Genomic DNA, 72,089 nt, shown 5'->3' on the forward strand with positions numbered 1-72,089 from the left:
AGTGAGTCTAGATAGAAATCCCAAAAAACAACATTGTCAAATCAAAATTAATTACCGAATCATCTCCATCCTAATCCTTTATGTTGGCCAAATGTTAGTTGAGAGGATGAGGATGAGGTAGAAAGAAGGATTTTTTTTTTTTTTTTCAGGTGGAGTCTTGCTCTGTTGCCCAGGCTGGCATGCAGGGGCGCGATCTCGGCTCACTGCAACCTCTGCCTCCCAGGTTCACGTCATTCTCCTGCCTCAGCCTCCCAAGTAGCTGGGACTGCAGGCACCCGCCAACACGCCCAGCTAATTTTTTTAGTGGAGATGGGGTTTCACCGTGTTAGCCAGGATGGTCTCGATCTCCTGACCTTGTGATCTGCCCACCTCGGCCTCCCAAAGTGTTGGGATTACAGGCGTGAGCCACCGCGCCCTGCCCAGAAGGAATATTTTAGCTGAGCCTATGAACTATGCTTTGGTCACATTCTGTCCTCACAAGTCTGTGATGTGTTGGTAATTCACAAAACTAAAGTCCCCCTGGGGAGCTGAAAACACTCTTATAAGGCACCTATGCCTTCTGAGGAGAATAATGCATTCCTGTGCTAGCCTTCTGATAGTAAGGAGTTTCTCAGATTCACTTCTCAAAGGAAGGGAGTTTAACACTGAGCTGCCTTCCTGGGAGCTGCCCCCACAGCCTGGGCTGGGAAGATCTCAGCGATCTCTGGGGAGACCTGGGGGACAGAGGGTAGAAAGCAGGGGACATGGAGCCACACCAAAGGATGTCCGGCTGGACAGGCAACTGTGACAGGCTCTTTCTGCCAGGCCCGCAGCTTCACACAGCACCCACGTTGCTTTTTGGCTCCAGAAAAATGTGAAACACAGATAGGTCAGTTATTTTCCTGGGTGTCTTTGTTTAAGACAGATTTGGAGAAAGGGCCAGGGAAAGTTGGGGCTTGGGAATGATGCCCTCTGAGCAGTTCCACTTTTGGGAGATAAGGAGACGAGCTCCTGAGGCTGTATTGAGTGAGTTGTCCAAGGTCATGCGTCAAGGTCAGTGGCAGTGAGAGCCAGGGGCTCTTGGTCATGGGGGAAGGGCTGCCAACCCCAGGTGCCCTGCTTCTCAGGCGCCTCCCGCAGGCCTCTGTAGCACTGGGATCGCCCTATGAGAGATCCTCACTTTTGGAAAGGTTTGATTTCCTTGACTTTCCCATCAGTTCAAACAATACCCCTTTCCATTTGGTACATTGCTAACATGTAACTGATAGCATTAACCTCAGCTACGGGGTACACGAAGGGTGCATTCACTCAGAGCAAAACCCTGTGCTCTGCTGTCCCTTGCTCTCCTTTTCAATCTGCACTGGTGGAAAGGCAGGGAATAGGCTCCTTTCGTTTCGGAAATTCACTGGGGAAGGCGGCAGAAGCCAGAGTGAGCAGAGGAAGGAGCGTGAGGGAGGAGCTTAGCCCTCTCAGCATGGCTGCCCTGATGGGAGAAGGGAAAACACAGGAATGGGAACTGGGACACGCAGCACATCTCCCAAAGGGACAAGCAGCAGCACATGCAAAGTGGCCACACTGCTCATGGCTTTGCTGTTGTCATTTCTGTTGGCTGAGGATGCTCGTTTTCAATTGCATATGCAAGCATTGCATGGCCACCTCGTTTGGAATTGTTGAAAATATCTCTTATGCCCACCTGGCACATACTTCAGAAGCAACGTCCTTAAAGAACAAAGTAAAAGAAAAAAAAAAACTGAACTATTAATTGCTATGTGGAGAAATGCAAATACAATTCATTTTTCTTCTTATCTTGGACCAACAGTGGTTTTTATACCCTTTGGGGTCCACCTCTGTGTGAGTTTTGGAGTGTGTGTGTGCATGTGTGTGTGTGTATACATATACACACTTTTAAGTGGAGAAACCAAAATATAATTTTTTTTGTTTGGTTTTTTTTTTGAGACGGAGTTTCACTCTTGTTGCCCAGGCTGGAGTGCAATGGCGCAATCTCAGCTCACTGCAACCTCCGCCTCCTGGGTTCAAGCGATTCTCCTGCCTCAGCCTCCCGAGTACCTTGGATTACAGGCATTTGCCACCATGCCTGTCTAATTTTGTATTTTTAGTAGAGATGAGGTTTCACCATGTTGATTAGGCTGGTCTCAAACTCCTGACCTCAGGAGAATTGCCCGCCTTGGCATCCCAAAGTGCTGAGATTACAGGAGTAAGCCATCACACCTGGCCAAAAATAAATATTTTTAAATGTTGAAAACATGTATGGAAATTGCCTGTCTATTCACGGTTACACACACATGCTGCTATATCTTGCTACATTTCTCTCAGGCACATAGGTTGGGTAGAGCAATCTGTCTAATGATGGAAGCTGAATCCCTGTCAGAGGTCACCAGTTAAGATGAGTTTAGCTCAGTGATGTAAGATTCTTAAGACCTCCAAATTTCAACCATGGATTAATAAAATTGGGCTCTAAAAACAAAACAAAAAAACCCTTTACTATGAGGTTTTAAGTTTGGAACCTGAAAATGCATAATGTTTGCAATGAAAAAAAATAAAAAAACTCGAACTCTCAAACTTAAAAAATAGGTTATGTGGCCGGGCGCAGTGGCTCAAGCCTGTAATCCCAGCACTTTGGGAGGCCGAGATGGGCGGATCACGAGGTCAGGAGATTAAGACCATCCTGGCTAACACGGTGAAACCCCATCTCTACTAAAAAGATACAAAAAACTAGCCGGGCGAGGTGGCGGGCACCTGTAGTCCCAGCTACTCGGGAGGCTGAGGCAGGAGAATGGCGTGAACCCAGGAGGCAGAGCTTGTGGTGAGCTGAGATCCGGCCACTGCACTCCAGCCTGGGTGACAGAGCGAGACTCCGTCTCACAAAAAAAAAAAAAAAAAAATAGGTTATGTGTATATGTGTGTGTAAGGAGTCCATATTCAAGTTAAGCATATCTTTCCTGTCTACAAGCATGAGTTTCAGTTAATTAAAAGACAATGTATTAAATTTAAAGGCTGTTTGATTTCAACAATGAAGAATGTGTACAATTACTAGAAAAGCAGGAGTTTAAAGAACAAAACATCTATAAAAATCTAATTGGGTACAATACCTTGATACATTTTACTCCAAAAACTCACTTTTCAGTGGTAAATAAACTAAATATGCCCCTTGTATTAATACATTTTCATGCTGTTGATAAAGACACACCCAATATTGGGCAATTTACAAAAGAAAGAGGTTTAGTTGGACTTACAGTTCCATGTGGCTGGGGAGGCCTCACAATCACGGCAGAAGGCAAGGAAGAGCAAGTCAGGTCTTACATGGATGGCAGTAGGCAAAGAGAGAGAGAGCCCATGCAGGAAAACTCCCCCTTAAAATAACCATCAGATTTCATGAGACTTAGTCACTATCATGAAAGCAACATAGGAAAGACCTGCCCCTATAATTCAGTTACCTCCCACCAGATCCCTCCCACAACATGTGGTAATTCAAGATTAGTTTTAGGTGGAGACACAGCCAAACCATATCATTCTGCCCTGGTCCCTACCAAACCTCATGTCCTTACATTTCAGAACTAATCATGCCTTTCCAGCAGCCCCCCAAAGTCTTAATTCACTTCAGCATTAACTCAAAAGTCCACAGTTCAAAGTTTCACCTTAGACAGGGCAAGTCCCTTCCATCTATGAGCCTGTAAAATCAAAAGCAAGTGAGTTACTTCCTAGACACAATGGGAATACAGGCATTGGATAAATATAGTCATTCCAAACGGGAGACATTGGCCAAAACAAAGGGGCTATGGGCCCCATGCAGGTCTGAAATCCAGCAGGGAAGTCAAATCTTAAAAAAGTTCCAGAATGGTCTCCTTTGACTCCATGTCTCACATCCAGGTCATGCTGTTGCAGAGGTAGTTTCCTATGGTCTTGGGCAACTCTACCCCTGTGGCTTTGCAGGGTACAGCCTCCCTCCTTGCTGTTTTCATGGGCTGGCATTGAGTGTCTGTGGCTTTTCCAGGCACACTATGTAAGCTGTCAATGGATCTACCCTTCTGGGGTCTGGAAGACAGTGGCCCTCTCTCACAGTTCCACTAGGTAGTGCCCCAGTAGGGACTCTGTGTGGGGTCTTTGACCCCACATTTCCCTTCACACTGCCCTAGAAGAGGTTCTCCATGAGAGCTGCACCCCTGCAGCAAACTTCTGCCTGGACAGCCAGGTGTTTCCATACATCCTCTGAAATCTAGGCAGAGGTTCCCAAAGCCCAGTTCTCAACTTCTGTGCACTGGCAGGCTCAACACCATGTGGAAACTTGAGGCCTGCACCCTCTGCAGTCACAGCCTGAGCTCTCTGTTGGCCTCTTTCAGCCACAGCTGGAGTGGCTAGGATGCAGGCCACCAAGTCCTTAGGCTGCACACAGCACAAGGACCCTGGGTCCAGCCTACAAAACCACTTTTTCCTCCTAGTCCTCCAGGCCTGTGATGGGAGGAGCTACTGTGAAGATCCCTGGCATGCCCTGGAGACATTTACCACATTGTCTTGAGTATTAACATTTGGCTCTTTGTTACTTATGCAGATTTCTGCAACTGGCTTGGATTTCTCCTCAGAAAATGGGATTTTCTTTTCTAACATATTGTCAAGATGCACATTTTCCAAATTTTTATGCTCTGCTTCCCTTATAAAACTGAATGCCTTTTACAACACCCAAGTCACCTCTTGACTGTGTTGCTGCTTAGAAATTTCTTCCGTCAGATACCCTAAATCATCTCTCTTAAGTTCAAAAGTCCACAAATCTCTAGGGCAGGGACAAAATGCCACCAGTCTCTCTGCTAACACAAAAAGAGTCACCTTTTGCTCCAGTTCCCAACAAGTTCCTCATCTCCATCTGAGACCACCTCAGCCTGGATTTCATTGTCCATATCGTTATCATTATCAGCATTTTGGTTAAAGCCATTGAACAAGTCTCTAGGGAGTTGGAAACTTTCCCACATTTTCCTGTCTTCTTTTGAGCCCTCTAAACTGTTCCAGCCTCTGCCTGTTACCAATTCCAAAGTCGCTTCCACACTTTCAGGTATCTTTTCAGCAGCACCTTATTCTACTGGTACCAATTTACTGTGTTAGTCTGTTTTCACACTGTTTATAAAGACATACCCAAGACTGGACAATTTACAAAAAAAAAAAAAAAAAAGAGGTTTAATTTACTTACAATTCCACTTGGCTGGGAAAGCCTCACAATCATGGTAGGGGGCAAGGAAGAGCAAGTCACATCTTATATGGATGGCAGCAAGCAAAGAGAGATTGTGCAAGGGAACTCCTCCTTAAAATAACCATCAGATCTTGTGAGACTTACTTACTATCATGAAAACAGCATGAGAGATACCTGACCCCAAGACTCAATTACCTCCCATGGGGTCCCTCCCACAATGTGTGGGAATTCAAGTTGAGATTTGGTTGGGGACACAGCCAAACCATATCACCTCTTTAGGAAAGTCTGACACTGGAGCAGCAAATGACTTTGTCGTTTAATTTTATTTAACAGTACAAAAGACTGAATTCATGAAATCCAACAACTTGACTTTCAGATTTCATTCCAACATGATGATAAAGAGATTAAAAATTCATTTAGAGGACAAGAGAAATCAACTTTTTTTATGCATTAAATAAATGAAGGTTGTAAGTGCCTATCAAATTAGGTTGTAAGTACCTATTGCTTTTCTGCAAGCACACTACCACACCTTTATTTCATTAGAGACTGGTCACTTAAAATAAATGCATGTCTGCAGAATGTTTACATGTCTACTTTCCCTATTATAAAATTCACCCTTTTCAGTCAGTGGTAACAAAAAACCCTGAGAAAAGTATGTAAGTAAACAGATTTTAGCTTAACTCTAAACAGTCTCAAATTTCAGAATAAATTGCTTTAATTAATTGCTCAGAAGTAGGATTAAATCTGCACAAAACAGAACAACACAAACACACTGATAAGACCCTCTCTCAAATAAAAAAACTTTTGATTGTATGTTTAATTGAAATTTGAAAGGTGAAATCAAAGCACCTTATATATGAATTGCTCTCAAATAACAACTCAATTTATCTCTGGATTTTTCTAATGATGACGTAGCTTCAGTGTCATTCTTGGCTATGACTTATCTTTGGCAAAAATTCTAAAAATCTATACTTGTAGCTTTATTTTTGAAAGTCAGTTTTGTATATATGTGACAACATTAATATTCAGAAATTGAAACTCCTTGGTGAATGTACTGAACTCTACATAGGAGTTCCAGCCACCGTATCATGTATGTTATTACCAGATTGATTGTTTTAACACATATGATTATAGACACCCTATTTATTGAGCATGACTTTTTCTCATTATAATGGTTACATCCTGAAAAAAAGAATTCCCTACAATAATTAAATCTCAGCTGTCATTTTTACTTCCACCTCCTTTCCACAAATTCGGCATTAGGAAAGTAATGGCACATCTGACGTCTTCAAACAAATGACGAGGGCTGAAACCTCTCTCGCTGCTCCGAGGCTCCTGGGCGAGCAGCTTCCTCTCATGTATGGACAGTCACAAGGAGGAAGGCATTTCCAGGAGCAGACTCACAAACACATCTACACAACTCCAGGTCTCCCAGCACAGCACTCAGCCCTGAACGCCGGCACTCATGTTGCTGCTCTAGTTTGATGGTAGCCTTGTCGGTGTCTTTGCCAAGCAGATGACTGGGCTTCTGCATGTGTTTTGTTTAGTGAGAGCTGCGGCTGGCTGCGGGGGTGTTGTTGTTGGATGGCTCCCCACCAGTGCGCCACAGAGTGGGGAGTGGCTGAAGCAGCCAAGGAGGACAGAGCCAGTGGACATGCTCTATGAATCATGACCCACATCCAGCCAGCAGAATAAATAAATAATAGAAAGTAAATAAATAAATGAAGGGCAGAAGGTGGGAAAAAAGCTGGTGAGTATGCCACATGGGGAAAGGGAGGGGCTGTGGCATCCCCAACCAACCGGAAGCCTCAGAGAGCTGGGGCAAAGGCCCAGCTCAACCTCACCTTACAGTCACCACTGCCCTCAAAGGGCCCATCAGAAGTCAGCTATCTCTATTTATTGTATGTATACAAATGTGTGTGTGGACATACACGCATATACATACATATGTAGACATATACACATGTAACCAGTAGAGAATACTTGTCATTTTTTTTTTTTTTTTGGAGACACAGTCTTGTTCTACTCCCAGGCTGAAGTGCAGTGGCGCAATCTCGGCTCGCTGCAACCTCCGCCTCCCAGGATCAAGCGATTCTCCTGCCTCAGCCTCCTGAGTAGATGGGTCTACAGGGATGCACCATTATACCTGGCTAATTTCTTTTGTATTTTTAGTAGAAACAGGGTTTCACCATGTTGGCCAGGCTAATCTTGAACTCCTGACCTCAAATGATCTGCCTGTCTCGGCCTCCCAAAATGCCAGGATTACAGGCGTGAACCACAGCACCCAACCTGTCATATATTTCTATGTGCTAAATATATATATATATATATATATGTGTGTGTGTATATATATATATGTATGTGTGTATATATATATGTATACTTGTTTCAGGGAAGCATATTATTTAGTGCTGACATTCACTATTTGTGATCTACGGTGGACTCGAGTACACCTAGTAAAACTTCACTATTTATATTAGTAACAGGAAGATGCAACCATCTGGTAAATTTTGCTGTCCAGTAAATTAAGGAGATTAAGATAAAACTACACGGAGATTTCATTACCAAGTGCAATTCCTTTATTGCCCTTGGACAAATGAAATTTAATTTTAATTATTTATGACACTTTCTAACATGCTTGTGAAGATACCATGTATCTCTTTGCAAAAATGATGGTGCCTTAGAAATATAAGACCTCTCTGTGCCATTCATCATCATATCTTTTATCAACAAACTGAGGTAATCATGAGAGTTTCCCTAATGTAACCCCACAAATTTAAACACAAGTTTTGAGGCCGCTCCCACTGCGGTACTTGGAATAATCACCTTGTTATGACATTAGCCATCCCGAGGATTGTTCCCACTAGGAGATTTCAAGTTGAAGTAATCGTCTCACCATGAGAAACAATTACATCCAGGGAAGCGATTGCACCGGGTCTCCGCCCGCTGGGGGAAGTTCACCTGACTCCCGAAGTTCATCGTACAAGACAGATCTGCAGAGCACTTCTTTTCCGCAGAGTTTGTTCCGGATTCGAGAGTATGTGTTCACACAGATTTTTTTCTTTCTTTCTAGAGTTGGCTGGGAACCATCAGAGCGTGTGCCGGGTGTGATGAGTGCTTCAGGCGGTATTCTCCCTTTCGTCACACTAAGTCTGTGCTGGAAGAAAAAATGCAGGCAAATCAGAAACAAATTTCACAGGAAGGATACGGGAGGGAGGTGGGCAGCCAGGCAGGCAGAAAGCGCGCGCCTCAGGCTCAGGCTGGGAGTGAAGGAGAGGCTCTGTCAGTGCATCCACGGGGCATGGGGGGTGGGGGGGGCGGTTTGCATTTTGTTTCTGTAACTCTCCTGCTCCACAAAGCATGCACCATTTCCTAGAGAACATAATTGTTCTGAACTGGGGTGCCCAGAATGTCTGAAGCAAACCCTTCAGACAAACTGCAGTGTGTGTGTGTGAATGTGCGTGTGTGTGAATGTGGGGATGTGAGTGTGAGTGTGCGTGTGTGAGTGAATATATGCGTGTGTGTGTGGTGCATGTGGTATGTGTGTACGATGTAGGGTGTGTCTCTGTGTGTGTGTGGCATGTATGATGTGTGTATGGCGTACGTAGTGTGTGAGCTGTGCACGGGGTGTGTGTGGTGAAGTAGATGTAATGTGTTGGGGGTGTTGGGAGAGGAGTTTTGTGTGTGAGGTGTGTGGGATATGTGTGTTGTGGGGGATGTTTGGTGTGTGGGGGGCCTGTGTAGCGTGTGTGTGCTGTATGTCTATGTGAGATGTGATATGTGCAGTGTGTGTATGATATTTTGCATGCAGTGGTGTGTGTGTGGTATGGGTGTGTGTGTGCATGTCTGTGTGGTGTGTGTGCATGTCTGTGTAAGAGAGCAGGAAAATGACCTCACAGGGACACCAGGAGATGTGGGTGTTGCCCGGGAGAGACTGGCACAGGGGCCCACCTGGGAGAAAGAGCCATGGCATCATCGCATTTTTTGCCACATCTAGGTGGGAAATGTAGAAGGATGCAGTGGGAATGTCTTCCTGGGACAATCACAGGATCAGAAGCCCTCTCACGGTGACAGTGCGGGCAGTGCAGCCCTGGGCTGGGGGATTCGTGGCGGGTGCAGAGGCACTGTCCCAGCGTGGAGACCCACACCACGGCACTGGTGCCCAGGCTCTTCCAAAGGCTGCTGCAGAAGCCGTTTGGTCGGGAGCTGGCTCCAGGTGAATCCGAGCCACTCAGGGAGGGGATGTCTTTCCTACATTCTCCAGGAAAATTAAGTTGTTTCATAATGAGTTTTACGTTTAAGTTGTTCTTTTTATGAATTGTTTTTACAGTTTTGTTAATTGTTTCCATGTGGATACAACAGGTTATACTGCATTAGTTGTGTCTGATTCAATGTCAAAATATATCTAACAATGATATAACACTCTAGTATTGCCAGGAGAAGGCACCAGGGAGGGCCTGGGTGGCCTGCTCGGGTGCAGGTGGTGGTCTGTTTCTGGGTGCAGGACTGGTGTCCACTGCAGAAAGCCCATGACTATGGCTTGTTTGCTTTTCTTTAATCTATTTTATGCTTTAATTAAACGTTTTCTAAAAAGCAACAAAAGAATCAACTATAATGTCACACACAAAAAGCACCCTGATATCCAGATATTCCACCACCTGTGCCACACCCGGCTATTCCACCACCTGTGCCACACCCGGCTATTCCACCACCTGTGCCATACCCGGCTATTCCACCACCTGTGCCACACCCGGCTGTTCCACCACCTGTGCCATACATGGGCACTCCACCACTGGTGCCATATCTGGATATTCCACCACCTGTACAACACCCAGGTATTTCACCACCTGTGCAATGTGAGTTCTCCTTCCTCACCATGAGAGGCTTCTCTGGGGAAGAATCTAGAACACTTCTCAGTCTGCAGAGTGAACTAGAGGAAGGAGAAAGAGTAAAAGTGGCTGTGGTCAGTGTGCTGGAATAGGAATGCGGAGTGAAAGCGAGGAAGACATTCAGATTTCTTGTATGTTTATGACAAGAGAACACAGTGCAAAAAACCAGTAGGTGGTGTTCATTCTGCCCAAGTTAAGGGCCTGGCTCTGTCATTTGCTGCCCCTGAGCTTCTTAAAGTCTCATTTTCTTTGTCCACAACGTGGGGTTGATGGGACATTGATGCAGGCATTGTGAGGACTAAATGTGATCACATGTACAGATGGAGTTATATGTATGCTATTTGCATTTTCAGATCCATTATTTATTTTCCTTTTGTAAAAGCTATTATTCGTTTTAATCTAGGAGTCAGGGAACAGATCCTTAGGCTTTGAGATTTTTAAACAATAAAGCCTTGAGGCTAATGAGCTGCTAAGAAAGGGGAGCTGATGAATGAAGGCAGGAATGTGCCTCCCAGTAGGGCCCCTGAGCTGCTCGGGAGAAGAGCTTGAGCAAAAGTCTGGGAGGAAAAGGCAAGTGAGGACAGTGTGAGGAGGTGCAGATGGACAGTGGACAAAACCAACTCGGTCTGCATTATATATGGGTTATTAGCACTTTCTCAATATGGTCCTGTCATTCTATAGCTGTAAGTCCCATAATGGCTCTTCCTTGCTCTCAGGAAAGTCAACTCCTACATAGCCTTCAAAATATGAGTAAGGTTGATGATGACAATGATAATAATAATGATGCTGGTGACAATGATGATGATGTTGATGGTGGCTAACATTTATTCAGTGTCAGTCAATTTGCTACTTTAAAAACTAATTTAGTGCCTGTAATTCCAGCACTTTGTGAGGCTGAGGTGGGCAGATCACTTGAGGCCAGGAGTTTGAGACTAGCCTGGCCAACATGGTAAAACCCCATCCCTGCTAAAAACACAAAAATTAGCTGGGTGTGGTGGTGCCCACCTGAAATCCCAGTCACTCGCGAGGCTGAGACACGGGAATCGCTTGAATCCTGGAGGTGGAAGTTGTAATGAGCCAAGATCACACCACTACACTCCAGCTTGGGTGACAGAGTGAGACACTGTCTCAAAAAACAAACAAACAAACAAAACCCCAGCATATCAAATCTAATCCTCGCTACAATCCTAATGAGGCAGACATTATTACTTTCATTTTACAGGATAAGAAGTTACAATTAAGTAATTTGCTCCATGGTACCCATCCAGGAAGTAATTCAAGGCTAGGTGTACCTGATTTAGCCCTGTTCTCCTAACGGCATACACTGCCTCTCAGAAGTCGTGCCTAAACCCCTTCTCTGAACTCCTCTAGAGCTTTCTCTTCATGAGTCGCAGATTCCATTATTACTTCCTATTTTTGGTGTGTTTCCCTCACTAGCTGGAAGTACCTTAGGACAAAAATGCAGTCTCATCCAACTTTTTGCCATTGTGTAAACTCACATTTCTTTTCTCCTCGTCATACACATGCCAGTATTTGGGCAGTGGCCAGCATGTAGTTGACATTCAATAAGTTTTAATAAATGTGAATTTTAAGGTTTAACTTCTAAATAAATTCTTCTTTATTTTATTTTATTTAGCACCCTCAAATGAACAGACACTTGGGTGGCATGGCATGAGTATGTTTTTTTAAACAGCCTCTGGTTTAAAAAGATTGACAAATGGTGATTCACTAGATGGTAAAGTGAATGGAAGCAGAAACCTGATCAGTTTTGCTTATTTCCATGTCTCCAGATCTCTAGCAGATACTGCAACAATAATAAATTATGTTATCAAATGAATGAAAGAAAGAGCAAAACTAACTAGCATAGGTAATTCAGGTTCTTTGTTTTAACCTGAACGATTTCTGTGACATTCCTTAAGTCAAATACACATTCATATAAGCTTCCAGTACCAAAAATTTTACTCATATTTGGTATTTCTACTTATTATTGGGCTAAATAAGAACTTAAACATCAAAAAGACATTGCACTTCAACCAAAAGACTATTCACAAGATAACATACTCTAATACCTTTAGAATGTTATCAATGAGTATCGAAACAGGATTTTATTTATATCTGAATTCAGTAGACATTTCAAGAAGTAGAATTAAAGCTTTCATTATCGAAACTTTAATTAATGGAGATTTTAGTAAATACAGAATATCGTATGGATGTGTGATTTATCTCAAACTTTTAAAACACAAATTCCAGTGCCTTTTATTTATTTTGTGAAGAAGAAATTGAAGAACTCTTTGGGGTGGTCTTTATAAAACAATACTGTCAAAAATAACACAGAAATTATACCCAGAGACTACAAAGGTCAAAACTCTACATCTTGTTCTCTTGTCAATCATTCAAGATTATCATCATTAAAATAAACCAATTTGATTTTAAACTCTAGGAAATGAAGAAATGGCCAAAATATAATCACAATGAGTGAAAGATCTTAGTTACACAGAGATAAATTTTGTTAAAATTTATTATTCATAGTTTTAGAAATACACGGTTATTATAATTCTGATATTCAAGTTTTTTAATTTTTTGAGCAAGGCCAATTTGGCAAGAAAAATTAACATAATTACAGTTATTGTAAAATATACTAGTTTTACAACAATGTTCCTGTAGCCCTTGCCTTGTTTTCGTTTGTTTTTGATACCAAGAAACAAGTTATTTTCTTCACTACGGAAGCAACTAGAAAGGCAAGATATGGCCCAAGAGTATTCATTATGACCCTAATGATCCACAATGCCTTTTTAATTGCTTTATTTCAGAAAATGATTGGGAAGAGAAATAGAGCAAAGTTTCTCTTATCAATTATTTTCTGAAAGATAGCAAAGTGTTTCTAAGGCCACTGGATGAAAGGAAAGAGTTTAACCAAATACAACATAATCTTCAAATAATGATAAAGTTATAATAAAGTGAGAAAAATACTCATTTCTGAAATGAAATACAATGGGAGTCAGGTATGTCCCTCATTTTAAAAATGAGTTGAGGTCAATGCATGGCTGAGATAAATCACAGAAAATTGGTAAAAGGGACGAAATTGATGAAACATCTGATATTTATTAATTTATTTGTAATGCAGCATTCATAATTTTTTAAGAGGAAAAATAAAAGAAGTGAGAGATTTCTAACAATGCCCTCTGGATATTCAACTACAATTTGAATAACAGAGGCTACATATGCATAAGCTAAACATGGGTCATTACTATGTAAAGACCCAGGCTGCCTAGGGCTCTAGAGCTCTAGATGGGGCTACAAAAATAAGAAAAGTCATTATAATGGAGCCTTTGTCATGACATAAATGCCCTAAATGTGATCTAATGAAATCAATGAGAAATTAAAATTAATCTAAAATTAGATTTTGAAAACTCTTGGTTGAAATGGAAATGTTATCCATGTGGTTTAGGACTCCATTATCTTCTGCTACTATTTTACATAAAAAAGCAGATTTCTATTTAGGGTCTACCTGAAATACCATTGTGAAAGACTAAAAGAATAAGCAGAAGAAGCAGAAATAGTATATATACAAACAGGCTCATCGTCAGTTAGGGAAACCCGTGAAACATACTGCAAGTAGCACTCAGGCAAACCAAATGTCTCCACAGCCCTGCCAGTGTGAGCAGTCTTGTTAAGTTCGTTTTAAGAGTTTGCATCCAAGACCATTGGTTCAGTAGCCACTCAACTCCCAGCCCCTATCTGCCTGCCAAATAGTCTTTCTTATGACGCCATGGGAGTACCCTAATGATGATACTGTCTCACCCCCACGTCACAGTGCAGCCCACACGCTTGCTCTCGTGGCCACGCTTGCCTTTCTCCAGCATCACTTTCTGATGTGGATGTTACTGGAGCGTATCTCATGACCCACCTGTGCTCTGCCCCATCCACTCATGTGGTGGCATTTATCCACTCTTGACTTTCATGCTTGCCTCTTCTCTGTCCTGTGGGAAAACAGCCTTCTGGTCTTGAGTCCTGGCCTGTGGAGAAGAAAGAAGAGGAGAAAGGGAAGCTCCCACAAAGGAACTGCTTGGACCTCAGTGTGGTATTTCCTTCAGTTTACTGCATCTATGTCCCCACTGAGTGTTAGAGGTACCTTCAGGAGGATTAAGGGGAGAGTGAATTCAAGAAGTAGGTGTCATACTAGAGTAGAACTCCATTTCCATTTTTTCCCCCTGGACCTCTTGCTTAGTATTAAAACTGGCTAAATTCCAGCCATGCTTAAAGTGGGATAAATGGAATTTAATTTTTCCACTTAGAAATCCCCTGTTCCTTTCACAGCCCATTGCAAAATCCTTCCTGCAATTCCATCCCCTCTAACATACCGGAATCTGAAGACACAGTTCTGCTTCTCTCCCATGGGTTCCATGTGCCACTTGGCAGTAACACGATGTAACAGTTAGCAATGGCTCCCTCCACGCCCCACTACTGCAGAGACCCAGGGCCATCAGCCGCAGTGCTGCTCTGCTTCCATGCAAGAAGAGTCTACCTCTTTTGGTTAGTTTCTCTCTGGGAAGATCATTCTTTTCCACTGAGATTTGGTGGGTGCACATGTGGGAGTAACAGGCTGTCCTTAAGTAAACAGATCTTTGAAATGAGTTCTGGTCATCAGTGGGGCTAGACTGTATCCTCTACCATCAAAACTAGCAAAATTTCAATAAGTTCTGTAACAGAGGTTCAAGTGAGAGGAAAGACATGATGCATCCTGACTACAGGGAACAAAATAGTTATTATGGTAGAGATGTCATTCACCCTGGAGCTTGAAACAGAGGAATTTATGATGGGCAGAAAATGATATTGTGTTCTATGCTGAGAAAAGAGCTTAAAAAAAAGAAAAAAAGCACAGAGGGCTGAAAGCAACTGCTGCGCCTGGAAAATTGGCAGCCGTCCACTATAGCCAGAGTGCAATGTGCATCGCTGTGGAAACTGGACATGTTGGTAGACGCAGATTTCAGAAGTTTTCAATGCCATGATAAGGAGTTTGAAACCTCTTTCAGAAAAATAATTGGTGACATGCTATAACCTGTGCCAAATTATATTGATGTGTCGTGTGTAATACTCATCAACTTTGATGCAGTTCTTCACACTTTGAGGGTCAGCTACATGATCAGTCAATGAGAGATGTACTGGGGACTTGACAATAGCCTTGGGCTAATGAGCACATGTTCTCCACCACAGACATTCGCAGCCAGCAAGTCCTCTCCTGAGATGTGAAAGTGCTTGGTAAGATGTGCTGTCATGCCTTAGCTTATTTTCCTTTTGGCATTTACATTGGATTCTGGAAATAGTTTTGATCCTCCTGGTTGATTGATATTGTGAAAATCATAGTGCTGGTCCTGCTACAAGAAACAGGGGTAGACTATCATGTTCATTACAAAAACATTTAGAAAGTACTCAAGTTTCCTTTAAGAAGACAGTTGAGTCAGAAGAGGTGGGGAGCAGTATGTAGTTGGGGAGGTACATGAGAAACTTTGATACCATCATAAACTGCTCTGTATCCTGCAGTGATTACCTGGCAATTATAGGAAAGGCTAATGGCACACATGATGTTAGGGATTTTTCAGAGAGAGGAAGAGTGAATGTCAATAGATAACGCTAGTGACACCTCTGCAAGCTATATAATGCTCCATTTCTAAAAGCACATGGTCCCATGTTAAATTCAGCATTCATGTCCCAACCTTACTGTGTTGTAACAAGTCTTAAATTCTTTCCTTCTTACCAACTGCCTTGCAGTCACATGTCCTCACGCATCTGAGTCTTCAGAAATGCTCTTTACTCAATCTGGTTCCCTAGCATAGTCGTTTTCTTTTTCTGGTAGGTGTCTTCCCCATGTTATTTCAAAACCTTAAAAAAATCTCTTCTAATGCCCATTATGTGAGATATCTGACTTAACTATCTTTCTAGGATTCCCTGCATGCCATTGCTGCATGGGTTATATTTTAATGAATGGTTTATTTGTTTGTATCTCACTCTCAACCACAGGGCCACTTGGTTGCATCTCATAGGCAGAGAAAACATTTTATTTTCCCAGGACAAGACATTACTATTTTCTGCAGCATTCATTAAGTTTCATTGACTGAATAGTCTATGTGAATGTGCTTTAAAAGCTTGAAGGTCCCCTAGAAATATAAACTCCAGAGGCTGGGAGTCAGAGTCTTAATGGGAACCGTGTTCTTGTGTGGATTTGGCTAATCCTGACATGAGGCAGAGGGCCTTGTTCCCGACCTGTTTTTATTCTGCCTGTTGGGCTGTTTCTGGTCACCTCCTTCCTCTTTCCCTCACTCAGGTGCTAGCCCCGGATATCCTCCTAGATTAACAGCCATACCTACAGATCTAGGGCCAGAAACAATCTGGGAAAACAGGAAGTACATTGAGGCGGCAGAGATACCAGTTCTCTCATTGCAGTATTTGGAAGCCTAGCTATGCCCGTTCAATAATAAAGCCCACTTCTTAGCCCCATCGTTACTCTACCATGCAGAAGTTTAGTCCCAGCTAGGCACTGCCGTTTTTCCTGAAATCAGCAGCATCAACTGCGATCTGGTCCATATCGTCAACGTCACTTTGTATGGTGGTCATTAGAGCTTTACCAAATCTTCTCGTAGTATCCCCTTCCTTGTTTATAAGGAATGTAATTCTCTACTCCATCAATATTAGGTGGCAATATTCATTGATTTGGCCAACATAATGTACGCAAAAGTGAAATGTGTCACTTCCAAGAGGAAGAATTAAGATCTAGTGTGCATCCACTATATTTCCATCCTACTGATGGAGTGATCACATAAGCACGTGTCACCACGAAGGAACCCCCATTAGCCTGGGATCCCGGGGGACTACCATGAGTAGAGCTCAGCTGTGACTCACGCTGGATACATTAGGTGAGCAAGAAAAATGTCTAGTGTTGTGCTAAGGAATTGAAAAGGTCAGATTGTTTTTAACTGTAGCATTGTTACTGCAGTTTGTTGCTTTCTCCTAACTAACATTAAGGAGTCATTTTTCTCTTTGGTTGTGTATGACATGGCAAAACTTTCCAATTCAGGAAAACTGAGTGTGAGAAAATGTGATCAAGCTATAAGAATATTTTGAAAGACCTTAACAATCTGCCATGGAAGAAATTAAAAAGAAATCAGGAATCCTCTTTAGTCTTTTAACTGTTTCCCATTAAGAGATATTGAATTTCTATCTATTTGGTTGAGTTCCTACATTTTGTAGTTTCTACATATTGTAGAGACTAAACCAAATAGTTAGAAATTCAATATCTCTTATTGGGAAACAGTTAAAAGACTGAAGAGTAAAACTGACATATTGAACATATAATGCTGAAGGAAGGTAGGCAGCTTTTTTATTTTAAAGTGAAGGCTAGGAAACATATGGAAAAGGTTACCAAACTAGGCTGTTGAAGGCAACAGGATAAATGACTTCAATAACCACCTCAGTCCTTTTCTGGACAAGGAAGGGATTAAAGAGCAGAGTGAAAACGCAGGCGGGTAAAATTAAACTAGAGCAGAGAGTGGAGGCTGATGGGCCAGATGGCCATTTCCTCTTCCTAGAACTTCTTAGAGAGTCTTCCTGACATGCCTACATTGTAAACCACAATACAGATACAGTGTTTTTAGAAAAGGCCCATATTCCATTCCTGAACTTGAACATCTCGCAAGTAAACCATTTTCAGATGTTTCCAAATTAGGAACATCTACAGTTGAAGGGAAGATTTGCTCTGTTCTCTGACATGTGTTTGATCTTTTCCATTTTATCAATTAGCAGTCCATGTTTTTCTGTTTCCTCATTGCTTGGTTAGATAATCTATACAAAGAAAATGAACTCATGTCTGTGTGGAGACCACGTTATGTTCTGAACGAGCTCCCGGACAGCCCAGTTTACCCATTTGGATCAGTTGGTACTTGTTCTAGGAAGAGGAGGTGAGGAGTGATAACAGGAAGGCACAGGCTGTGAGGCCTGCAGAGTTCTCTTTCCTGCAGGAGACCAAGCCATTGTGAATATGGAATTCTGCACATGTGCTAAGTAACACAAAAATGGGTGGAAAAATGAGTTTTTATATATATATATGTGTGTGTGTGTATATATATATATAAACTTCAAGTAAATCTAAAGTAAATGCACATATCTTATTTTATTTTATTTTTTTTTAATTCCTGGAGACAGAGTCTTGCTCTGTCACCCAGGCTGGAGTGCAATGACATGATCTTGGCACACTGAAACCTCCACCTCCCAGGTTCAAGCAATTCTTCTGCCTCAGCCTCCCAAGTAGCTGGGATTACAGGTGCATTCCACCATGTCCAGCTAATTTTTTTTTTTTTTTTTGTATTTTTGGTAGAGACAGGGTTTCACCATGTTGGCCAGGCTGGTCTTGAACTCCTGACCTTGTGATCCGCCCCCCTCGGCCTCCGAAAGTGCTGGGATTACAAGTGTGAGCCACCGCACCTGGCCCTGATCTTAATTTTAACTGCAAATACCTGTATATATACCTGTGTAACCATCACCCCAATTCACGTCTAGAAAGCTTCCAAGTCTTCTACCAGTCCATTTCCTCACTTCTTGCTGTTCTGACTTCTATAATCACAGCTTAGTTTTGTCTGTTCTTGAATTATACATATATGTAATCTTATGGGTGTACTTTTTGTACCTGACCTTGTTCACAAAACAGAGTTTTTGAGATTCATCCATATTGGTGCAAATACCAGCAATTCTTTTTTTTCCTATTGTTGAGTAGTATTTCATTGTATACATGTACTAATAATTGTTTATCAATCTTTCTGTTTGTAGACATTTTGGTTTTTCCGAATTTGAGGTTATAATAAAGATGCTATTAATATGTTTATTTCAATTTTTTGTGTTTACATTCCTTCTGGATAAACGCCTAGGGGTGGAATTGATGGATTATAAATTAAGTGCCACACACTTTTCCAAAGTTTTTTTTAACATTTTAATTTTTCAGCATGGATTATTTTCAAGTATGTATCAGCAATGTCTTGTGGTTTTCAGTATAGTGTTTTTGCATATCTTTTATTAACTTTATTACCATAAACTTGATGTTTTTGATATTATAAATGGGATATTTTAAATTTATTTTCTAATTTCTTTGTTTTTTATAGATAAAAGTACAATTCAGTGAAGAAGAAGAGCTTTCATATGAAATTGAAGTTGGGTTCGGATTAGTAAAAATGTAAAGTGCCAGGCGCTCATGATCTTATTGTCAATCTTTGTAGTTTTAGTTGTTCTAGAATATGTGAGCTGGTATTTCATTTTTAAGATACATTTCTCTCTGTTCGTTCCTATATTTTGACTTGATGTTTTGGCCATGTAGGTTTGACCATGTAGAAAGTGTGAGTCTTATGTGCTCTTACTGTGGTTTTAGTTGGCATTTCCTTGAGGGCTAAGAGTAGCAAGCCCCTCTTCTCCTGTGTCTGTTGTCCATTTACATGCATCTCCATGAAAAGTATCTGTTCACACAGGTTAACCAGTTTTAATTGGGCTTGCTTGTTTTTTTAATTTTATTTTTATTTTTGATTTGTAGAAATTCTATACATATTCTGGATACAAGTCCTATGTCGGTTATATTTTTTTATTCTGTGACTAATTTTCATCTTCCCAGTAGTTTTTTTGTTTTGTTTTGTTTTGTTGACCGAGTCTAAAAAACTCCAGCCAAAATACAGTGGCACAGTCTCCACTCACTGCAACTTCCACCTCCCAGGTTCAAGCCATTCTCATGCCTGAGCCTCTCTATAGCTGGGATTACAGGTGCGCATCACTATGCCAAACTAAGTTTTTGTATTTTTAGTAGAGACGGGGTTTCACCATGTTGGCCTGGCTGGTCTTGAACTCCTGACCTCAAGTGATCAGCCCACCTTGACCTCCCAAAGTGCTGGGATTACAGGTGTAAGCCACCATGCCCTGCCCCTAATAGTCTTTTGATAAGCCAAGGTTTCTAATTTTTATGAAGTCTAAGTTATCCTTTTTTATTTTTCTTTTGTGGCTAATACTCTTATGCTCTGTCTAGGAAATCTTTGCCTCCCTGAAAGGTTACAAAGATTCTCTTTTTAAAAAAAATTTTTTTCTAGAAACTTCATACGCTATGTCATTACATAATTATATAGAATGATTATATAATCATCATATAATCATAATTGGTGTGAGACATAAGTCAAGTTAATTTTTTACCTAATTATTTATCCCAGCATCATTTGACAAAAATACTTTAGTATCCTTCACTGAATTGCCTGGTTACTTTCATTGAAAATCTATGTAGTACACGTGTGAGGGTCAATTTCTTGACTTGACTTTGAGAAATTCACGTATCCTTAACTCATTGTTTTGATTACTAAAGCTATCTAGTAAATAATACTGATTCAGATAGTGTACATCCTCCAAGTTTGCTCTTCATTTTAAGATTGTTTTGGCTTCTTAAAGTACTTTGCATTTACATATAACTTGAATCAGCTTGTCAATTTCTATGAAACGGCTTACTAAGATTTTGGCTGGGAACATGTTGAGTAATAGATAAAACTCAGGAGTCAGTATAACTACATAGCAATCCATAAGTATGAAATATTTCTCTCTCAATATTGATCATTTTAAAATATCTCTGTCATGTTTTATAGCTTTTAGTATAGAGTGATTACATGTCTTTTATTAAGTTTATTACTATAAACTTTTGTTCTTATGATATTATAAATTGAATATTTTAAATTTTATTTTGTATTTGTTTTTTGTAGATGAAAGTACAATTGAGTAAAGAAGTTGAGTTTTCATATGCAATTGAAGTTAGGTTGTTATCAGTTTAAAATAGCATGATACAATTTCAGTGGTAGCCACAAAAAGCCTATAGAATTATACAAAAGGAAATTAGAAGGGAATCAAGCATATCACTACAAAAATATCAATGAAACACAAAGAAAAGCAGTACGAGAGGAAAGGAGGGGCAAGAAAGGTACAAAATGTACAGAAAAGAATTAACAACATGGCAATAGCAAATCTTTTCCAGTCAACAATTACTTTAAATGTAAATGAATTAAACTCCCTGAAGAAAAGACACAGATTAGTTAGCTGAATGGAAAACAATAAAACTAAGCAAAACACCATCCAACTATATGTTCTTTACAAAAAACACACACATTTAAGGATACACATCAGGTGAAAGTTAAAGGATAGAAACAGATATTGTAAAAGTAACCAAACAAAGGCAGAAGTGACTATACTAATATCAGAGAAAACAGATTTTAAATCAGAAACTGCTACAAGAGACGACAAAAGGCTGGGTGCAGTGGCTTATGCCTGTAATCCCAGCACTTTGGGAGGCTGAGGCAGGCAGATCACCTGAGGTCAGGAGTTCAATACTAGCCTGCCCAACATGGTGAAACCCCCTTTACACTAAAAATACAAAAATTAGCTGAGCGTGGTGGTGGGCGCCTGTAATCCCAGCTACTCAGGAGGCTGAGGCAGGAGAGAATCACTTCAACCCAGGAGGCAGAGGTTGCAGTGAGCCGACATTGTGCCATTGCACTCCAGCCTGGGTGACAAGAGCCAAACTCCGTCTCAAAAAAAATAAAAAAGAGATGACAAAAGACGTTATACAATAATAAAAGGGTCAATTCACCAAGAAGATACAACCATTATAATTAGTTATGCAACACCTTCGAGCCCCTAGATATATGAAGCAAACTTTGTCAGAATTGAAGGGAGAAATAGACAAGAATACAGTAATAGTGGAGACTTCAATACTTAACTTTAAACAATGGATAGGACAAGCAGATAGAAGATTAATAAGGGAATAGAGACCTTTCAATTGGACTGTGAAAGACCACCACCAGCAGCAGAATAGTCATTCTCCCTGAGCATACACGGACCAATTCTTTGGGTAGACCACATATTAGGCCACTAAACAAGTCTTAAAATTCAAGAAGATTGAATTTACATGAAGAATCTTTTCTGATCACGATGGAATGAAACCAAATCACTAGCACAAGGAAAACTACAAAATCCATAATATGTAAACAATGCATACTTAAATACACAATGGGTCAATGAGAAGTTACACGGGAATTTTTAAAATACCTTTAGATAAATAAAAACACAATATACTAAAACTTGTGGGATCCAGTGAAAGTAGTGGTAAGAAAGAAGTTTATAGCTATAATGCATACATTAAAAAAGAAAAAGAATCTTTAATCAGCAGTCTAAATTTACACCTCAAGAAACTAGAAATAGGACAAACAAAATCCAAAGCTAAAAGAAGGAAGAAAATCATAAAGATCAGACCAGAGAAAAATGGAATAGAGAAGAGAAATGCAATGTAAAAAATAAACAAAGAGTTGGTTTTTGAAAAAGATCAACAAAATTGATATATCCTTAGCTAGATTAAGAAAAACAGAAAGAAAACTCAAATAACTAAAATCATAAATGAAAGGAGGCCATCATAACCAACACCCTATAAATAAAAAGAACTATAACAGGATACTGTGAACAGTTTGGAAAACCTAGAAGAAATAGATAAATTCCTAGAAACACAATCTACCAAAATTGAATCATAAAGAAATAAAAAATCTGAATAGACCAAGAAAAAGTAAGGAGATTGAACCAGTAATAAATACTCCCAGCAAAGAAAAGGTCAGAACAAGATAGCTTCACTGAAGAAGTCTACCAAACAGTTAAAGAACTAACATTAATTCTCCTGAAGCTCTTTCAAAAAATTGAAGACAAGGAACACTTCTAAGCTCATTCTATGACCCTGATACCAAAGCCAGACAAAAACACTACAAGAAAAGAAAACTACAGACCAATGTCCCTTATGAATATTGATGAAAATATCCTCAGGAAAATACTAACAAACCAAATTCAGCAGTACATGAAAAGGATGCTATGATATGACCAAGTAGGATTTATTTCTGGAATGCAAGGATGTTTCAATATGTAAAAATCAGTCAGTATACTATACCACATTAATAGAATGCAGGACAAAAACTACATAATCATTTCAATTGATGCAAAAAATAGTGTGACAAGATTCAATACCTTTGCATGATTAAAAACCCTGAACAAAGTAGGAATAGAAAGAAGCTACTTCAACATAATAAAGTCATGTATGAAAAGACGACAGCTAACATCATACTCAATAGTGAAAGATGGAAAATGTTCCCTCTCAGGTCAAGTACAAGGCAAGGAGGCTTATTTTCACCACTCCTAGCCAGAGCAGTTAGGCAAGAAAGAGAAATAAGTGCATCTGAATTGGAAAGGAAGAAGTAAAATTGTTTCTGCTTGTCAGTATATGTAGAAAACTCTAAAGATTCCACAAAAGCCTGTTAGAACTAATAAATAAACTTAGAAAGGTTGCAGGATACAAAATTAACACACAATAGTAAGTTGTGTTTCTACACACTAACATTGAAAAATCCTACATGCAAATTAAGAAAACAATTCCATGTACAATAGAATCAAAAAGAATAAAATACTTGGGAATAAACCTTACTTAGGAGGTGAAGGACTTATACAATAAAAACCTTAAAACATGGCTGAAAGAAGTTACAGACACAAGTAAATGGAAATCTATCCTATGGTCATAAGTTGGAAGATTTCATATTGTTAAGATGTTCACACTACCTAAAGCAATCTACAGACTCAATTCGATCCTTATAAAAATCCCAATGACATTTTTTTGCTGCAATAGAAAAACGTTCATCTTGAATTTTATATGGAATCTCAAGGAATCCTAAATAGCAAAAATATTTTTGAAAAAGAACAAACTAGAGGACTCATAACTTTTGATGGCAAAACACATAAAACTACAGTAATCAAACAGTGTGGCACAGGCACATGGACAGACAGACCAACAGACTAGAATAGTGAGCCCAGAAATAAATCATAGTGTATATGGTCAAATGATCTTCAACAAAGGTGCCAAGATCATTCAATATGGAAAGGAAAATCACTTCAAGAAATAGTTTTGCAAAAATTTAATATCCACATGCAAAAGAATGAAGTTGAACCTATATCTTTTAGCATATATTAAAAGTAACAAAAGGGATTGAAGACCAGAATTGACACCTAATACTATAACACTCCTAGAAAAAGGTATAGGGGAAAAACTTCATGACACTGAATTTGACAATAATTTCTTGGCTGTGACACCAAAAGCACAGACAACAAAAACAAAAATAGGTAAATAGTACTACATCAAACTGAAAAACTTTTGTGCATAAAACAGCACAATTAATAGAGTAAAAAGGTAACCTACAGAATGGGAGAAAATATTTATGAATAATACATCTGATAAAAGATTAATATCTGGGCTATATAAATAACTCTTATAACTCACAAACAAAAGTCAAATAGCCCAATTAAAAATGGATAAAAGGCGTGAATAGACATTTCTCTAAGGTTGACATACAAATGTCCAGTAAGTATATGAAAATATATTTAACGTCATCAATTGTCAGAGAAATATAAATTAAAACCACAATGAAATACCACCTTACATTTAATAAGGTGGTAGCTATCAAAAAAGCAAAATAACTGTTGGCAAGGATATGGAAAGAATTGGAATCCTTCTGCAGTTTGGTGAGGTAAAATGGTGCAGCTGCTGTGGAAAACAAGATGGAGATTCTTCAAAAAATTAAAAATATAATTCCCATATGATCCAGTAATCCATATTCTGGGTGTATATCTCAAAGAATCGAAAGCAGGATCTCAAATAGATAATTGCACATTCATGTTCACAGCAGTATTATTCCCAATAACTAAAAGATGGAAGCAATCCAAATGTTTATAATACATGAATAATAAAAAATGCAGTATACACATACAATGAAATATTTTTCAGCCTTAAAAAGGGTGGAAATTCTATCACATGTGATGACATGGATTATCCTCGATGACATTATGCTAAGTGAAATAAACCAGTCATAAAAAGACAGATACTGTCTTTTTGCATCTGTTTTTATAATGTGATTTTTTTTTCTCATAGTGTTACTGTAATTTTTTGGTATCAGGTTCACGATGGCCTCACAAAATGACTTGGTGAATGTTAGAATATCAATTCTTAGACAGTTTTTAAAATATTTTATTATTTATTCTCTATATGTTTGATAGAATTTACTAGTAAAAATATCTGGATCTGCAGTATTCCTTGTCAGACGGTATTTGATTATAAATACAACTTATCCTATGTATATAAACTATTCCAATTTTCCATTTCTTCTAGTGTCAATTTTAGTAAATCATGTTTTCAAGAAATTTATCCATTATACATTTATTGGTATAACATTATTCAGGAATAGGGCTTTATAATGTTTTCATATTTGTGTAATCTATAGTATCCTCTTGCTTATTCAGGATATTGGCATTTGTGTTTTCTCTCTTTCACTTCTGACCAGTTGACCTAGAGTTTTACTTAATTTATTAAGTTATTTAAAGAACAACATTTTGGCTTTGATAATTTGCTATATTGTTGCTTAGTATTTCATTAATGTCTAGTTTTCATTTTTAAAAATTTTCCCCATTTCTCTTTTTCTAGTTTTTTTTTTCTGTGGAATCTTAGACTTTTGATTTAAAATTCTCATTTCAATAGAAACATGTAGAATATAAATTTCCCTCTAAGCTCTACTTTAGGCACATCCCCATATTTTATATGTTTTGTTTTTATTTTTATTTTGAAATATTTTAAAAATATATTTTGAAGTATTTTCTCATTTGTCTTATAATTCATTTTTCTTTGACCTAGGAGTTATTTTGAAGTGTTGTTTATTTTCTCAATGTTTGTGTTTTTTTCTATATATGAAATTGCTGTTGATTTCGAATTCAAATGTTAGAGTAAAATAACATAATTTGTAAGACTTCAGACTTTTGAAATTTATTAAGACTGATTTCATGGCCCAACATATGATCTATTTTGGTAAATAATTAATGAGCACTTGAAAAGAATGTATACTGCTATTTTTAGATGTAGTGTTCTATAATGTTAATTAGATCAATTTGGTTAATAATTTTATTGAAATCTTCTATATCTCTATTCACATTTGGTCTACTTGTTGTACACGATACTGAGAAAGATATTGTGAAACTTCTCCCTATGATTGTGTATTTGCATATTTCTCCTTTAACTTCTATCAGTTTTATTCTCATGTGTTTTCAAGGTCTTCTATTAAGTACATATACCTTTAGGATTGTTATGCCTTTCCGATAATTGATCTTTTTATTCATGACAGTGACTTTTAGTTGGAAGTGTAAAAAACATGCCCAGAGAATGAGCTAGTCTTGTGTTACTGAAGATCCTTGACTTCCATAAGAAGCTCTAAACATTCTCATGAGAAGATTGGCTGATGAACGCTCACTTATTCTGCCACTCTGCTTGGATGAGCTAGACAGAAGTATGAGAAGAATGGCTGCCACTCCTTTAAAATAGAAACTTTCCATCAGGGCTTAGGAAAGCAAGACCAGAATACTGCTCACTGAAATGCTAGCCTCATTAATAAGGGGTCTTTTAAATTTACTTTTCCTCTTCTAAGAAAGTAGTCAGATTTTGGGTGAAAGGGACCTTGAGACCTAAAGCATAGCTCTCAACCATAAAATCTGTGTAAAGGTGAGTGAATATAAAATAATGTTTTACTAATAATGGATTTTTCATACTCCAAATGAATATTTAAATATTTACAGCATAATTGAATATCCACATCACAACATTATCTTCAGTCCTTTGTATGTCATTTATTTTCTTCAATTGCAGTGAATGGAGTAGAATTATACTGAGGTCGCTGGACATAGTTCAAGTCTCTTGGCTTAATTCAACTTTTCCAAAGCCTTTGATGGATCTGGAATTGTTGAGGAGGAGGGAAGGAAATAAGAGAAATAGTCACATCAGTGAATGTGAAAAAAATCTTTCAAGAAGTTGAGAAGAGAAAAGGTGTACGAGCACATTTTAACTCCAGCTTTGTCACTAACTTAATCAACAACAAATAACTTCTCTTTTGGCTTCGGTTTCTCTTCCCAAAATTAAGATGTATTAGTGATGAACTTTCAGATTTCATCTATCTCTGGCATTATGTCCACTCTATGATTCCTTCTTTTCTTGCAATAGTGTTATATATTTACTCAAATGTTGATTATTTAGTTTACTGGCCTGTTTTCAAGGTATTTTTTTAAAAAATTCAAATGTTGTTCATATAACTAGAGCTACTCAACTTTTTATTAAGTCCATGTATAGTTTTAATCATGTTGTACATGTAACTTTACAGTATGCTTTTGTCATTCAACATGTCATCAGGAAGTACTAATAAATCCCTTACAATCCTCATGTTAATAATGGTATAATATCCATCATTTTGTTGAGATTATAATTTATTCAAATATCCATTACTATAACATTGGGGTAATGTTCATTTTTTCACTATGATAAATAATACTGAAATGAACACTTTATGCAGATAGTTCTGTCTGCGTTTTAGCTCTCCCTGGCAGATTTTTCCAGAAGGAATGTTCAGAAGCGTGTCTCTCTGGACCTGGACCGCTTACCATATCACAATGGTTGACACTCCACCTCTTTCCCACTCAGGTTGATGTATGAGTGCTCCCATTCTGCATTGGCACCTGTCACGTGGGCACAAAGAGTCTGTACAGCCTGAATGTCCCTCCATCTCAGGTTCATGGGGAAGACTTCTAACAGTTGACACTCCTATTGTCTTTTCCATGGTTGGGGCTTTTGCAACAGTTGCCTCATGAAGGCACTAGTCCATTAAGCTGAACAGAAGATTAGACTCCCTACTGCTAAGGCTTTTGACCTTTACAATGACCTCAATAAGTCTTCATTGGTCCTCCCAGAAGTTGGCACTGTGGAGACACCTGATGCTATCAGACATTACCCCTGACAAAATGTTACAGTTTCACCAGCTGCTAGGAGGGGTCTTGGTACTCTTCTTACCCTGTAATCTTCTCTAAAGTCTATTGCTCTAGATGCTTGTCAAGCAGGCATTAAAACCAACGTTGTGTTGGTTTTAATCTGTGGGTCCAAAGAGACTTTTATATTGCTAGTAGACCTCAGCTCTCTCCCATTAAAGCCAAAAGGAGCTTATACAATTGCAGTCCTGGCCCTGCAGGGACTGAGTGATGATCACCCATCCTTAGATGTTGTTACTGGGTTCCATGGCCCCAAGTTCAAATAAGCCTTGCATCTCTTTTCTGACTAGGAACATGAACTCAGGCACTCAGAGTAAGTGCCCCTGCAGTACTTTTTTTTTCTTTTTCTCAATTTAATTGATTATGAATCCAAACAAGATTAGCATTGATATTTATTGAATGAACTATCCCGCATTCACAACAAAACGAAACAAAACACATAAAGCAAAGATATGTTCTGGTATAAATATGCAACTATAAAAGACATAAAAATTGGGTAAGCAGGTTTCCTAGAAGTTTTTAGTGCAATGATTAAAAAATGCAAACTTTTCAGTCAAACTTCCTGGTCGTGTCTCAGCTCTGCCTTATTCAAACTGGGACTGTTGGCAACTTAATACCTCCTCTAAAGCAGCATTGTCCTCACTTGGCAGAGGTGGAGGAGTTATAGTGTCACTTCATAAGGAGTTGTATAAATTAAATTAAAAATGTCTATAAAATCTTTAGCAACCTATCTGGATCATAATAACCACTCAACGAATTCCAGCAATTATTGTATTTTCTTCTCCAAATGTATCTAAATTCCCACCCTACAAGAACTGACTAATTTAATAGAGACACATCTAGGTTGAGTCTCATAGTGTTTCAACTCCTCATTTGGTAGATATTCAAACTGAAATGATTAGAGAAGAAAATTTTTAAAAAAGCATTAATTTTAACTATGTGCCAAACCCTGTGGCAGCAACTTTCTCTTTTAAGATTCTATCTTCACCGTATGACTGTGAATACTGAAAAATCTGCTTGATCTACTAAGTCAGATTACAGCAGAACAAGAATTTGTTTCTTCAGACTTTGGAGTTCCACATGCACTCAATGCCTGAACATTCACAGGACCATTGCCAATACAGGGTGTCCCAAACTTCCTTAATGATCAGAAGGATTTCTTCAGTGTATCCTATAACTAAAAGGCTGTCCAATCCCCTCTCACGAGAGACAGAGAAACTATAAAGAGGAAGATAAGGTCTTGAAGGGGAGAGAGTGAAGGCTTGGCTAGTTTGGGATGTTATCAAGATATTCCAGGCTGATATATGAGAAGAAAGTTTTTAAAATTCATCTAAGAAGTAAAGGAAGAATAGTAATTGTAACAAATGGTGCTGTGAAACCTTAATATACACATGCAAAAGAATTAAAATGGACACCTAATTCACACATGTTATACCATAAACAAATATTACTTCCAAGTTAAAAATAGACCTAAAGGTAAGAGCTAAAACAATACAACTTTTAGAAGAAATCATTGGAGTAAGTTTCTGTACGCTTGGGTTAGGCAGTGGTTGCTTAGACATGACACCAAAAACAGAGGCAGTAAAAGAAAAAATAGATGAGTTGAACTTGGTGAAAAGTTGAAGACATTTATGTCTCAAAGGACAGCATCAAGAAGATGAAAAGACAACCTGCAAAATGGAAGAAAGTATTTACATATATGTATCTGATAAGATATTTAAAAGGCAAAGGATCTAGTAGATATTTTCTCCATGGAAGATATGCAAATGACCAATAAGCACATAAGATTATGGTCAAAATCAGTCATCATTCTGCAAATGCTAGTGAAAGCCACAATGAGTTACCACTCCACACTCACTAAGATGTCTGTAATCACCCAGATAGACAATAATAGAGTAAGGAAAAATCGAAACCTTCATTCACTGGTTGTAGGAGTGTAAAATGATGCAATCACCTTGGAAAATATTTTTTTCAGTTCCTTAAAATGTTAGAGTCACCATATGACCCAGCAATTCCACTTGTAGATATAGACCCAAAAGGAATGAAAGCATATAAGCACATGTTTACCCAGAAACTTGTACATAAACGTTCATATGCTCATAACAGCATTGTTAATAATAACCCTAAAGTGGAAACAACTCATGTGTTCATCAATTGATGAGCAGAAAACAAAATGTGGTATATCATTGGACGTATATTATTCTTTCCTAAAAAGGAGTGAGGTACTGATACATACTACAACGTAGATGAACTTTGACAACATTACATTAAGTGAAAGACGCCAGGCACAAAAGTTCAGAACAAGCAAATCCACAGAGAAGGAAAGTAGATTAGTGATGGCCATGGGCTGGACGAGGGGGAATGCAGAATGAATGCTGGTGGGCACAGAGTGTTTTGGGGAGCAATGGACATGTCTTAAAAATACACAGTGGTAATGGTTACACAACTCCATGAATATACTATTGTATCTCAATAAAGCCAGTAATAGAAATTCATCTGTGAGACTGAGGTCAACACCGTAGAAGCCAAACCTTAAATCATGGATAAGAAGAGGTAAGAATGGCAAATGAAACTAAAAAGTGATGGGCTGGATACACCCTGACATCGTTGGGGAGATGAGCAGCCAGGATAGAAATAAGACATGAGGGGAGGGCCATGACATGTGCCGGGAATGCCACTGCACTGCCTGCAGCTCCAATCCTGTCGGGGCTGGCCCTGGTGTACGTGGGTGCCTTAGTCTACATCAGTGGTTCTCAGAGCAAAATCCAGCAACCCCTGAGAATCTCCAAGGCATGTTTAATTGGTCCATGAAGACAAAACTTTTACCATAATAAAACTAAAGTGTTGCTTTTCCCTTTTAGTCCAACTTTTTAGTAAGTGTGCAGTGGAATTTTCCAGAAGCTCCCTGACATGATGACATTATTTTTCTGACAATAAACGGGATGTGTGCTTGTGTATTTTTCTGTTTTAAACATTTGTCAATTTTCATTTCTTATATGATAAATTTGGATGCGTATAAACTATGGAAACTGAAAATCTTGGGAATCCTCAGTAATTTTTAAGAATATAATGGAGCCCTGAAATGAAAAAGTTTGAGAACCACTAGCCTATAATCAAAACCAAACCATAAGCTTGAGCTGGATACTGTATCCTTCAAGTGATGCCCTTGTGTGGATCTATGTGGGGACATCAATGGCCTGTGTGTCACAGTGGATGACAGTGGGCTATCTAGATCCTTGGGGCTCGTGACACCATTGAGTCGCCAAACAGTTCAATTTCGCAAATATTGGAGCCCTACCGTTAATGAGGCTAATGGACAATTGAGGTTAGATGCTGGAGATCCAGTGAGGAAGAGAACCAGGCATAGTCAACCTCTGCCTTTCCAGGGCTGACACTCATACCATAATCCTGTCTTTCTGGCTTCTCTATTCCTCCTCTCAGAGAAAGTCTGGAGTTCTGTATGGCCATGGCTAGTTAACCTGTGCTCTTTCTCATAGCTAGCCTCCTAAAGAAGCCTTTGGGCATTAAAGGGTTAGGTGGCCCTCCGTGGTGCAGGTGGAATGTCACGTGCTTAAGGGCTCCTTGCAGTTAGCACACCTATCATACCCGTGAGTCCCCACCCCCACGACACTAACACATCAAGGGCAGATACTGCTTCCTGCTCAGAGCTGTGTTCCAGATGCCAAGGAGCTGGCCTGTTCCAGAGTGAAGGCTCAAGAAAGGCTTTGATTGAATACATGAAGGAGTCAATTTCTCTCCCACAGAACACGATTATTCGGCTCTTAGACGTTATAAATGAGTGTGAAAAGGCTTTGATTTCTGCTGCCAACTGGCCAGAGACTGAATAATGAATCATCAGCAATCAATTCAGACTCCCCCACTACAAAGATCAAACAAATCCCATGGCCAGAATGACAATAGATGGAGAGCTTGATGAAAGAATGGCACCATGCAAAGTTCCAATATTTCGCCAACATCATTGACTGGGCTCACCACAGTCTTCTGCAGCCACCGCCATGTGGCAGCCTCCTGTCAGCTGCACAAAGGCAAGGGCCAGGCTCCGCGACTCGGCGCCTGCGCTTTGGGATGAAAGCAACGATTTTATGTGTGACTCACAGTGAGTGTCAGAAAATTCTCTCTGGCCCTGGAAAATACCACCTGGAAAATGAAGATGGCATCCCAGGCTGCATCCAGAAAGGGAAGCTGGAAGCACCGGGCTTTTCTGCTACTTGTTGAGCTTGGTGCTGGATGGCCAGCAGCCCCATGCTGGAGGATGGTAAGGGATCTGCTTCTTGGAGGGAGGAATAGTTATGTTCCTACTTAAGAAATCCCTGTATGATAAGTATTTCCACTAAGTTTTCTCATATTTCAAAAGATTCCCCAACAGAAAGGGGAGCCGAGGAAATTATGGCAAAGCCACTGCCAAACAGTTTCAAATTTCCCACTTCTCTCTGTTCTTTGTAAAGATGTCCTAGCCAAAGCAGATGGAAAGGGGTGGGCTTAGAATCCTGGTGAAGAAATTAAACATAGGTGGGTCCCAAATTTTCGGGGAGAAACCCATTCCCATCTTGTCATTGATTAGGGGACTTTGTAGGTAGCTACACAGCAGGTTTAGCAGTAGTTGTGATTTCTTGCTGGTATGAGTTAAGAACGGCTGAAAATTGTTTTTCCTTCCCAAGGATCTCTTCCATTTCTCCCAGTAGTCTTCTCCCAGAGCTGAAATTCCAGGAATTTCTCATTCTTTCTGCTTAAGACCTTGAAAGTTATGGTTATAAACTAATTCAAGTCAACAAGCACACTTAGCTCGTGCCAGACTCTGGCCAGACTCAGACTAAATTAACCTCAAAGTAGATACAAAGTTGTGGGGGTAGGAATGAAGGACATTAATGTACATAACAAATTGTAGTAAATGTAAAAGAAGGCACACACAGAATGCATCTGGAGCACAGGAGTTTAAGTCGCTTTTTTTGCTACTAATTCTATAATAGATATTATGCTAAGCTGCCTTTGGTATATCACATAGTTTCTGCTCCTCAGAACAAACTTACAAGACAGATCCACAGTACAGACGCCATCTTTGCGATGAGGCCCTGAAAGAGAATCCTCAGAAGGTTTAAGTGACCAGTGGTTTGCGCAGTAAGTGCCAGCATGAGGCTTTGAAGTCACGTGGCTCTATATCAACAGGCCTTCTTCTCTATACCCTCTTACTGCCCACCACTGGGCGTTCGGAAGGTGCCCTGAAGGAAGTGTTTCTAGCAAAGCTCAGAGGGTAGAATTTTAGTAAAGTTAGGAATATAAGTACCCCAGGAAGAAGGAACAGGATACTCAAATCAAAGGAACAAAATTTAGTGGGGAAAATACAGCTTAAGAATTACCTATTTCAGCACCTAAGAAGTATAAATATTATCCAGAAAGTTGTGAGTTGTGTTGATTTACATACACGTCATTGCTAACTCGTCTAATTCTTGGAAATGATAGGATGGATTCTTTAGATAGGGACATTCCTGTCCCAGGATTCTGGCTACAGGGCAGATCTGGCTGATGCTGAGAGCATGGCAGACACCAGTGGAGTTCAGGTGAGGACAAGTTTTACAAAATGGAAGTCGACAGGAGTGCTGCCCACTCAGGAAAATAAAAACTGGGCCATCCCCAGACGGCCACCCTAGAAACCCTAAATCACACCATGAAGCAAGAACTACCTGGAAGGTCCTCGAAACACATGATGACAATAGGACCTCTATCCCTGTTCAAGCAGGTGGGTAGTGGGCTGAGGCAGGGATGCGGAGAAGAGAAGGCAATACTGAGAATGGGCGAGGCACTGTTACCAGGACAGGGATTGCCTGCAGTGGGTGCTGAGTGAGGCTGGTGTGTTTTTCATCCCTGCACAGGAATTCCGCCCTGTTTTTTGTTTGTTTGTTTGTTTTTTAATCATCTCTGGGCACCTGAGTGCCCTCCACAAAGCAGCTCCAGAATGAGGCCAGGGCACCAGGCTTGCCCACGTGGATCATGTTCTTAACCATGTTCTGCCCTGCCCCAGGGAGGTCTTATAGCCATCTCCTTCCCATGGAATCAACTGTCATGATTTGGGACATTCTCACCAGATAGAAAATTGTTTTGTTCTCTGTGCATTGGAGGATTTAAAATCTGTGAGGAGCAGGAACGACAAAGCCGTTCATTGCACTGGCTGCTAACCTGCCAAACCATAATATAGCCTGCGGCAAAATATCTCATCATTTTCAAATTTGAAGCGCATTTAAAAAAATTCAATCCCTCTCCGGAACTCTGGTTTTGTTGCCATTTAAGCAGAGATAAGACTGTGCTTACCTTTGTTGTTGTTGAATGAGAAAAGGGACAGAAAAGTAAGCAAGCAAAACAATGTGACTGACACTTGCAGGAGTGGAGGCAGGTGTAAGGGCACAAACTCTGCTCATGGAATCAGAAAAGTGTGTGTGGAAGAAGCATTTTTCCTCAGGAACGCTGGCTGCACAGATAAGCACCAGACGGAGCTCCAGACAGAGGCACCGACGGGGGCAAGAGAGAGCCTCGTGTGCTTGGAGAACCACAGATGAGTTTGAAGATGAGAGCACTAAGTGCAAAAGTAGGTGCTCAGGGGTTCTGCAGGACAGGGAGGCAGAGGCCAAACTCCATGCTGTATTTTGTACTCATGTATTTCCATTTTGGACTCCACTGAAGAATATCTGAACCCAAAAATGACCGTGTTATTTCATCTTAACAAAACTTCTAATGTGGCAGAATGGAGAATGGATTGGAATTATTCTGAGTGTTCGAGAAGCAGCTAGAAGGATGAAGGTTAAGTTCAGCTTGAAACAGGGTCATGAGAGTGTGGGTGAAAGAAAGGGGCAGCTTCAGGAAATAGAGAAGGGCTGCCAGACTTAATAAAGACATGCAGGATACCTGGTGAAACCTGAACTTCAGATAAACAGCACAGAAGTGTTTCTGGCATACATATGTTCTATGCAATCTTTGCAACACGAATTAGAGAGTCAGAGGTCAGAGAAAGAGAGGGGAAAGCTGATGCTGAAGTAGGTCTCCTTCCATTCCAGCCTAATGTTTTTTCCATGACACTTTTATTTCACTACAAACATAAACTGATCTGCCCATCCTTGGTTCTGATGAAATTCGTGCTGTAGATGAGAAGCAGCAAGCTGTGTGTTCTCCATGCCAGGTGACAGTCATCATTGCCTCCAAATGACACTTCCTGGGCACCCGCACCCTGCGGCTCTGCCCTGGATGATGTGCAAAGTCAGGGGCCCCACACGGCCCACCCTCCAGGAGCTTACACTCAGAATCAACCGGGCAGCTGCCACAGGGCTGCAGGCACAGTGCAGAGCAGCAGGCATACACGGGCAGTGGCCGTTGAGGGAAAGCTAAGGGAGGAAGACGGCCTGCATCCCATATGGCCACCAAAGGTGCCATGCCAGCCGCTGCAGGAAACCTGGGCACACCCACACCAGCAGCTGTTCCCAGCCTTCGGATGACGCAAGGGCAGGGAGGCCTTGCTCTTTGTCTGTGGGAAATTCTCAGACTGCCTGGGCCAAAGCAAGGGTTCCACTTGGGGCTATTCCTGAAGACCACCCAGAAGTGTGCACAGAAAGCAGCACAACATCTGGCAGGACCCGGGAGCGCATTTGCCAAGCACAGGCTGAGCGCGGGAGGTGAGGCAGAGAGAGTGACGGCCAAGAGCTCTTCCCTTAGATGTGCACGGGACTCTCTGTTGCTAGAATCACCCATCCTGTGACCGTTTTGCAATGGCGTCATCAGAAACAGGAATATATTTCTATTGCCATTAGTAGTAACAAAGTCTGCTGAGAGTTCATCCTGGGAATACTTCATCCCAGCATGTACTACAGGGCAGGCTTCCAGCTGCGAGCTCAGCCAGATGGAGTTTGGTGCTGGTTCTGTCACCAACGACTTCTGTGACCTTGGATTAGTCCCTCAATATTCCTGAACTTCAGTTTCCTCCAACATAAAATGTAGGACATTTTCTTATGTCAGTGGATTTTCATACTGGGTTCCATGGGGCTAGAGGGCTCCTCTAAGAGGAGAGCAGCCGGTGAAGCTGGGGTCTCCCGTCACACCCCTCCTGCCAGAGGAGCAACAGTTAGCAATTGCACAAGGAGGGATTTTCTGTAGAGTTTGTGTGTGTGTGTGGGAAGGGGGGGAGGTTGTATTGCCAAGAAATATATAGAAATGCTAGTCTGAGATATGCATATACTTCCAACGTTCTATGATTCTGAGATTGAATTTATTATCCATCCTGCTTTTCATCCTGTCTACTGCAGCTTTCACAACTTTCGATTAGACATTAAGGAATGAAATAGGGGCAAAGAGGTTTTGGGGGGCTTACAACATTGAAGGCCGTGAATCGCATGCCATTGTCTTGTGTGGGGGTTGATGGAAATAAGATTTCGAGGCACTTTTAAGCTACGTGTTGGGTTTTAAGAACTGAAGATTGAGTATGAGCATCAAAGGGTCCGGCCAGAGGGGAAAAGACGTTTTGCTGGAATCATCCTGAGAGGAAGATTAGGGCATAGGCAGCCCTGGAGGAGTGAGGCTTGGCTAGGAAGAGAGGAGAGGCAAGTTTTATAAAAATGGAAGGTGGTGTTCAGAGCAGAATGATCTGTGAATATAGACCACAAGCTGAAAGGCAAAGTAGCCACCAACAGCACAGCTAACAGAAGCTACAGCCCATGTTTGCTTGCAAGGTGCAGGTAAGAAAACGTTTCCACATCCAGCAGTTCATGGCCTTACAAAGAGGTCAAAGGGTAGAAATGTGGGCATCAAGGCTCTCATGCTTTACGGTATTTTATGGGCTTATTGTTGGGTTGTTTCAAAACTCTCTTACTCTCTCCTTTACCACGCAGAAGACACACTGTGATGTTGTCTCTCAGCACTGTAGTCTCAGGGTGCTGGCGTTAGCATCCATAGGGGTCATTTTGAGATGTGGTCTGTCCTTTGCTAATGTTGTCCCTATGGACACAGTAGACCTAGTTTCTCTTTCTATCAACTTCCTCATACCATAGGGAAATTGGGTAATGACATAGGCATTAATATTATGATTATTATTTTTTAGTTGGGAGGAGATAATGGATATAAATATGCTTTGTAAAATGATGGGAACTAAATGATTCGTATATCAACATATGTTGGCTCACACTTACATTCTACAGTAGGTTAATTCTACAGGTGTCAGGTCCCATGGCCTGTGGAGAGGCTAAACACTCAGGAATCGCTCTACTCTACTCTTTTTTTAAAATAACTGGCTCAGGAGGAACTAAACTGTTTGTCACACTGAAGAAGGAGTTTGGCTTGGGGGCTTGAGGCTTGCTCTGTTTCGGGCAGCAGTCAATCAAAGAGTTTGCTGAAGATTTTACATGAAATGATTCTGTGCTTTCAACCAAAATGTTTCTGTTTTTATAATATTTTAACTAATGACTTTAAAATGAATGACACAAGCTCAGGGACTAATAAAGATCAACCGCAGAAAAGGAATGAAAAAAAAATGGTAAAACAGCTCAAAACTTACATTCTGCTGGAATTCATTTAAGCATAGAATGAAAAATGTCCAGGGGCAAACCACCAAGTAAAACAAACAAAGATTCTCCTGCACATTAAAAGACAACTACAAGCAGAAGCATTCCGTTACAGAAAGAAAAATCTTTTGGGTGGGATGAGCATCCAAAGCATCTGTTTCATTAGGAGCAAAATCGTTTCAAAATACTCTCAAAAGACCCCTCCCCCGAACTAATAAAACAAAGCCATTGAGCGTTGCGCATCTGTTGTACTGGGTCTTAGAACTGGAAACACGTCACTACGCAGAACATTCTTGTCTTGGCTAATGTCTTCTTGTTGGCCTGGCTCTGCCTCCCTGCTCAGAATTCTAGCTAGGATGAACTGAATGCGTTTTCCAGGAATGTTTGTTGAATGAATGAATGAACAAAGAGCAACCAAGCATGGCTCTTCCCATTAGTAATCCTTAGTGTTGCTCCTGGAGAGGAGAAATATCTTCTGAACTCCTAGATGATTTGTTTCTGCTTTGACAATCTGAGACCAAATCACTGTCATTGCAACAGCATGACTACAAACGCTCTTGGTCACAGGGTTTCCGATCGTTGAAAGAAAAATGGGATGCGTCTCAAGGCACAGCTCCACATTTTCCAAATTTTATTTGTTTACACATCCAGATGCATGGGGTGATAGGTGAGGTGGGTGAGTGGATACATCCTTGAAAGTGGTCACTCTGCTTTAGCCGCCTGCCTTAGGACACCTGTGTGGACACGCTGGGTGTGCATGCTCCATGGAGCAACTGGGTCCCTCTAGGATTCACATTTTGTCTTTTCCTTAGGGAGACTTACCAAGCTCAACTTCAGCTCATACACAGACAAGGTCGGGCCAGCTACAAGCCTCCATCCTCTGCAACACTTTGAAGTCAACAATCTGAATATACGTTATTTCATCACACACACACACACGCATACACACACAGGAGTTTGCATCTCAGAATGTAAACACGGTCTGAAGAAATGAAGAAATTACATTGCCCTCACTCTTAAAAAACCTGAGGGAAAGTTTATGAACACAGATAACGTCAATACCAGGTAGATAATAAGGAAGCACTAAGAGAATATGTGAATATGTTTTCTTGCTAGGATTGCTCTTATTGCCTGAGAGAAATATTTGTCACAAAATAATGGGTGAGATCACCTTTTAACAATCTCAGCCTCAAACCCTTATGTACTGGGCTCTTAATCACCATACTCAAAAATATGTTTGTTCAGAGATGAAGAAGACAAAGCACATAGACATTGTCTAATGAATTAGTCTATATTGTAGTGGATTTGGGTTACACAATCACAAGTAATTGCTTTTCAACTATTCACATTTCAAATTGAAATTCTTTTGCCCGTGGATCATTGCATAAACTCATCACAATCCCATCATACCTCCACTGCAAATATCAAGTTTATTCAGTCTAGAACAAGAGCTCTCATGCTCATTTGGTGAGTAGTGCACTTGAAAAGTCCTAGTACTCTTTGTAGTACACCACGGAGTGTTCATTCACATTTAATCCTATTATATGGACGTGAAGAATGTTGCTACAGAAATATGCCTCTCTTCCATGCTTGCCACATGATATTTCAGTCATGAGAATTCTCAGCCAAAAATAACAGCTAAACCAAGTACAATCATCCAGGTTTGAATATTTCAATTAATGTTTGTAGATTCCTTAAAAATGGTGTTATACATCAGGACTTATTACAACAATACTTTCAAAATGGAGTGAGTCTTAAAATAGAGAAAAACCAAATAATCAATACACAAAAATAAGTGTGAGTGTGTGTGCACACGCGCGCACGCACATGTTAAGAGAGAGCGGGAAATAGAGTTAGGAAAATTCTCTTGTAAACTGAGAAAATATAATTTCTTGTGCACCTGTAGGTTCAGCTGATAGAATATTAATGTTCCACAAAATAATATTTAGAGAAACACTTCTTAAAGGGGAAAAAACTTTGCATGATTATAGCTTTCAAAGTTGTAAATGATAGGATAATTTCAGAGTATAGGAACAGGGCACACCTTTGAACAAATGCTTTTTTGTGCAGCCACTCTAGGAAAGGCACCAAGTCTCTTTCATGGGATGTGCACACTCACCACCCAAAAGGTGACCAATGCGAGCTGAGCCCCGAAGTTTTAAAGTGACTGGGGAGAACAGATACTTACAGGAGAGGTCGTTTTATAACGATGCCTGAATTCCATGTGGAAATGCAGTCCTGAAGAGAGATGACTAAAGCATAAATGTTTTGGTAGTAAAGGGGAGGTGATGAGGGAAACTGTAGATTTAATGTATTATCAAGAGACTCCCCTTGACCAACTCTGAGAGAGAAGCCATTGATTAAACCTTAAAGGGTTGTTGGATTTTGTGGGGGCGGAGGAGAGTCAGTGGAGATGGAGAAGACAAGAGCATTAGGCAAAGGCTAAAATCAAAGTTGCACATAGCTTGCTTCTGATTCAATGAGTGATCCTTTCTTGCTATCCTTTCTGTCCGTGGGTCACAGCCATGTCTGTAAGAGGAAACTTGCTCTCATGGTATGACTTCATGTGCAAATGAACCTGGAAGAAGTGTTCACCAATAAGGACTGTACAATTCTTAATTCAGTGTCATGTAGACACAGAATTGAATATCCTCAGATATTAATGCCATCATCAACAATTTTCACAGGTTTTTGGGATATGTGTCAATTAGGATTGGGGTTTGGGGGAGAGGCAGTGATAGAAAATCTAATCAGTGGCTTGGGCAAAACAGGGGATGTATTTTGGAGTAAGGTTTAATCCAGAGGCTAAACAGATCGTCAGCGTCCAGTCTGCTTCATCTCTCAGCTTTCTCTTGTGTTGATTTTACCCTCAGTTTCTATGCAAAGGCAGGACAGTCTGCCTGTTCTGGGGTATGGGAAGAATAGATAGAGAAGACATGTCTTTGCAGTAGCTCCCAAGCAAGTCTTGGAATTCACTGGGTTTGAATGTTCTTAAATCACATGCTCATTCCTGAATAGGCATTGTTGTCCATGAGAGAGTTTCTACCCTGATAGGTCAGGTCTGGGACTCATGTGAGCTACTGTCTGAGAATGAGTGGTGATCCCCTCAAAGGAAATCCAGGGTTCTGTAGCCAGAAAGAAAAAAAGAGGGTGAATGCTGGGTGGGAGAAAAACAAATTCCCACACACATGTTGCTTCCTTTCAGATCCTGTCTCCTCACTGGATCCCAGTCTCCCTCCCACTTCTTCCTGCTTGTGCTCATGGCACTGTCTTGGTTTGGCTTCTCAGCGAAAGGTTGTCTTTGTCAGCTCAACTCCATGTTCTGTAACTGCAATTGCTCCTGTAAAATCCAGTGGTGCGGTACATGATCACCGCATGGCTCCTGGCAAACTTAGGTTTCATCAGTCCACATCACTGGAGACCAAGTGTGGGGCTGTGACCTTCCTTACTGAGGCTGTGGAAGCCTGTGCTACATTGGGTAAAAGTGACATTCTAGGGTGATGCTGGCAGCAGAAGTGTGAAGATGAGTTGGGACAGAGAGAGCCACAGTCAATGGAAACCAACTGGGTTTGAGGATGAGTGGATCTGCCACTTACTAAATGGAAAGGCCTGGAAGAAAGAGCCATAAAAGCAAATTTATTCTAAAAGAAAGATGAAAAATGTGGAAAAGGAATATCAGAGGAAAAATCTGTTTGGGAAGAAGTAAATAAATTTGATATTTATTTGACATGTTGAGTTTATAGGGATAATGGGCTGTCTCACCAGATATCTCTAAAAGGCATAGAGGCATCTGTAATTTATTGAACATAGACTCTGTGCCAAGAATTTTACAAGACTTATTGCTAAGCCTCACAATAATCCTGTTGAGTGGATGGTTTTTGCTTTCATTTTATATAAAAATGGAAACAGAAAGATAAGTTGTCTTGATCATCTTGTGAGGGGCAGAGTTGGAATTTGAGCAAAAGGTCTGTCTCACTTCAAAGTCTAAATTAGACCCAAGTGATCAAATTGCATGGAAGTTGCAAGAGACTAAAATCTACCCAGATCAAACCAAATAAGCTCTAAAGTCCAAATCCCTTTCAGCTGCTATTCACTGCTTCTGGTGGTTACTGACTAGGTCTGTGCTGATTGCTTGATTCATGCCTTAGCAAGATGAACTTGGATGGTGCTTGTGAGCTGCTGGAGAGGTGCAGGAAGCCAGGGCATTGCCTGCCACTGGGAACCTGGTTGGAGAACTGAGGGCCACTTGACCTATGTCTGCATCAAGGTCATTCATCCATGCCCGTGTGTCCCCAGTATCACTCCCAGTTCCTAAAATGGAGGCTAACAGGCCAGCGTTGACTGAATTGTAGCCCAGTCTCTGCCCAAATTAAATTCGTCAGTATCTCCTGTCTTTGTGGACCTATGAGATGTTTTGGTCAGTTCTGAAACAGCATCAAATATTCTTCAAAAATCATTGCCCCAAACAAGAGTCAAAGGCAGGAGTTTTATGCAGTTGCTCAAGGTAAGACATAGCTTTTGTTATGAAGAAACTTAAAAAACCAAAAACAAGATAGCCTGATAATTTCGTTACTGTTCAGAATAAGCAAGCGTTCTCCAACAACTTCAAAGTTCAGGTAGATGGGTAGAACCCAGGGTTCTTTCTCAGAGAGTTCTAGAATAGAATCCAGAGATAAGGTAAAATTCTGTAAAAACTTAGCCCCAAACAGATAAAACAGATTTCAGTAAAATGTTACTTTACATGTGTATAACATCTCTAATCAATACAGAACAACTGTAATCATTTCACTATTTAATAAAATTTGTAAAATATCACCATTTCACAGTTTTGTTAGTAAATGGAAACTCAGAGATGTCAAAAAATTGCCTAAGGCCATATAATGTTGCAGATTGAATTCAAAGCCAGTGTAGGTACCCCTCTATTAGCAACCTTGGAATACTCCATCAAGAGCCAGCCAACTTCTAATTACTAGAGCCTGCATTTTCTGTCTACTGGCTTTCTCTGTCCACCAAAGCCCCCTCTGTCTGCCACAAGCATGCTGGAAGTAACAGGATTCTTATCTCCTGGACAGGTTGGTGCTCATTTAAAGACTGCCTTGTATACAGCCCAGTTCCCTTCCCCTCCACTATATAAACGCTGAGATTTCTACATCAGTGTTCCGATTTCCCCAGCAGGGTCAAGCTGAGTTAACCACACTCATAACTTGTTTGATAACAAATATTTTACTGGCTGTCTTCCCATCCCTGTCTCATTCCTAGAATCACTTTCTAAATAAACTTTTCACTCATATCTTTGTTTCGGGGTTTGCTTCTACAGGAGTCTAAAGGAACAGAGCCCAGTATGTCTGATTCAAAAGCCGAGACAAATTTGTTTTCCTACGTGCTGTTGAAGGGGGGAAGGCTGCATGTGCTGCTCATTTCCCCAAATAAGAAGAGAAATGTGGGAAATGGGTAGGAAGCCCAAGTAGACACATTAAGTCTGAGGACACAGAATATGGTTGCACGGCCAAGAACACAGCAATCAAGAGGGATGTGTGCATTGGACAACACTTTATTGTGAAGATTTCAGGGCACTATCCAATATTTTCAACCAAGACACCAACGGATTCTAGGATCCTGCACCTCTCCAGTCGGTAGCTGAGAGACGACAGAGCCCAATACAGGTGAACAGCATGAGCGTATAGAGAATTCTTGAAAGATGGAGGATGGAACGGCAGGGAGCTCCTGCAGGGACCCTCATGTAGGGTTTAGGTGGCGCCATATGAATTGCTGCTTTTGTTAGTGAGACAAGGCAGAATGCCAGAAGTTTTATATGGTCAAACCTATAGACTGGAATTCAAAACATCTCATTTCTAATCTTTCCAGGACTTTTCAAATCCATTCCTTTTCAAATCCATTCCTAGCTGTATGGTGTTGAACATGCCACTTAACCTCTCTGAGTCTGATAACCTTCTCTATAAAAATGGGTGTATCGGCCGGGTGCAGTGGCTTATGCCTGTAATCCCAGCACTTTGGGAGGCCGAGGTCGGTGGATCACGAGGTCAGCAGATAGAGACCATCCTGGTTAACACGGTGAAATCCCATCTCTACTAAAAATAAAGAAATTAGCCGGGCGTGCTGGTGGGTGCCTGTAGTCTCAGCTTCTCGGGAGGCTGAGGCAGGAGAATGGCGTGAACCCGGGAGGTGGAGCTTGCAGTGAGCCAAGATCACACCACTGCACTCCAGCATGAGCAACAGAGTGAGACTCCGCCGTCTCAAAAAAAAAAAAAAAAAAGTGTGTATCAAGGTCCATCTTAATGGGTTGTTGAAATAATTAATGGGATAATCAAAGTGAAACTCTAGGTCCCAACCCTCCACACAGAATGAGTGCTCAATAACCATGACTCATCCTGTTACAGAGGTGCCTTCCAACTCTCACTTGCATCTGTAGGAAAGCGGCAACCCAGATACAGGGGATTTGGAACACCAAAAAGAATAATTAACAATGATAAAGGTTTGCTGTTGATTTGTGATTTTTATATATTAAACAGTTTACACTAAGGTAAAAGTAAATTATTTCACACAATTTGGAAACTCACTAGGAGAATTTTTGCTCTAACACAAGGGAGAAAAAATTCCTGAATGGCTTAAGCTTCACTTAAAAACTGCAATTATGAGATTTCTGGCATAAATAGTCAAGGAAGTTATTTAGAGTGAGGCAGGAGTTTCATTTCATCACTCTTAAATTCAAAATGCCAAAGTAGACTAAATATTTGCAATAGAAAGTTATAGGAATTTCAGAATTCCTTTGAACTAGACTTGTGCACAAAATTTAGATCAAAGATTCTACCACGTAAGGTATAATTTATGGAAGATGGGTTTTAAATTTAGAGTCCTACTTTTGACACCTCTTTACAGTCATGTGTCACTTAACAACTGAGATACATTCTGAGAAATGTGTCCTTAGGCTATTTCATCATCGTGAGGACATCATAGAACGTACCTACACACAAGATGGTAGTGCCTACTACACACCTGGACTGTATAGTGTGGCCTATTACTCCTAGGGTACAAACAGGCAGGTTAGTGTACCGAATACTGTAGGCAATTGTGAGTACTTGTGTATTTAAACACATCTAAACATAGAAAAGGTACAATGCGGCTGGGCACAGTGGCTCACTTCTGTAATCCCAGCACTTTGGGAGGCCAAGGTGGGCAGATCACTTGTCGTCAGGAGTTTGAGACCAGCCTGGCAAACATGGCAAAACCCCGTCTCTCTTAAAAATACAAAAATTAGTCAGGTGCAATGGTGGGCACCTGTAATCCCAGCTACTCATGAGGCTGAGGCAGGAGAATCACTTGGACCCAGGAGGTGGAGGTTGCAGTGAGCCTAGATCGCGCCACTGCACTCCAGCCTGGGGGAAAGAGTGAAACTCTGTCTCAAAGATAAGGAGAGGAGAGGAGAGGAGAGGAAATGGTACAATGCAATATGGTATAAAAGGTAAAAAATGCTACACCTGTATAGGACACTTGCCATGAATGGAGCTTCCAGGACTGCAGGTTGTCCTAGGTGTATCACCAAGTGAGTGGTAAGTAAATGTGATGGCCTAGGACATCACTGTACACTACTGTACACTTTATAAACACTCCATCTAAAAAAAATTCTTCTTTCAATAATAGATTAACTCTAGCTTGTTGTAACTTTCTTACTTTGTAAACTGTAATTTTTAACTTTATAACTTTCTAATACCTAGCTTAAAACACAAACACATTGTACAACTACACAAAAGTATTATTTCTTTATATTCTTATTCTGTAAACTTTTTCTAATTTAAAATTCATTCTTTTTTTTAAACTTTATTTTGGTTAAAAACCAAGACCTAATTACATACGTTAGCCTATTCTTACACAGGGTCAGGATCATAAATATAATTGTCTTCCACCTCCACATCTTGTCCCATTGGAAGGTCTTCGCGGGAATAGCACCCATGGAGCTGTAACCTCCTCTGATAACAATGCCTTCCTCCTGAGTGTCTCCTGAAGATCATGCCTGGGGCTACTTTTTAGTTAACTTTTTAAAAAGTAGGAATATATGCTAAAATAATAATTAAATGAGTAGTATAGTAAATCATAAACCAGTCATATAGTTCTTTATTTTTATTATCAAACATTATGTACTATACATAATTGTATGTGCTAGAATGTTATATGATTGGCAACACAGTAGGTTTGTTTACACCATCATCACCACAAACCCATGAGGAATGTGTTGCTCTATGGTGTTATGATGGCTGTGCTCTGACTATGCCACAGGAATTTTTCAGCTCCATTATAATCTTATGCTACCACCATCATATATGTGGTCCATCATTAACCAAAATATCATTATACGATGCATGACTGTACATGATTTTGGACAGAGCAATGCACTTTCCTGATTCTCAATTTTGAATCTATAACAGAAATATACCTACATCATATAATTATTGGGAGGTTAAATAAAAAGAATGTCTGAAAATATCACTATTTTAGAAACTGAACAGCATTCATTATTTGATGAACTGATCAGTTGTACAGCTAAAAGATGACGACTGTCTCCTATCTACTCCACTAGATGAAGCTGCGGCAGATGCTGTTTGGATGAAGAGAAATATAAGGTGACATTGCCCAGAGGAATAAGCACACATCAGTTGCATGAGCAGGGAAAACATGATGAAATCAAAAAGGCATGTTTAGGAAACTTATTTAATTTATTATCTCCAAAGTAAATCATATTATTTTATATTTGCAAAAACATCAAGCATTTTGGGCTTTAATGTGGTAGATTACATTTACTTTTTACATATCTGGATACTAGACATCACAGTTTTTCTTTTACTGATAAGACAAATAAGAAGCATGGAAATGAACTGACTTCACTCATCCATTATCAAAGAAATAGTTCTCAAGTATTTAATATAGTTTGGATGTAACATGTTCAAATTGAATTAACAATCTTCCTCCTAAACCTGTACCTTTTCCAGAGGCCACCATCTTTCTCTGAAAAAGACAATTCTAGGTATACAGTGGACTAACTATTGTATCACACTGAAGATTTCCCTTTCTTTTGCTGCATACATTATACGAATTTGCATGCCTCACGACTGTCTATAAAATGCATATCAAAGTTGTCCTCTTTTGTTTATCTCCACTGGTGCCAACTAGGCTGAGTCTCTGTTATTTTTATCAACTGAACCACTGAATTAGCATTTGATTTGTTTTCTTATGTCTCAGAGTGGGTTTCCTGAAAGCAGTGGATTAGGCAAACACTTGGCTTCAGGTAGCTTATTTGGGAGTCAATCCCAGGAAGCTAAAGTAAGGAAGCATACAGAGAAAAATGGGGAAAGAAAGAAAAACAGTGAAGGATGCATCACTGAGCTAGTTACAGCTAGAGCCAACTGCGGGTCCATGCCTTGGTGATGTGCTGAAGAACCAGAGAAGATGAATCTCAAAATTTTTCTTCACAAGTTTGGGGGGCTGCAGCATTTATCTTCTCATTTCAGAATCCCATAGTGGAGGGTTTCCGCTAGGGTTAATAACAACCCTACTACCTACCTCCTTCATCTTCACATTTCTAGGCTGCATCTGGGCTAGAACTCTCAAGGGTTTGTATTAAGCCCCAAGGAAGTCATGTGAAAGATACGTGTAATCCTCTGTCTTAGTCCAATTGTGTTGCTATAACAGAATACTTGAGACTGGGTAATTTATAAACAATAGAAATTTGTTTGACTCATGGTTCTGGAGGTTGGGAAGTCCAAGAGCATTGCACCAGTGTCTGAGGGGGGCCTTCATGCTGCATCACCCTGTGGTGGATTGTGGGAAGACAAAAGAGCAAGAGAACAAAAGAGTAAGAAAGTAGTTAAGTTTGCTTTTATAACAAGCCCACTATTGTGATAACTTAACCCACTCCCACAATAACCATGTAAATTCATTCATTAGGTCAGAGCCTTCTTATTAGGCCACACCTCCCAACACTGTTGCACTGGGAATTAAGTTTCCAATACATTAACTTTTGTGAACACATTCAAGCTAAAGCACCCTTGAAGTGTGAAGCCATCAGTCTCCTAAACCTGTGGTTCAGGAGTCACTTTGCCACACCATGAGGGGATCTAGCACAAGACTACTGCCACTACCACAAGCTTTAAGGAGGTCAAACCTATTTTCTACGATAGAAAACTTAAAAAGCTACTGAGACTTAATGAGAGTGAATTTGAATTTATTTATTGTTGATGGCGCTTAGGAGAACAGTGACCTTGTTCCAAATAACACCAAGGAGAATAAATAAAATTTTACTAAGCTACACTGTGTCAGAAACATTTGAAATGAATTCTTCAGTGTCTAATACACTAACAGCTAACCACATGTGGCTATTTAAGTTTAAATTAATTATAATTGAATACAATTAGCATTAAAATAGCCGCATGTGGCTAACTCCACCATCCTGGACAGACAGCGCAGATATAGAGCATTTCCATCCTTGTAGAATGTCTCTTGGTTAGTGCTGGTATACATTATTTATGGTTGACTGCAAAAGCAGTCTGGAATTCTTGCCATCCCTATTCAGGCCCCTTTAAAAATGTAATTTTACAGAACTCCATCAAAAGTTGATGCCTGTTTCTCTACCCCTTAAATCTGAGCTTGCCATGTGACTTGCTTCAATGCATAGGAATATGGTGAAATTCATAAAAGCACTGACAAACATCTGTGCATGGCTGCTCACTCTTGCTCTTGGTTACCATACTTCCTAATGTGTGTCTTTCAGGGTCTAGGCATCCAAGCTGTTCCCTCATCTCTTCAAGCCTCCTATGGCTGTGCTAGCACCTCTCTCTCTGCCTGGAAAGTACTTTTCCCCTGCCCAACCATTTGATATCTTCTCAGATAGGAAGACTCAGCTCAAGTCTCTCTCTCTGTACAGCATCCCTGGATTGCTTTTATGTCTTCTTCTCACCCCTAGCATTTTGCACAGGCTTTCAGATGGGAAGCAAGCAGATTATAATGTAACTCCTTCTCTCAGCTCTTCCATCCTTCTAGATTGAGCATCTCAGTGGGAAAAACTTGATCTTATCCATGTCTGTATTCCTTGCCTCTTTCATGATTCTTGGCACTGTGAATAAGTACCTCATAAATCCACAATAGACAATTGAAAATACTTTACAAATTCATTCTGCACTTCATTTAACTTCTTGTAAGTTCGTTAAATGGATGCAATCCCTACAGTAACAAACATCTGCTATCCGGTTCCCCTCTCCAATTTGTAAATATTGCTCTGTGCTCCAAAATCTATCTAAAGTACCATGGATTTTTTACCTACTATACTGTCCAGTCTTCTTTATTCTGACATTCCAATAATTTCAGTCCACAAAGCTTAAAAACTGTGGCCTAGTGGGCATAGCTTCCCAAGCTCTGTTACTGGATTCCTGCTTGCTCTACACCCTTCCCTACCCCCAGCATCGTCCTTCAGAATTATAACTTAAGATCCTTCTACAGAATATCCCCACATGGAAAAGACTCCTAGGAGTGAACACATGAACTTTGGAATAGCCTGTCCTCTAACTCCAGTGCCCAGATTCAGTTGGTAAAATGTTGAAAGAACATGGTTCTAGAAGTTGGGAAGTCCAAGAACATTGCATCAGCATCTGAAGGGGACCTTAATGCTGCATCATCCTGTGATGGAAGGTGGAAGAGCAAGAGAGCAAGAGGACAAGAGAGTGAGAAGTTACTACATTCAACCCGAGAAGCTTGAGTTTAGCCCAGGATTATCTACTCTATATACTCATAACATTTTACCCTTCCTTGAAGAAGGAGCTTAACCTCTCTGTGTCTTGATTTACCCATCTCCTATTGATAGCCTTTCAGAGTTATGTTGACAACTGCAGACTGTGCATGCATACGTTTAGCAGTGTGTCTACTCCAGTGCCTGGCACTTTGGAAGGGCTTACGAAGGGCTTGCATGTAGCCACTAAAGAATATCTAGAATCCAAAATCTACTACCTGTTAGGATACTTCCTAGGCATGTGACTTCTCCTGTCAGAAGTCTCCCAGGGCCCAGAGAAGTGTGTCTTCGTGCCTTCAGAATCTTCTGACCATATAGTAGACAATGGATCTGGACAATATAGTAGATTAAAAATCCATGGTACTTTAGATAGATTTTGGAGCACAGAGCAATATTTACAAATTGGAGAAGGAAATTGGGTTTGGAAAATCCCTGTGGTCTAAACTAACAGAGAATGGGAAGCCTTTAATTTTTGCATGACGAGTGTTTTCCAAAATTTTTTCTAGGTATTACAGCTGAGGTCATACCAAATAGTACCCACAAGGGGATGGTCTAGCCCTAATATAAGAGATATTCGAGGGAAACTGGAGGGAAAATCTAAGAGACAATGAAAATGGCAAATCTACCCATTCCAGTCAATATTCTGGGTATAGAAACCTTCCAATCAAATTTTATTGCTTCAAAAGAAAGCATTTGTGACATTTAGACAGTATCATTTAGAAAGCTGATAGGAGACAGGTGTAGAGAAAATTAAAATCTTGCTTCCGTGGACTTAACAAATAATAATAATAGCAAAATAACAATCCCAAAGCAGTTGCACAGATAGAAGAGACTGATAGAATTTAACGGGTCTGCCCAGAAAGCAAAGAAAATATTTAGAAGTCATTGACCTCTTGGCTTCAGGGATGATTTTCATACTCCGTAGCATATGTGGCACCATCTGAATGATGCTTGGAAACATCTGTCCCCACCTCCCACTCAGGACATTGTCTCCACCACCCTGCTTGGTGATGGAGCTCAATCATCCCTCAGAAACAAACATTTTCTGGATACGTCCTCTTTAGGCCAGCCTGACTTTTAGAGAGGATTTTTTCCCTTCCAGATCCTTGTTAAAATACAGAATGATTATTAGCACTGACGAATACTTTTAATGTATTACAATTATTAAATGTCCTTATTTACTGATATTTAAGGCTGTATGCAAATATGCAATCTGTCTGGCAGTTGTGACATATTGATACTGAGAGTGCAAAAATCAAGAAGCCTGAATCTACCACGGGCTCTGCCAGTACTGAGCTCTGCGGTCAAACCACATCCTCTTTCTTGAATTCAATTCCCAGTGGTAAAGCGAAGGGCTCTGATTAGGCAATATTTCATATCTTCTTCTGCCCTGAAATTCCCTGACACTATATAGTTTCCTGGTGATATCTCAAGAGAAGAAAAGACAGCCCTGGTTAGTGTGAATTTTGGAGACAAGAGAAAGGAAATGAAAAGAATGAAAGTATGAGGTCGGGAACTGGGGAGAGGAGTGGCCACAGGGCAGAGGCTCCCTTAGCAATCTGATGTCCTTGGGATGGAGGCACCAGAAGCTAAGGGAGCTACAAGAGGGATGCAGCCTCAGGGAAAGTATTAAGAGGAGGGACACCCGAGAGACAATCGCTGTCTCCTTTCCAGGTTGGCCTCAGGCTGGCTCTACCCCAGATGCATCTTGCCAATATTTATAGGAAGTAGAATTTGTGAGGTTTGTAAATTCCAATACTTTTTAAAACAACTTGAGAGAAGTAGTCGGGCTTATGATTATATTAATGAAAGCATTGTAAACATCAAACTGCGAAAGAGCTCAGAACTCCTCCCTAACCGTCATATTGTCTAGAGGGGAAACCCAAGCCCAGAGAGGTGGATCTGCTTGCTGAGGGGCATACAGCTGATGAGCAGGAGATGCAAACTGCAAATAAATTTCAAATAGAAAAAAACAAAACAAAAACAAAAAGATCATCCAAAGATTTAATTCTCCACTTCAAAATGCTGAATCAGAATATATACAATTTTCCTTATGCATCTCAACTGCAACCTTTATTGTAAAGCAACGTTTAGGGGAAGTGTAATATGTGGAATTAACTTAGTCTTACTTAACTGACTGTTTGACATGCATAAGCTTTCAAATGTCTAACATCACTCACCTGCAGATACTGAGTGTCCGACCCCAGGGCATGCCCTCCACTGGAATGCGCTGCCAAGACCACTGTTTGCTTAATCCCACATGCAAACCAAGCAAACCGCTTCACATTCTGATGCTGGCCATGTGCAAAGCTTTTCCCTTAAAACCGGAAATAACAGTTTTTTTAGGTTATTGGGTTCAGCGTAGGAAAAGCCGAGGAAGGAAAAGAAAGAATGGAGGGTGAGGGAGAGGAGGAAAACTAGGGATAGAGGAAGAAGAGGAAAGTGAGGGTTGGTGGGAGAGGTAAAGCTTTAGAAACCTGAAGTAGCCATGACGTTTCTGAACATAATTAGAAAAATGTTGTTATTTCCCCAAAGAAAAACACAGATTTCTTCAAGGAAAGAACTCCTCTTAGTAGGGGGAGGTCTTCTGTTTTCCAGACACACACAGATCCAATCTGCCTCACTTTGAGCTACTTTAACCTGAAGATGGATTGCTTTAATTCATCATTTCCAGGATAAAAACAGCAAAGCTCTCCAGTTTCAGAATCAGAAGCCGTAGGAACCACAGGAAGTCCGTGATAGCACTGCAGACCCTCAGTGGACCCTTCGGAGCCAGGGACTGCCAGCTGCTCTTTTCAGAACCCCACCTGAGGGCTACCCTGCACCTCCCAGCCCTGCTGACCGTGACCTCAGACGCCTCCTGGAATTCACTGGAACCTGCAGCCTCTTAACCTCAGCCTTGACCCATTGCCTTTGGTTTATGGCTCTGATCTGTTACCTGTCATGGCCTTCACCACTTTATATCTGCCCCAACAGTAACATAAAGATAAGCATTTTAAAAGCACTCTGCTCTGCAAAGGACTTTTGGCTAAGAAAATGCCCTTTTCCTTCTGCAGTGTGAAGCCGAGACCCTGGGTGGATGGGACGGAGTCTGCGGGGGCCAGGCTGAGTGTGTGTGGGCGGCAGTGAGGACAGGAAGGGAAAGAAGCCAGAGCGTTGGGCCCTCGTGGTGGGAAGAGGAAGGCTCTGCACAAATGTGAGGGAAGAAGACTATAAACAGAACCCAGAGTGGCAGCCGCTGTTTCAGGGGCAATCCTGTTAATCAGATGCATCCTGCAAGGAGCATGGTCTCTAAAGGCCGCTAATGATCGTGGAGCTTTTGTATGTCAGGTGCTGGATTCCATGAATGTCCCACATATTGACTTGTTAAACGTATTTCTTATAGACCTGAAATTACTAGTATAACTGAGGGCCAGGATTTTGTCAACTTTAACTACTTAGCAATGCGATATGGCCAGGAGATGGGCAACAAACCTGTATTCAAACTCAGACACGTGCACACGTCATCCAAGCTATTTGAGCCATCTTTATAAGATACAGGTGATGCTGAGGGGCTCGCCAGTGCCTCCTCCTCCAGCCCATCTCCATCATGTACCCCGCGTGCATCCCAGCCGGGTGAAGCTGCTATTTTAAAAGCCATCTCAGCCCCTCAAGATCTGAGCTTCAGGTAGACAATATTGGAAAATCACCTTATATTTCTAGGCCTCAGTTTACTTTACCTGTGATGTGAAAATGACAATATCTACCTTATAGAATTATTTAATGATGAAATTACCTGCTAACACCCATAAGCCATCAACAAAAACTAGGAGTGGTCCCCAGCCTGTCTCCCCAACTATGACTCTTGCAAAAGTGATCATATTCCCAGTGCAGCATCTCCTTAATCTGGATGACAGGAAAAGGAAGCTTGTGAAAGCCCACAGGACTGGCGATGTGGATTTCAATTGAGTGACATATTATTTTAAAATTTTGGCATTACAAAGAAAAGGGAAGTACTACTTTTCATTAGGTGGACTAATTTAGCAACCAAAAGTAAGTTATTTTCCTAAAACAAAACAAAACAAAACAAATCTCATTTAGCTGAATTCTCCAGGTGGAGATTCTCTCCCTCTGAGTCTTGCCTCCAGCCTCATCCCCCCACTACTGCCTGAGCCCCTCCCCTTCCTCCACCACCATCTCTGCCCCTCCCCACCCTCTCTCACTGAGGCTCCCGGGAGGCCAGGTCTGTTCCTAGTTAAGGACAGGAAAAGAATGAGGTGAAGTCGTTGCTATTTGCTATAGATGTCAATTCCACGAAAGATCACAGGCAGCACATCTACATTTTTACAACGTGGTTCTGTATTTTCAGGGTTTTCTGTCTCCTCTAGTTCCTGCTCCAAGCTCCCTGGTTGCAGACTGCTTTCAACCTAATGAGGCCTCTTCCTACCTCTCGGAGCAAACGCTGGCGTCTCATGCCCACCTTAACATACACAACCTAGTGACTTGTTCTGAACTCTCCTTTTCAGTTAAAAATAATCATGGTCTAGACGTGCTTCTGTAACTTATACAATAAGAGGATCTGGTGTCCAAGAAAGCAGTTTTAAAAATGAAATACAAGACCCTGTACATTCAAAACTTAAAACAGTTTCTAAATTCTAACAAGTAGAAATTAGACATGAACTATACTTTCAAAGCCACGCTCATGTGGGGAGGGGGAGCCCCCCACAGTGTGACGTTTCTAAGTCATAGACAAGAGAGCAGAAATATGAGAAAGGTGTGTTGTCTCCCAGAGAGCAGGTATTTCTTTTAATTTTTCATTTTGATTCCACTAAGATCTTCCCAAATGTGTTTTTGGTGAAGTGATTTGAACATTTAAGGTTTCTCATTTTGAAAGACTAACCAATTATCATTTTTTTAAATTAAAAAAAGTTGTGGGACAGTTGAAATAGAGGAGTTATATTTCAAGAATCTTCCATCTCTACTTTCTGGGGTGCTCCCTCCCCTTACGCTGCACTGGTGACGGAAGTGATTGGATTTGGTCATTGGTGGGGCTGGAGGCAGTGGGGAGAGGAAGACTCTAGAGTTACAATTGACTTTCCGAGTTTTAATCTAAAAATTTTTTTAAAAATGGTAGTGCCATTTTCTAAATATCCTCCACTGGAAGAACAGGTTTGGGGAGAGTGGGGGATTTTGAGTTCACTTTGGACATGCCAGTTTTGAGACACCTGTGGGGCACATCACTGGAGATACTGAAGTGGCTGTTACAGATTCAGGGCAGAGCTGGGAAGAATCTAACTCAGAGGCTCATGCTGGAGGGCACCAGAAGGCAGCAGGTCAGTGAGGCCATTGGCATGGGTGATGGTACTCAGGGACCCAAGTTGTTGTAAAAATCAAGGTGCTCCCAAGGATTCCAACATTTAAAGGAAAGCACAGAGAAGATAATGTTTCAAGGAGAGAATGGTCTAGCAAATAACCCATGCTGAGGGTTTGTCTTAGTCATTCTGGGTTGCTATAACAAAGCTGCCGTAGACTGGGTAGCATAAACAACACACTGATTTCTCACAGTTCTGAGAGCTGGAAAATGTAAGATGAAAGTGACTTCCAACTGGGTTCCTGGGGAGAATTCTTCTTCTGGTTTACGGAGGGTAATTACCTTCTGCCCTTCTTGCTGTGTCCTTATATGTCAGAAAGAGAGAAAAATTACCTCTCTCTTGTTGTTTCTTAAAAGGGCACTAATCCCATTCACAAAGGCTGCACCCTTATGACCTAATCATCTCCCAGAGTCCCTGTATTAGTCAGCGTTAACCAGAAGGACAGAACCAAGAAGATATGTGTCTATATAAAAAGAATTTTATGGCTGGACACGGTGGCTCACGCCTGTAATCCCAGCACTTTGGGAGGCCAAGGCAGGTGGATCACAGGTCAGAGGATCAAGGCCATCCTGGCTAACATGGTGAAACCCCGTCTCTACTAAAAATACAAAAAATTAGCCAGGCGTGGTGGCAGGTGCCTGTAGTCCCAGCTACTCAGGAGGCTGAGGCAGGAGAATGGTGTGAACCCAGGAGGCGGAGCTTGCAGGGAGCAGAGATCGCACCACTGCACTCCAGCCTGGGTGACAGAGCGAGACTCCATTTCAAGAAAAAAAGAAAAAGAATTTTATTAGGCTCACACAATTACAAGGTAAAGTCCCATGACAGGCTGCCTGCAAGTGGGGGAGACAAGCTGGTAGCACGGCTCAGTCCAAGTCCAAAAGCCTCAAAACCAGGGAGCTGAAAGTGCAACTCCCAGTCCAGGTCCCAGAAGGCTGCTGGTTCAAGTTCCAGAGTCCAAAGGCCAAGGAACCCGGAGTCTGATGTCCAAGGGCAGAAAAAGTGGAAGCAAACATTTGGCATAGGAAGGAAAAAAGAGAGACAGGAGACTTGGCAGGCTGTGTCTTTTTCCCCTTCTCCCAGCTGCTTTGTTCTAGCCTCAGTGGCAGCCGACTGGATGGTACTCACACTGAGGGTGGGTCTTCCTCTTCCAGTCCACTGACTCAAACAGCAATCTCCTCTGGCAACACCCTCCCAGACACACCCAGAAATAATACTTCACCAGCCATGTAGCCATCCTTCAATCCAGCCAAGCCAACTCCTAATATTAACCATCACAGTCCCCACTGCCTAATACCATCCCACTGGACATCAGGGCTTCAGTATATGGATTTGCAGGAAGGGGCACAAGCTTTCAGTCCATAGCAGGGATTCAGGAGATGATGGCGACAAAGTGTTCCTGAAACTCAGTGCTGTGGAAGTCCTTGACAATGCAAGAGAAAACAGTGTTGGTGGTATGACTGGGGTGGGGCACAGCCAGCCGAGGTGAGGACGTGTGTGGACCATGAAGCATGGAGAAGGCAGAATTCATTTCAGGCGGCTCAACTGAGAGGCATAGGAAAGATTGGATGCAAGTCAGAAGGGGACATCGGATATAGAGATATAACAACATGATGTTAAAGATAGGAAATATTTGAGCATATATGAGTGCTCACGCAGAGGAAAAGAGAGGGTTATCAAAGTAGAGAATAAGGACAATGATGAAGAGAATAAAAATTCTGGGAGATTCAAAAGAAGAAGTTGGATTAGACGGGAGATGGGTCCAAGATTGCAGAGGACACCTGCAGTCTTGTGGGGAAGAAATAGGGACGGGCTGTCATAGACACACAGTGGCTTCGCATTCAAGTTCTCGCTCTGCCACTTTCTAGCAGCAATTGTCAGGAGCTGAGTTGGGCTCTCCAAAAGATGTTGGAGTCCTAACCCAGAGTATCGCAGCATGTGACCTTATTTGGAAATAGGATCTCTGCAGATGATCAAGTTAAGATGAGGTTATTAGGATGGGCCCTTAGCAGATACGAGCACGTCCTTATAAGAAGGAGAAATTTAGACACGGATACACGTGGATGGAAGACTTTAGGAAGACACAGCAGGGAGCCAGTCATCTATAGGCCAAGGAACACCTGAGGGACCAGAAGCTAGGAGAGAAGCAAGGAACAGACCCCTCAGAGCCTGCAGAAGGAACTGATCCGGCCAACACCATCATCCCAGACTTCCAGCTTCTGGAACTGGGAGACAATCCGTTTCTATCTTTCAAGCTACCAGTGTGTGATACTTTGTAATGTCAGTCCCAGAAAACTATACTAATCTTGGTTCTTTGTTTAAAATTAAGTCATTCCTAAATTTGAAGGATTTCTGTAGAGGTTAAATAAGGTACTATACGAAAAGTATTTAGTAGGCACTCAATAAAAGTTTCCCATGAATCTCGTTCAGGTTTGGATGAGAATTATAAATGCCTCCCATTAAACATCTATAATTAAAGCCTTTATTGTTAATTATATTAATTATCCTAATAGGAACAGCTGGGGAAACAATCACAACACTCATTTAGCAAAACAGTTCTGGGTCACACTTCGATTGGCAGGAGCAGGGCTATTTCAGCTTTGTGCTGTTACTGCAGTACTCCCCGCCACGGAGCTTGCTGGATCTTGGCTGAAACAACAGCAAGGGGAAGCGAGGTGAAGTCCAGCCCAGCTGCAGAGGTGGCTTCCTGAGAAAAGGGGCTTAAATCACTTCATGCCAGAGTATCCATGAGATACGAGGAACATGGAGATCTTGTCTTTGGGGGCCCAAATTCGGCAATGGTAAATCCCCAAGTAGTAAGAGGCTGTATTTTTCTTAAGAGACAGGGTCTTGTTCTGTTGTCTAGGCTGGAGTGCAGTGGTGTGATTATAGCTCACTGCACCCTTGACCTCCCAGGCTCAAGTGATCCTCTTGCCTCAGCCTCCCAAGTAGATGGAACTACAGGTTCATGCCACCAGGTCAGCTAATTATTTTATTTTTGTAGAGATAGGGTCTCACTATGTTGCCCAGGCAGGTTTCAAATTCCTGGTCTCAAACGATTCTCCTGCCTCATTCTTCCAAAACTGTCGAATTAAAGGCATGGGCACAGCCAAGTAGCTGTATTTTTATCAGAAAGAAGTAGCAATAGAAGATGTTCTCGCAAAGTGAACCTTGCCAACATAAGAAGCATATTATGTATGTTTGGCTTGTAAAATTTTCTGGTTCTCGTTGAGCAAAATGGTATCTACTAGCCTACTTGGCATAGAGTAGGAATAATGAATTATATTGGCTAACATTTGTAAAGTGTTGGCTATGTGCCAGGCATCGTTCTAACACACACACACACACTCACACACACACTCACACACATGTTTATGTGCTTTGTTAATCCTCACAACACTATGAAAAAATCATTTTTATTATCCCCATGATATGGTTTGGCTGTGTCCCCACCCAAATCTCACCTTGAATTACAATTTCCATAATTCCCATGTATCGTGGGAGGGACCCAGGGGAGCTATTTGAATCATGGGGTGGTCACTCTCATGCTGTTCTTGTGATAGTGAATGGATTCTCACAAGACCTGATGGTTTTATGAGGGGCTTTTCCTCCTTTTGCTCAGCATGTCTCCTTGCTGTTGCCATGTGAAGATCGACCTATTTGCTTCCCCTTCTGCCGTGACTGTAAGTTTCCTGAGGTCTCCCAGCCATGCTGAACTGCGAGTCAATTAAACCTCTTTTCTTTATAAATTACCCAGTCTCTGGTATGTCTTTATTAGCAGTGTGAGAACAGACTAACACACCCCATTATACAGATGAGAAAAGACAGGCACAGAGTTACTTACATAACTACCCATGCTCCATGGTCAAATAGATAATAAGCAGCATTTGGTAGTTTAATTCTTCTTTACCATTTCCTATGAAAATTGAATCTGGAAAACCACCAATTGATAGAGGAAATAGGGGAGGGAAGATAGATTTGGATTCCTTGGGTTTGAGGTGTCTACAGGATTTTAGTGAAGATAGCCAGCCAGAAGGTGATTACATAAGTCTGTCATCGAGAAAAGATGCCAAGAACCCAGCCTGGATATATAGATTTGTTTAGCCATTAGGAAAGTTGACAAGCACATAAAAAGACAAAAAGGGATGGAAGCAGACGCTCTCTAGGACCTTTAAACACATCCTTAAGATCTGGAAGTAGAGGGCTACAAAGGGAGAGAGAGAATAAATTAATTTAAACACACACACAACACTGAGATGCTGGAACAGTAATTGATCCATATGTGAAATAACTTTTAAGAGCCCTGATTTTAAAGTTTGAAAGGCAAAGCATTAAAGCATTTTAAAGAAAATCTAGGAGAATATTTTTATGACTCTTGGGATATGGAAGTCTTTTCTAAACAAGACTTTAAAAATCCAATCTATAAATTAAATAAATGGTAAGTTTGGCTCTATTAAAATAGAAATGAATATCATAAACAAAGTTATAGGACAAGCCACAGACAGAACGAAGATATCTGGAACTCAGAAAGCATGAAAGAAGTTAATAACCAAAACGTATGAAGAACTACTATAAACCCATCAGATACGCAACCAAAATAGGAAAATACAAATAGAAAGGAGAATTTGACTAGCTAAAAGATATGGTGAAATTCTCAGCCTCTTAAGAAAACAGAGAAATATAGAGTAAAACAATGTCCTTTCAAAACTATAAAATGAGGAAAAATGTAAAGGTTTTATAATTTCAAAAGTTGAAGAAAATATGTAGCAAAGGGAACTCTCATACGTTACTATTAGGAAGGTAAATTGGTAGAACTAATTTGAAAAATAAGTTTGCTTTTTCTAATAAAGTAAAAGTGTATGGATACAATGACCTAAAAATGATGCCACTGCATGTATAAAACTTAGAAAGGGCGATATATTGGGCTAGGGAGACACATAAAGACTGTGTATGGTGTCTGAAATAGCAAAACACTAGGAGCAACCTAAATGTCCAGCAAACTAACAATTAATAAATATAAACATGAACTCTTCCTACAGTGTTAAGCTATATAGCAGTTAAGATTCATTGACTAGAACTCCATGTGGTACCAAAGATGCCCCACAAAAATATAATGCTGAATTAAGGAGCAAGATGAGATGCCTGTGTACACTACGAATTCACAATATAAAGTTATAATTGTATTAAGTAATACCTGTTCTTTATAAATACACTCATGATTAGTTCATGTTTAAAAACATGCATGGGAGAAGGAACAAAAATTCAGAAAAACAGTCAACTCTGAGAGGGATGAAAATGGGATTGAGAGGAGGAACACTCCAGAGATGCCAATGATCTTTTTCAAATATTTCTGAAATTAGGTGTTTATGATAACATGGTCCATGTTTTTGGGAGCCTGAAATAGTTTTCTTTTTCAAAAACAGTGGAAGCAGTACTTCTCAGTCATCGCCTGGTGAAATTTCTCTGGACTTCTGCCAGTGTCCATTCCCATCTCCTTCACTCTTTGATGTGGTTTAATCACTTGCTCCCATAATCTGACTCTGGATCTAAATTGGCCCCTTGGAATTTTGATACTGTGTTAGTCAAGGTTCTTCATAGAAACAGAACCAATAGTGTGTGTGTGTATGTGTGTGTGTGTCTGATTTATGATAAGGTATTGGCTCACACAATCATGAAGTCTGAGAAGTCTCACAAGCTGACGACTGCAAGCTGGAGAACAGGCAAGCCCAGGTACATTTCCAGCTCAAGCCTGAGGCCTGAGCACCAGGGGAGCCAACAGCATAAGTCCTAGTCTGAGTCTGAAGGCCCCAAAACCAGCAGCAGCCATGTCTGAAGGCAGGAGAGGATGGATGTCGCAGCTCAAGCAAAGACAGCGAATTCATCCTTTCTCCATCTTCCTGCTCACTTCCAGCCTTCCACAGGTTGGCTGATGTCACCTGCATTGGCAAAGGTGAATCTGCTTGGCTCAGTCTACTCTATCACACACCAAGGTCTTCCAGAAACACCTCACAGACACACCCAGGAACAATGTCTTACCAGCCATCTGGGTATCCCTTAGCCAGTCAGGTTAGCACATAAAATTGCCCCTCACAGGTGCTGTCTTGACAAATTCACCTAATGTCAGCTCTTTCTCTGGCACTGCTTCCTGCCAAGAGACCTCAGCCCCATTTCTGCCAGGCTCTGGTGCTGCTCTGCTTGAGACAAGCACACCAGGATGAGGAACTTTTGACCAATCATGCCCTGGCCACGAACTTCTTTTTTTCATGCAAATGTTAACGGAATCCTGATAGCATTCCCATTTTAGGAAAGCAAAAGGAAGAAGAGCTATTCTCAAGCATTGGAAATAACATTAAGGGAAAGTAGAGAAATAGAAGAGTGGTGTCTTAGAATCTAAGGAAGGGAAGAGAGGATTAAAGACATGGCAAAAGTCAAACCAGAATGGGTCAGAAAAGACATTCATTTTGACAAACGGAATGGGGCCACAGCTTGAAAGGGAAAGGAAATAGCGAAAAGTCAGCTCTTCCAAGGGAAAGATCAGCTGCTCTTCTCGCCAGTATGGAGGCTCTAAGCATGACAGGAATAGTCGCCTCTTCCTCAAGAAATGCTACTGCCTTTTGCCAGAACACTACCAAAATATCTGTACAAACGTATGATGTCTCTAAAGTGATTTGTAACACATGGGGAGGCGAATGTATATGGGATGAGGAGAAGACAGTGAGGAGAAACCAACTGAATATCCATGAATACCAAACATAGGAATATCCCAGTTGGATACTGCAGGGAGGAAGATTCCAAAGGTGCGGCGGGGGGGGGAATAAGAAATGGAGTCAAATAACACACAGGAATGGCATCGGTTTGCCCTGAAATAAGCAGGAAGGAAGCAGAGAGGTGGTGAGTTATTACGAAATATTGAGGTGGAGGAAGAAAAAAGTTGAAAGGAGGGAAGGAATTCACCTTTAGTAACTTCTACGATCCGTGAAATAAGTTAAGGATTACATTGAGAGTGTGAAGGTCAGGGATTCAGTTAATGTCAAGAGAAGTCTCAAAAAAAAAGAAAAATGGTGCAGCCAGTTTGGGGAATAGGAAACTAACAAGGAATCTACCACCAAAGGCCAAATTGAGTTTGAAAGTTTAAAAATCAGTCATGGAGCTCATGCACACATCTGTGCTGGGCTTGGCAGTTGGGCAGCAGGGCTGGCTTGATCTAAAGACAGAGTTTGGCAATACTGTGTAGACGGGCATGGGGAAGCACAGAAGATGGTGGGTACCGTCCCTGTGATTCGATTATCCTGCTTTCCCGTGAATGTCCAGATGTACTGGCTGATAATGAAATTATTGAGCCCTTTCTCAGAATCTAGCTATCCACTGGGCTCAGTGACCTTGTTAGGCAGCTGGCGGAGAAAGCTGGCTAGGTGGTCTCTTGAAAGGAATCTCCTGTTTATGCTTTGGAATACTGGATTCTCCTCTTTTTTCCCCCTAATCTGTTCTGGTTTTGCCATCGTATCGGATTCTAAACTGCTGGGCTGGATCTGCTGTGGATTCACTCCGTACAACTCTGCCTGCCTCAGCTAATACTCTTCCTTGTACCACTTCTCCTTGAGTCACCGAAAAATATTTTTGTAGAATCGTTCATATTTAGGATTACAAATGGAGGTAGCTCTGAGATGAGGCATAGCCCAGTTTCACTCGCTTGGAAACATCGTTAACAGCTGCAAGCTTCAATTTCCAGGCAAAGTTCCAGGCAAAACATCCAGCGTAAAAAGTTGCTGGGCAGAACTCTTTTAGAGAAAAAGGAGAGACAGAGTAGGGAGGATAAACTTTATTTGTTTGTTGGTAATGAGGGAAACAAAGTACCCAGAGCCATCAGAAAGGGCCATGACTATTCAGCCATCAAAGTTCATGGATCCCCACAGCGTCGCGTGTCTGATTTGAAACATAAATACACCAAGGATGAGTATTATGCTAGTTATAATTTTACTGAGTCTCAGCCAGGCAGTTCATACTTAAAAGACAGAAGGAGGACCTGCGTCTCGGAGATGATATGCTTTATTAAGAGGGGGAGACAAATTTTTACAGACAAGCTCCTGTTCCTATATCTGCTTCCTAAGACCAAATTCCATCCATTCTACCAGGACTTCAAGTCCACAAACTTGCCTTGAGCCCCTGCTGTGCGTCAGGCATGGACTTATTTGTGTTGTTCTGTCAGTCTGCTGGAATTCCTCCAGCTTTGCTAGAATAGCTTCTTCTAGAACAAACCAGCAATTGTTTACCCATTCAAAATGTTCTGAGACCGATAACTTGCATTGGGAAACAAGGCTTCTGATATACAAATTAAGTATCTCATGTGGCTTTACCGCAATTCTGAAAAGAATAACTGACTAATCTCAAATTAGTTCTTCTACCTTTATCAATGATGGGAACCTGATTCAATTGCTTTGCTGGCAAACAATGTAGTTTTCCTTCATGGATTATTTTCAAAGAGCTCATAACATTAAGAAACTCATTTGCTACTTTATCGAGACCCCTATGGAGTCAATTTATACAATGCACTTGAATAGCTTCCCATTTCATGAGAAATGTTAGACTGAATTTTTAATAAATATCTTTTATTATCACAACAGATATTTGTGCTGCATTTGTGTTGGTGTATTTATGCTTATAAAATGTGAATCTGATCGGTGAGGTTGAAACAAAGCCATTATGTTGTATGGATTATAATTATTTTCTCATAAACCCAACTCTATAAATGCATGGATTTGAACATTACTGGACTGATTAATTGGCAGCTCTTTCAAAATTTGGGCTCGATTTATTCAGAGTTGTTTGATTTCCATCCATTTTTGTGTTTGTCTTTCTAAAATTAAGTGCCTTAACATTTTCTTGGCCTCTTTTTAAATTTAATTTGAAGTCTTATATGTTTTACTGCCTTGATGCATCTAGTGAATATTCACCCAAGATTTTAACCTCATTTCTCACTTCATGAAAAAAAAAAAGATCATGTCAACAGGGCGGGCACAGTAGAGCATAGCAGTAATCCCAGCCACTCCAGAGGCTGAGGCAGGAGTATCACTTTAGCCCAGAAGTTCGGGGCTGTAATGAGCTATGATATTTGCTGCTGCATTATAACCTGGGCAACACAGCAAGACCTTGTCTCCAATTTTTTTTTTTTTTTTTTTTTTTGAGGCCGAGTCTTGCTCTGCCACCAGGCTGGAGTGCAGTGGTGCAATCTCGGTTCACTGCAACCTCTGCCTCCTGGGTTCAAGCAATTCTCCTACCTCAGCCTCCAGAGTAGCTGGGACTACAAGGGCATGCCACCATGCCCAGTTAATTTTTTTTGTATTTTTAGTGGAGATGGGCTTTCACCATGTTAGCCAGGATGGTCTGGACCTCCTGACCCTGTGATCCACCCACCTTGGCCTCCCTAAGTGCTGGGATTACAGGCATGAACCACCTCATCCTGCCTATTTTTTTTAAATTAGAAAATAATTAAATAAAATAAAACATTAAAAATTTAAAGATGTTATAATCTTTCATAAGAAGTATAACATGTTGGACCTAAGGGGAAAAAAACTGTGTCATTTAAGTCTCATAGTAGAAACAGACCTGATGTCTAGGAAACATTTTCAAAGCCCTAGTCTTAAATAGTAACACAGCAAATGTTAGACCCTAAAATGATTCTCCTGGTGTGGTGGTCTTTCTATAACGCTCATAAGGATTGTTTACTCTTTTAAATACTCTTGCTTTGTATGCAGAGTATTTGATCTCTTCTATATTTGATGATGAACTCAGTTTTTCTGTTGAAATACTGTAAGTTAGATATTTCAAGGTCTCTCTCAGTTCCCTCCGCTTATCTCCACCCTTTACTCTTTTCTCCTCCCATGCCCACTTGCTCCACCAGAGTCTTTCTCAACCTCACCCCAGTTAAAGGAGTCTACCTATGGCCCAGGTTGTGCCATCACCACAGATGTTGGGGGCAGCGAAGGTAGGGTGGAGGCAGGCAATTGACATTGTTATAAAATTGACAATTTACTTACGTATCTCTAAGAATGCACCTTCTTAGAGAGAGCAAGCCCCGTCCTATTCCCCATTAGATATTCAGTGTCCAGCAGAGTATGAATATGAATCCTTGTAGAATAAATTCATTAAGTACTTGCTGATATCATGCAATTTGTTGTATTTTCTTTCAGTAATTTTGTGATATTTAAAAGAATATTTATTCACTTGAGTGTGGGCTTTGAGAGGTTAAGTGATTTACTAAAGGCTCCGTGGAACAGCCCTGTATTAGACAAAGCCTATGCTCTCTTCAATACCACAAACAACCTCCTAACATAACATGTAGATGTGGAGCCTTTTTCCAAGGCCCATTTAAGGTCTTAGCTCATTACCATTCTTTGGCAAAGTCTGTCAGTCTGTCTTCATATTTACTACGCAGAACAACAATTCACTTTTTGTGTAAGAGCATTGCCTTAGCGCAAATGAATGAGTGTAGAAGCTATCAGTTCCAGAATCAGCTCCTTAAAAAGACTGTTTCAGGTCCAGTTCAGAATTGGAGAATAAATACACACATTTGTTCTCCACCTTTCAGAAACCTCCACTGAAATAAAAGCTTAGGATCCCTCAAAGAGTGGATTGGAGGGGTGGGGTTTACAGTAAACAACAGTTAAGAGATTTCTGCCAATTTCTGGAAGGAAATGGGAGAAGATAGTAAGCTGAAACAAGCAAAGCAGCTCAGAAGCTTTAAAAGGAAGGAAAGCAATCTAGCCATTGGAATTCAGGGAGACTCTGGGTTCAGAATTAGAAAGTAGGAGAGAGGTTGGTATTTAGAAGTAGGACTGAAAATAAGAGATTAGTCGATAGTGCACAAATGACTCAACCACTGGACACACTCATCCTACCTCAGTAGCCCAAGTTCATTCAGGAGGTTGGCAGAATTCAGTTCCTTGCAGTTATAGGACCAATATCCTCATTTCCTCTTTGGCTGCATGGTGAGAGCAGCTCTGTGCTTGCAAAGGTAGCCTACAGGAGAGAGGATGATATCATGGAGCCACATACACACAAAAATGCTCTTGGAGAGTAAATATATGAGGACTAATGTATAATTCACAATAAAAGTTTTCAAAAATAAAATTTTTTAAAATCTCCCAGACCTTAAAATGAGATTAAAAATACAAAAGAAAACTCAGACAAAATCAATGTAAGAGATAGATATAAAACTGATAAAGATCCTAGAAAAAAGTAAAGAAAATAAAACAGAGAGCAGGAAATAGCAGAAGAAATAGTAGAAGGACAAAAATAACAGAAGAAACTTCCTCCAGGCTGAAGAATGACCAGGATCTCCAAATGAAAATTTCCACCAAAAGCTAAACACACTGAATTTAATAGCAACAAAGATGTACAAGGATTAAAAAGAAAAATTCTAAAACTTGGGCAGGGCACGGTGGCTCACGCCTGTAATCCCAGCACTTTGGAAGGTCAAGGCGGGCAAATCACAAGGTCAGGAGTTACAGACCAGCCTGACTAACATGGTGAAAGCTCATCTCTACTAAAAATACAAAAATTAGCTGGGTGTGGTGGCGCATGCCTGTAATCCCAGCTACTCAGGAGGCTGAGGCAGGAGAATCACTTGAACCCAGGAGGCAGAAGTTGCAATGAGCTGAGATAGCGCCATTGCACTCCAGCCTGGCAACAGAGTGAGACTGAGACTCGGTCTCAAAAAAAAAAAAAAAAAAAAAAGAAAGAAAGAAATATTCTAAAACTTTCCAGAAAGAAATAATCAAGTCACCTGCAGACAGAAATGACTGATACCAAATTTATTATTAACAATATTTGATAATAAAGGACAAAGATATAATGCCTCTAAAATATTGTAGGAAAATGATTTTCAACATAGAATTTATAACCATTGAGGTATCAATTACATATGAGGACAAAACCAAAATATTTACAGATATGCAAAGACTTAGAAAATGTACCTTCCATGAAGCATTTATGTTTTAGGGAGTTGCATTAAAAAATACACTTCAGTAAAACAATAGAGAAGCCCAACAAAGAGTAAAAACAAAACGTACAAGGAGATGATAAAAATAGTTGACTCTGCTCAGGAAATTAAAGAGAAGTCCCAGATGACTGCCAGGATGTTGCCTGGGAGCAGCAAGATAATAAAAGACAAGAAGGAGGTCTGGAGGTAGAAAGGTAACTTACTAAAATAAGAAGTGTGTTCAAGAGTTTGAAAAATGTGTAGGGTAGAATAATAAACAACATTGCAAGAAAAAAAGGAAAACAAAATTCTGTATAAAATGAATGGTTCCATTATGAAGAAAACTGATAGGATGATTTCATGCAATGCCAATGGACAACAACTTATTGGGTGGCTTAGAGCGTCTTGAGAGTATAAAATGTGAGCCTAGCATCGTCCTTCACCTGGCATTGAACAGTGTTTACACGGTCATTTAATGCTGATGTCGTTTATTGGTTTTCAAAATTTAGAGTTGGCAGATAGGCAGAAGTGAGTGTCACTAGTAGAAATGTCAAAAATTTAAATGTGAAACTGAGAGACAATAGAACCCAGACTGGCAGGAGGGTTGGGGAAGCCTAGATTCAATAAACATTTTCTAAAGTAGGGAGACAAGAGATATTGTCAAATATTGATAGGACATCAAAAAGAAATCTAAATATGTCCTAAAGTCAAAAGGCAACCAATGAAAATGATGATGATGTATATGAAAGTATTGACAGGTGATAGGGAAGACCAAGTAGCGTTGGTAAAGTACATCCTCATCTTTCATGTCCAGAAACAAAGCAATAGAAGTATAATAATATCACTGGAATGAGAGGGAAACACCACAGAGCCAAAACCAGAAACTCCTAGTACTAGAGCTACACATGGTCGGGGATAGTGGGGTGGCCAGAGACGTGTCCTGATCCTCCAACTTTATTGTGCTTTTGCAATTCACAATTGCAAAAATATGGAACCAGCCCAAATGCCCATCAATCAATAAGGGCATGAGGAAATTATGGTATATGTATATACACACACACACACACACACACACACACACACACACACACACACACAAAATGGAATACCACTCATCCATAAAATGGAACAAAATAAAGGCATTCACAGAAACCTGGATGGAATTGGAGACCATTATTCTAAGTGAAGTAACTCAGGAATGGAAAATCAAGTATCGTATGTTCTCACTCATAAGTGGGAGTTAAGCTATGAGGATGCAAAGGCATAAGAATGATACAATGGACTTTGGGGACCCGGGGAAAGGATGGGGGAAGGGGAGGAATAAAAGACTACATGTTGGGTACAATGTACACTGCTCAGGTGACGGGTGCACCAAAATATCAGAAATCATCACTAAATAATTTATTCATGTAACCAAATACCACCTGTTCCCCAAAAACCTATTGAAAATAAATAAAAATAAAAGATAAAGCGTCAGCCCCACCAAAAAAACCACTTTTTGTGCTTTCGATATGTAATTATAGGTTCTTGTTTTGACAAAAAAGTTGTAAAGAGACTAATCTGAGCGATCAGTTGGTGTCCCTAAATGAATCTATTGAACCTTGGTGAAACAAGGATCATTGCAGTGTAGCAGAAAGGAAAGTTGCATTTCAGTTTTTTTATGACAGTAACAAGGAGTGTGACCTTGAGAAAGTCCCTTAAACTATCTTGCTGAGAATTTTGTTAGCTGTGAAATTCATTGCTTATAATATATTGACAGTCTGTACATGACAACTTAGAAGGCATTTGGGAAATTGGCACACAGCAGAAAATGACCTCCCAGTCAAGTTATTTATTTATTTATTTTGAGACAGTTTCCAACTTTTCACTCAGGCTGGACTGCAATGGTGCAATCTTGGCTCACTGCAACCTACGCCTCCTGGGTTCAAGTGATTCTCCTGTTTCAGCCTCCCAAGTAGCTGGGATTACAGGCACACACCACCACGCCTGGCTAATTTTTGTATTTTTAGTAGAGATGGTGTTTCACCCTGTTGGCCAGGCTGATCTCAAACTCCTGACCTCAGGTGATCCACCCGCTTTAGCATCCCAAAACGCTGGGATTACAGGCATAGCCACTGCGCCCGCCCAAGTCAAGTCACTTAAATAACACTAGTCTCATTCAGAAGGCCTATGGTGGGTTTTCATGTCACCTCTTCTCCCTTGTCAGAAAAAAATGAAAGAGCACGTGGATGTTTCAAGATGAGAACAGATGCGTTCACCTCCTTCACCTCCATGTAGGCCTGTTATTAAGGGAAAGGGAACAAAGGAGTCTCATTTATGTAAGATGGCCTTACATGAGAGAAGAATAAATTCGAGTTGGTGAAAAGCAAGGAATTCAATTTCTGCAGGGCGCGGTGGCTCACACCTGTAATCCCAGCACTTTGGGAGGCCGAGGCGGGCGGATCATGAGGTCAGGAGATCGAGACCATCCTGGCTAACATGGTGAAACCCCATCCCTAATAAAAAATACAAAAAAAATTAGTCAGGCGTGGTGGCAGGCGCCTGTAGTCCCAGCTACTCGGGAGGCTGAGGCAGAGGAGTGGCGTGAATCTGGGAGGCAGAGGTTGCAATGAGCTGAGGTCTCGCCACTGCACTCCAGCCTGGGGGACACAGCGAGACTTCGTCTCAAAAAAAAAAAAAAAAAAGGAATTCAATTTCATCAGTCTAATATCCTGGAATGGAAGAGAGAAATTCTAAGACTGTCTCGACTGTAGAGATGTTCAGGGGAAAAAATAATAGATGATTATTTCTTCTGGTTCATTCTTTGACTTGTAGAGCTTGTCAGATGCCATGTCAGGTGCCTTACAATGTGTTCATAACCTCAAGACATAAAAGGGAAGGAATTTTAGAATGATTCAATGATGTCGCTGCTTTGCCTAATAAGCAAATAATTCAGTAAGAGACACTTATTAACAAGTCTAAGAATAAAGCTTCCTTTTTAATAAAAAAAATTGTCTTTCTTCACATTATCTTTCTTTACATTCTCTGACGAAGTACCTCAACCCATCAATATTGTCTGTCTTATCCAAATTGAAGGACTATAATCCAGATTTAAAAAAATATCTGTCAAAATAATGACAACATTGACCATTTACTCAGTATCTGCTGGGTATAGGGCACAACAAATATCTCTCGAGTTAGTACCAGGCCCTGTGCTGAGGCCTCCACTCCCCTTTAGCTCACGTCCGCTGAGCAGCGAGTGCCACTGGCTCCCTGAAAGCTGCTCAGGCACCACGGTTTTTAATTCCCAGGAGAGGTGCTGTGTGCACCCCAGTGGACAGACGAGGGAATGGAGCACAGGTGGATACCCTCGGGTAGAGAGCCACACACTGGTGGATCCAGCTCTAGAAGGACTGACCGCTTCTCTACCCGACTCGAGAAAGCCCACTGTTCAGTGACCTCGACCTCTACTTTATGTCTCCCGTTTCTGGATCAGAAATGATCTCGTGCATATTTCAAATTCTCCAGCTTTTCCTTGCCTTTCCTCCATCTTGTCACTACTCAAATAGGAAAACGATATATACATATATGTTAATCATGTACACCTAATTTCCTAGATGTAATTGAGTATAAATTTCAGGCAAAATGCTAACTTGAATATATTTTTATGTTAAACCTTTTCCATATTTCATTCACTTATCATTAAGAAAGCAAAACCTTTGCACAAAATATTGTGCTAACCTTTGCCAGGAGACAGAAATGAGGAGTCATGGGCTGTGTTCTTCAGGAGCATTGAGTTTTCCTGAAAGTGGGAGAATACATATGTAAGCCCAATAGAAAGCAAAAGTCAGGGCCGGGCGTGGTGGCTCACGCCTGTAATTCCAACATTTTAGGAGGCCGAAGTGGGCAGATAACTTGAGGTCAGGAGTTCGAGACCAGCATGGTGAAATCCCGTCTCTACTAAAAAATAAAAAATACAAAATACAAAAATTAGCTGGGCGTGGTGGCATATGCCTATAATCCCAGCTACTTGGGAGGCTGAGGGAGGAGAATCACTTGAACCCAGGAGGCAAGGGTTGCAGGAGGCTGTGATTGTGCCACTGCACTCCAGCCTGGGTGACAGAGCAAGACTCTTCTCTCAAAAACAAACACACAAACAAAAAGTAAAAATCAGATGACTAAGGCAGTGATGACTGCCACATCCTGTGCAGGGCAGCCTCTGGGATTTGGCTTAAAACACACTTGATCGAGTTCTTGATGCCCATTGAGATAGATGCTAGGCTATAGGCAGTTACATGAGCTCTTCCAGCCTCAGTTTCCTTATCTCTGAAGTGAGAACAGTAATACTGATATTGCTAAAAAGGCATGAGATTTAGATATAAGTAAAATACTGGGCATAGTACCTGCTTAGTCTTCATGAGTGAGTCAGAGAAAGCAAGTAGAATTAGGCAGGGTTGTGGGGAAGGGGAGAGGCAAGCTGTGCTCAAGACAGGCGGAATGGGCAGAGAGACTGAAGGGCTGACCACGGATACGTACAACCTGCAACAGAGGCAACTTCCTGAGCTGAACCTAGAGAACGCAAGTCACTTTAAAATGTACAGCTCCATGTTACCTCTCACCTCACAGGAAAATCAGCCCTTACCTAGAACAAGGTACAGATAAAAATGAAAGAAAAGAGTGGTGGGGGAAGTAACATACGTTCAGACATTTGGGATGCTCACAACAGAGAAAGAACACTTTTGCAAGCTTTCTTGGCACAATGGAATGGTATTACTTTTTTAAGCCTATTGTGTCTGTCATCTATTCATATATTCTGAAACTGCTGACCGCTCATTGACAACAGTGTGCCTCTTTTTCTAAGATTAGAAATTTTAAAATGTAATTGCTGATAATAAACAAAGGACATTTTGCTAAGTGAAGTGAGCTAGTCAAAAAACAAACAAACAAACAAACAAACAGATACTACATGATTCAACTCATTTTAGGTTGGTGCAAAGTTATTGCGGTGTTTGCCATTAAAAGTAATATAAAGGACCTGGAATAGTCCAATTTGTAGCAAGAGAAAATAGAATGGTGCTTGCCAGGGGCTGGAGGGAAGGAGAAATGGGGAGTTGTTGTTCGGTGGGTGCGGGGTATGAATTTTACAAGATGAAAGTGTTCTGTGGTTGGATGGTGGTGATGGCTGCATAGCACTGTGAACGTGCATGACGCCACTGACCTGCGCACATCTTAAGTGGTTAATGATAAATTTTATGTTATCTGTATTTTCCCATAGTTAAAAGCACTTCTAAAAACCATTATTGTTGGTCTTTAAAGAAATGTAAAATAGAAAAGAGACATTTTTAAAGTGTGACCTGGTGTGTGCACAGTTTCACCGTCTAGGCATGTACTCATGAAAACAAATCTCTTTTGTTGCACATAGCGCTCGTTAACGTTGATTT

This window comes from Papio anubis, chromosome 14 (genome assembly GCF_008728515.1).
Source record: "Papio anubis isolate 15944 chromosome 14, Panubis1.0, whole genome shotgun sequence".
NCBI lineage: Eukaryota > Metazoa > Chordata > Mammalia > Primates > Cercopithecidae > Papio > Papio anubis.